The 70,084-nt window shown below is 42.1% G+C and overlaps 1 protein-coding gene across 2 annotated transcripts; it reads left to right on the top strand.

The window, feature by feature from the left end:
• Positions 1-9,337: 9,337 nt before the first annotated feature.
• MAP3K9 (mitogen-activated protein kinase kinase kinase 9) lies at positions 9,338-56,785 on the top strand. 2 transcript variants are annotated; one of them, XM_048486694.1, is made up of 11 exons: positions 9,338-9,940; positions 16,975-17,388; positions 23,588-23,768; positions 25,094-25,242; positions 28,383-28,558; positions 37,698-37,938; positions 44,907-45,029; positions 45,685-45,838; positions 48,568-48,680; positions 49,320-50,099; positions 53,276-56,785. In XM_048486694.1, the coding sequence occupies exons 1-11, from the start codon at positions 9,568-9,570 to the stop codon at positions 53,398-53,400; spliced, it is 2,829 nt and encodes a 942-aa protein (XP_048342651.1). In that variant the 5' UTR covers positions 9,338-9,567; the 3' UTR covers positions 53,401-56,785. The 2 variants fall into 2 exon arrangements, with proteins under 2 accessions (XP_048342651.1, XP_048342652.1); XM_048486695.1 differs by lacking the exon at positions 53,276-56,785 and having other exon boundaries at positions 49,412-49,551.
• The last annotated feature ends 13,299 nt before the right edge of the window (positions 56,786-70,084 follow it).

Genomic DNA, 70,084 nt, shown 5'->3' with positions numbered 1-70,084 from the left:
ATACATTAGCATTCTGATAGTGTAGGTGTAAGAATAGCTTAGATAAGGGTTGTGGACTCTTGAATGGAACATATCAGAACCATGTGTAGTTTAGAATGCTGGGAGGGTAAATCACAGATCTGCTCTTTACTCAGCTATTTACCAACTGTTTTCTTCCCCTCTCCCTGCCATCACATACAGAGATTAACTCCTCTAATAGGTAATTGAGATTGCAAAGCCAATTAATAAAAACTCCTGCTGGTTAAAAGATGTCCACTTCTACTGAAGACAATAACAAAAAACATATTGGGAAAGGTTACTGGAAATGTCATGTGCTTCCTTTCCAAGTGCAAACGAATCAATGACTGACTGGAGATAGGGCCATGGCTCAGTGACAGAATATCTTTGTTGCCTGCAGAAGATCTCAGGTTCAGTCTTTAGGATCTCCAGTCAAAATGATAAGTGATGTGAAAGACCTCGATCTGAGACTCCAGGGAGCTGCTGCCAGTTAGGATAGGCAGTACTTTGACTTTGGTGGATCCATGGTGTGACTCAGTATAAAACAGTCTCTCTCTCTCTCCCCCCCCCTTCTCTCTCTCTCTATATATATACATACATATGATGACAACTCCATAGGAAGATTTTCAAGGCAAAAGACGTACAGAAGTGGTTTGCTATTGCCCACTCTCTGTAACAATCCTGGACTTCCTTGGTGGTCTCCCATGCAAGAACTGACAGTAGGCAACCCTGCTTAGCTTCCAGGATTTGGTGAGACTGGGCTAGCTTGGGCCATCCATGTAAGATCAAGGCACACGCGAGCACACACACCTACACCACCTAGGGTGGTGAGAACCACAAAGGATTGCGAAGAGCTCCAAGCGGACCTTGATAAATTAGGTGAGTGGGCTAAGAAATGGCAAATGCAGTTCAATGTAGCGAAATGTAAAGTGATGCACATAGGGGCAAAAAATCCAAACTTCACATACACGCTACAGGGGTCAGTGCTATCAGTCACAGACCAGGAAAGGGATTTGGGCGTCTTAGTTGATAGTTCCATGGGAATGTCAACTCAATGCATGGCAGCGGTGAAAAAGGCAAACTCTATGCTGGGGATAATTAGGAAAGGAATTGAGAATAAAACTGCAAAGATTGTCATGCCCTTATATAAAGCCGTGGTGCGACCGCACTTGGAGTACTGTGTTCAGTTCTGGTCGCCACATCTCAAGAAGGATATCGAAGAGATAGAAAAAGTGCAGAGAAGGGCAACGAGGATGATTGAAGGATTGGAGCACCTTCCTTATGAGGAGAGGCTGCAGCGTTTGGGACTCTTTAGTTTGGAGAGGAGACGTCTGAGGGGGGATATGATTGAAGTCTATAAAATTATGCATGGGGTAGAAAATGTTGACAGAGAGAAATTTTTCTCTCTTTCTCACAATACTAGAACCAGGGGGCATTCATTGAAAATGCTGGGGGGAAGAATTAGGACTAATAAAAGGAAACACTTCTTCACACAACGTGTGATTGGTGTTTGGAATATGCTGCCACAGGAGGTGGTGATGGCCACTAACCTGGATAGCTTTAAAAAGGGCTTGGACAGATTTATGGAGGAGAAGTCAATCTATGGCTACCAATCTTGATCCTCCTTGATCTCAGATTGCTAATGCCTTAGCAGACCAGGTGCTCAGGAGCAGCAGCAGCAGAAGGCCATTGCTTTCACATCCTGCATGTGAGCTCCCAAAGGCACCTGGTGGGCCACTGCGAGTAGCAGAATGCTGGACTAGATGGACTCTGGTCTGATCCAGCAGGCTAGTTCTTATGTTCTTATGTTCTTACACGGACCAGGGAGAAAATAGGAGCTCAAGGATGCAAACTGTGTACTGTAATGTAGATCAAAGCCTGCATAAGTAGCATGCTTTAATCAAGCCTCCTTGGGTGATAAACACGAGGTTTTGCTTCAAGTTGTTTGCAATGCAAATATAAAGTTTACATCACTCAGAAAGCTGATTTGAATGACAAATGCCTCTGTTCTCCTTTCTATTCTATTCTGAATAAACACTGGCCATTTTCCCATAGAGAAAGCTGGATACAACCAGGTTTCAAAAGAAACAGCACCTTTTTATTGCAGTTTCTCCCTCCCCACTATAGCGTGTGTCTAGTGAAGATCTCAATGTCTATCACGGTTTCAAGCAACGCAGCACTCCCCATGAACGCATGATCTGCTCAGCGGCTCTGTTCTTCCTCGTCCTGATTGACTGTTGTGTTGTGGTGGGAATTTGTTAAAAACTTTTTTTTGCGCAGCTACATCACTACATAGATGCGTAGATGGAATTTCCCTGCCTATGTGGGGAGCAGCTTTCTTCTGATTGGCTACTGTGTTGGAGCAGGAACGATAGCTGTTTTTCGCATGCAGCTACGTTTATGCGCGGCTTCAACATTTTGTTTTGTTGGCACGAAAGTCTAATTTCCGTTTACAATTTAAAGTTGGCACACAAGTCAAAACACGTTTCCATGTAGCCACGTTTCAACATAGCCGCCACCGGCACGAAACAAAAAAAAGGGCTGTGCGCCCACTGCGCTTTGATTGGCTGGAAGGCTCCGCGTCATTCCCTATGGTGGGAAAATAAATCTAGATCCTGTCCCCTGAATCTCCCCATTGATCTGGCTTCGGCGGGTGTTTTTTTAAAAAGGTGCACTTCCATGCAGGTTTCTAAAAAACATGTGATAAGAGGGAGAGCTCACGCCAGAACCGGGATGAATCTGCATTCGGCATTTAAGCAGTGGGGAGTTCTTGCTGAAACCTTGATATTTCACATGAGTATCATGCAATTAATTGACTGTGGGGAATCGACCACTGACAAAATATTTGCATCAGTTACCACAGGAGAGATTCAAAAGACAAAGGTGATTAAGGTTTTACACTTTTATTGGGGGAGATGCTAAAAGCATAACTACTGGGTCATTCTTTTTTAATGACTTCAGGAGTATGCTGATTTTCCTGAGACCCACTAGAAGGCATTAAAGCAGGGGTCTTCAAACTATGGCCCTCCAGATGCTCATGGACTACAATTCCCATCAGCCTCTGTCAGTGTGGCCAAATGGTAGGGCTCATGGGAATTGTAGTCTATGAACATCTGGAGGGCCACAGTATGAAGACCCCTGCATTAAAGCAACCAAGAACATAAGAACATAAGAAAGAGCCTGCTGGATCAGACCAGAGTCCATCTAGTCCAGCACTCTGCTACTCGCAGTGGCCCACTAGGTGCCTTTGGGAGCTCACATGCAGGAGGTGAAAGCAATGGCCTTCTGCTGCTGCTGTTCCCGAGCACCTGGTCTGCTAAGGCATTTGCAACTTCAGATCAAGAAGGATCAAGATTGGTAGCCAGAGATTGACTTCTCTTCCATAAATCTGTCCAAGCCCTTTTTAAAGCTATCCAGGTTAGTGGCCATCACCACCTCCTGTGGCAGCATATTCCAAACACCAATCACACGTTGCGTGAAGAAGGTTCTCTTTAGGGACATTCTCCAAATGAATATGTGGTAATGGCAAAACTAATATCCTTTATGTATCACAGATCAATTTCAGAATTTTAAGAAAAACAAAACTTTTTAAATTATATAGCTGAAATTTAAAAACAAAGTTAAATAATGTTAAACCAGAACAGAAGAATATAGTATACGTTTTACAATAAATATGCTATTAGCTGTGAAGATATACTGAAAAGGCAGAATGTAATTTTTTAAATGTAAATTTAGACAGTAAGTTCCATATAAACTGTAAGAATATGAAAGTCTATGTTTTGTTTATAAGTTTATGTTTATTTTGTGTACTGAAATAAAATTTATAATTTTAAGAAAAAACAAATAGCACAGGTGAAATATGCAAATGAAAATAAATACAAAAGTACACGAAGACTGAAACTTCATTCAAAATACGTAGAAATGTTAATGTACAATGCTGCTTTTGTACGAAGCCTTATAAATGAGAAGAACTTTGCCAGCTGAGCCATTAATTGCTGCAGTGAGTAAACTAAAGATGGGAGTCAACCATAATGTCAGGAAAATTTAATTCTGGTCCTACATTTTGACTTTAATTTTGGAGATTAGATCTATATCTGCTCAGCACCTAGAATGAGCTCTTTGGTTCTGTTAAGCTATTCAGTAGGATAAGTGATTTAGACAGCAATTTCTAACTTCTATGATTTACATTACATTTACATTAGATGCAAAGGGCTGCCCAATCCAGGGTGAATCCGGGATTTGGCACAGGTTGCACCATGGCCCCAGCCCTGCACTTAAGCCACCCAAAATGGAGAGTTCCAGCAATGGAGAGGGTTTTTGAGTTTCTTCCATAGGATCCTTTCACTGTCTCAGTCAATATCCATACCTCACTTTTCTGGATTCCATGAGCCATATTTTCACTTGAGAATCCCGGAACTGTCCCTCCTATAGCCCAAGCTGATACCTTCCTCTTCTGTTTAAAGAAAGATCCTCTAAACCTCAGCTGTTACTTCTGCTGTTGTTTAGCAGCTCAGAGGCTGCTAAAGTGAGATTTTCAAAAGACAGATACTTAAAGATTGTTTCAAGTGCTTCCTCTGCAATTTGATAAGCAACAAGCACTTCCTGTATTACCTGCAGATTTTATGTAAACATGTCTTGTTTATCTATTAACAAATACAGTTACTGAAAGAATGCTTTCTAACCAGTCCCATTAAATAAATTGTAGCTCTATGGATGCTACAGCTGGAGGATTACAGCCTTCCACTTATTTCCTAGAAATCACAAATGAAACACTATCATAATCTTCTATTAAAAGCAAAAACAAAAAAAACACAACACAACCCTGGACTTTTGACTACTGCAGTGTTGGCCACAAGGAGGCAGAGTTGCTTATTGTAATTTAAAAGTTATTATGTTAATAGCTGAGGATGCAAACAATGGTCCGTTTCACACAGCACAAAAAAAGATCTTTGTGGGACATCTTAAAAAGAGGCAACTGCCTGTTTTCATTCCACACACCCAAAAAGAGGCAGCTTCTAGTGCACTTCCCAGATAGCAAAGGTGACAGAAGGGAAAAGAGGCTGTTTCCCATACAACCATTTGGCTCTCTGGTCAGTTTCACCCTCAGCTTGTGCTCGACATTTTGTGTGCAGCTGAAAGGATTCTCCGTGCCGCCATTTCTGAAGGTTGTCCCAGGACATTTGCTCTGCAGGGTCCGATCCTGGATGCCTTTAAGCCCCAAAAGTACATTTATTTATTTATTTCAATTTCTATGCCGCTCTCTCCACAAAGGGTCAGAGTACAAACATAGTTGTACTCAGCTGGTCCTGCCGATTCCAGCAATTTGTAGTTTTTCTATTATTATTGTTGTTGTTGTTGTTGTTGCTTTTCAGTGGAAGTCCTCTAGGTGGCTAAGAGTCTCTCATGCGTGTGTGCATATATTTAAAGAAAGATCCTCCAAAATTAAAAAAAATGAAAACTGTATATTGCTGGAATCAGCAGGATCTGCCGAGTACAACTATGTTCTTTTTGGGCTGAAAAGGCACCCAGGATCAGAGCCTGCAGAGCAAACATCCTAGGGCAACCTTCAGCAAATGGAGACAGGGAGAATCCCTTCAACTGCACACAAACTGTCCAGCCAAGCTGAGGATAAAACTAACAAGAGAGTACAACAACAGAGCAGGAAAAACAACGCGCCTTCTGTGGTCTGCATTCTGCACAGTCAGGTAAGAGATGTCTGCAGGTGGCTTAGGTAGGGAGGAAAGGTGAACTTTGAAGGGTTCTAAAAAAAAGACACCTTGCACTAAAATAAGGCACCCTGAGGACGTCTTGGGAAGAAAGCTGTGTGGAGTGCCTTCCCAGGATGTCTTCTTTTTTTTTGCATCCCTGGGATATCTTATTTAGGCTGTGCAGAATGGGTATTAGTTGTTGGGTACTTTTTAGGATGCCACATTGTCAAAGCGGTCCTAGTTGTAAAGTTTAAGATGATGATGCTCCAAATGGTTATCCCAAGCAGAGTTACACGCTTCTATGTTATTGAAGCGAATGTCCTTATAAGGATGTAACTCTGTTTAGAACTGCCCAGCTAATGGGCAACTTCTAGAGATTGTGTATTATAATCCAACTGATTGACAACCCTTTATTTTGTTTCTGTTATGCACAATTGGTGTATAAACAGATAAAATAAATGACAGAAAGACATATTTTGAAAGATATACCAGCATTCAGATTTTCGTAATCCTCAAATAACTTGTCATAATTACTTACTGTGTAATCTGCTTTGATCTGGAGAATGATGCAATAGATGAATAATGTATACACATGTTTTGGAGTGGAAATTTATGAGGCTGTCCTTTAAAATTTTATATTTCTTGTGGTATATGAAATAGCTCTAAGAGCATTTTCATGCAAGAAGGTTAAAATGGCTTCTGCTTCACAGTCAGTTTGTAATGTGAATGAGGCAAAATGTTCATCTACATTACAAATGCTTCTCTTTTACATGTACAAACACATATTTACACACACAATGCAGGAACAGCTCAAAGGTGAACTGAGAAAGATGTTACAAAAATGCTTTTAACTATATGGCATAGCCATGGCATATTAATTGAAGAGGCCTAGATGGCTATAGCAGTTCTGCATTAGGTAGCAATAATTTCATGTGGGGATTGAATTTAAAAGTACCTACTCAAAAGGTAAATTTTCCTATTAAGACTAAGTATGCAGAACAGCCAGATCCCTATCTCTGAAGTACCCCTAAGAAGAAGCTTAGGTATCAAGAATCCTAGGTATCAATTCAGTGTAGGCACCACACAATTTAAGCCTAGCCATAACTGAGGCCTGGTTCACACATGCACAGGAATGAGGTGGCACTGAGATGACTGAACCTTGAAGTATAGAACTGATTGTTTTGGACAACAGGGGGATTATCATAAAGGATCCAGTTCTGGAATGTTCTCTATAAAACAACCTCCCCAGGAAGGTACCTCTAGGCCTTCTCACTTTCAATCTTGAGGCAGTTGATTGAAGAGTTTTATTTAGGACTACATTTGATTAATTTAGTTTTAACTTATCGACAGTCCCAACTGAGACTTTCAATTGTGGTCATACATTGAAAGCCAACATGAGTTTTGCAAGATAGAAAGGAGACTAGTAATTGTTTTAAATAAACAGAAAATCAGCACAGCATGCAAAGGGAGGGGGGAATTATACCCTTCTCCCCCTGCTGCGTTAGTTTCCACGTGTAAACCCAGCAGAGCTCTAGCTACACAGTCCCTTTCCTAAATTACCTTTTCCTATTAGAGAGTTGGGGAGGGGGATTCAAATCAATAAGTGACAGCACCCTCGTGGCTTGGCAAACAAATGTTAAAACCTTCAAGCGTGCTGTCACCATAAACTCAGCAACTTTATAATTAGAAGTAAAATTAAATCATAATGGCCATGAGCACAGCAAAAGAGATAGGATCTTCAGTGCCTTTCAGGAAGAGCACTCAGAACAATGGCAAATAGCAAACTGTGCCCAGTTATACAAAGGTGGATTCCATACAGGGCAAATATAACAGGTGTAGAGCATGATACAACTCATTTTGGGTGGGGGGACTTCACACAGATCCCGTCCCCAAAACAAGTTTACCCCATTTTATTTCCCGCAGCCCGGGATTTTTGAAAATCGCTAAACCAGTGATTTTTTTTTTGCAAAATCCTTTGTTGCAGCTGCTCCTGTGTGAACTGCCAGGTAGGAGGTGCTTTATTTTCCTCCCTTCCACTGCACTGTCCATAGTCAGGGAGAATCCACCTGCCACGGCAATATGTTCATTATTGCCCTGTGGTTGCAGAGAGGTCCCCTTTTCTTTTCTTCTTTTGCGTGTTGCACATGCACAAGTGTAGCCAATTGTATTGTATGACAGTTGGCATGGCTGATTCATTTCTGTATGCCTGCAAAGCTTCACATGTGTTGCAGGAAATTTTTTTTTAAGAGATGTGTCTCGGTGTGAAGGCATGAAAGCAACCTGAATTGTTTCCATGGTCTACAATTGCTGCCTGCATGGCACGCATGTAAACAGGAAAAAGGAAAACAGGTTTCTTTATAACGATTGCAACCCATTATACAGGGCTCCTCCTTCTCCATGTGCTCTCCAGTGGTTCTTGCTGCTTCTCTAGATCTTTCTCAGTTTTGGGCCTGCAAAGAAATCAGTTAATCTTTGGTGCCTTCTCTCTCCTGCTGCAGGCCAGATTGACACAGGAGAAAGCATTTTAAACTATATCTTTAACTGCCTGCAACTAGCAGGTCAGCAAAGCCGTTCTTAATAACAGTCCCTAAAACACAGTCCCTAAAACAGTCCCTAAAACACAAGCTTTCTTATTGATGATCAATAGTTCAGAAACAAGACACAAACACATCCAAAGCTACCTTGGTGTTCCTCACACAGCAGACAGGTGGTGCACACAAACTCAAACCAACCTCTGTAGACATAACCTGAAGGGCTGACAAGCGCTAGAATAGGTATGTGTAATTTCAATAGTTGCTGGCAGTCATAAACACAGAAGGTGAGTTTAGTGAAACAGGAAAGCTGACCTGAGCCGTTTGGGGTTAGGGCGGGGTATAAATAAATAAATAAATAATCTAATCTCACTGGAAATTAATTAATCATTCATTTCCAGTGAGTTTTAAAATTATTTCTGTTGTTGTTGCTTTTTTGGTCATAACCTTATTATTTCTCGGATATCTTGATACCTGAAAAACCCTTTCTCCTCCCCTACCAGAAAAAAAATAATTTTGTTTCTCCAGCGAGTGCACAGAAGGGAGTCGGAAAAAGCATGCACCTGCCACGGGTAGTAGCGCCTGGGTAGACAACCACCAATTAAAAAAGGAAGCGTCCTTTCTTCTGGGCTCTGCGCCAATCGGAATAAAGACAGCGCGCCCTTCCTCTCCGTTGAAACACGCCCATTCACTTACGGTCCAATGACAGTTCTTCTCCGAGCGGCGATGCTGAGCGAAAGGGCAACCTTTTTTAAGAGCGGAGCGACGCGAAAGGGACCAGCAGATAGTACCCTCTCTTGAATTGACGGCAAATCCCAGCCAATATAAACCCACCGTCTGTCAGAATCGGCCAATGGGAAAGGCGGCTCGGACAACGTGTGAGACAACAGAGAGAGAGAATTGGGCGGAGATGGACCGAGGAGCGGGTTGTGCCCGAGGATCTTCAATCAGGTAAGGGAGGAGCTTGAAAGACTGTTGAAGCAGCGAATGAGAGTAAAGATTTTCGCAAAGAGGCGGGGCTAGTAAACGCCTTCTCCCCTCCCCTCCTCGAAGCTTGCCGGTCAGTCAGGTGGCTCAGGATGCGCCGTTGGGGCTCCGTCCTGTGGTGGAGGCGGCGGCAGCGGCGGTTAAGTGGGCGGGCGCTTTGCCCGGGCTGCTGCCGAGGAACGCCGCTCCATGCCGCCCCGTGGCGGCCCTCCGCTCGCGGCCTCGTCGTCGTCCGGCTGGGGTCGTACCTGCGGCCGGTAAGCGCGGCCGTATGAGCCTTAGGCGGCTCCCCTTGCGGGCAGCGCCTCCCCCCTTATGGAGGAGCCGCTCCCTCCGCCTCCTGCATGGAGCCTTTCGCAGAGCGCAGCCCGCACCGCCCCCGCCAGCCGGGCGAGGATGAAGAAGCGGAGGGGGCGGCGGCGCGGACGGCCAGCCCCGGCTGGGAGAAGGCGGGCGGCGGCGGCGGCAGCCTCTGGACGGCCGTGTTCGAATACGAGGCGTGCGGCGAGGACGAGCTCAGCCTGCGCCCTGGCGACGTGGTGCAGGTGCTCTCGCAGGACTCGCGGGTGTCTGGCGACGAAGGCTGGTGGACCGGCCAGATCGACCGGCGCCTCGGCATCTTCCCCAGCAACTACGTGAGCAGGAGCGGCGGCCGCCTCCGCCGGGGGGCCGCTGCGGAGGTCCAGCCCCACTCCTTGCAGCCTCCGGCCATACAGTGTAAGAGAGCAGGGAAGGAGGTCCGAGGACGGGGTTGGCGCCATTGGGAGGAAGCCGCAGCATCGGGAGTGCCTTTTCCCAAAGGGAGCAGGCCTGCTAGTGTGGACACGGGTCCAGTCGCGCGGGAAACACATGTTGTCAGTCTCAGGTCCTGCTGGACTCCAGAATAGTCTAGAACTCTTGTTTTCGGGGCGGGGGTGTCCATACCGATGACAATCTTGTCATCCATGTGTGGAGGCTTGGCAGTTTTCTTTCCTGGGAATGGCCAGACTTTCATCTATGGTGGCGCTAATGTATTATTTATTTATTTATATCCCACTAACCTTCCAAAGGGACTCAAGGCAGCTTACATACATGCACATAATAAAACAATACAATGTACTAAAAACTGTTTTAAAATATAAACGTTAAAACATTCAGGGGTTCTTGGTTCATAAATGCAACACTTAACAAGCCCAAACATTCCTGTCTAAATTAGTTTAAGGTATATGGTTCTAAGACTGGCTATATATTAGAAGTCAAGTTTTGTCTTGAATACTGAGCAGTATCTTGAAGCTGGACAGTCACATCAGTAGCTCTCTGCAAATTTTCATAAGAACATAAGAAAGAGCCTGCTGGATCAGACCAGAGTCCATCTAGTCTAGCACTCTTCTACTCGCAGTGGCCCACCAGGTGCCTTTGGGAGCTCACATGCAGGAGGTGAAAGCAATGGCCTTCTGCTTTCTTGTTCTCTTTAACGCTAGTCCTTTGCAAAGTTAGAGAGATACTGTAATTTGCATGTTTGTTAATTGCTACAGGATTGTATGAACTTCTTTGTATCTCAAGTGTTATAGTATTTCATTGCAAATATGTTTTGCTTGTAACATGATATTGTCAGCACTTAATGATGGTTTACTGTGAAGTCCTACACAGACTTATTTCAGTCTCAATGTGTTGAAATGAATTGACTCAGGCTGGAGTAGGTCTGCATAGGATTTCACTTTTAATCTTGCAAAGGTTCAGTTGCAGTTCAGGAGCTCATGTAATGGAATTCAGATATGAAGACTCAGATTTTGGGTTTTTTTAAATACAGAAGTTGGATTCTTGGAGATTGGTCATGTGACCAGCTCCTTCTGGGAGTTTTCTTGTCCCTCTGCCTATTGAACAAAAACGTAGGGGAAAAAAGGCAGAGAGGAATTGAAGAGGCAGCTGCAGTGATTGTAACCCTTTTTTTCCGTTTTGGAGATGTACCTTACTCCAGAGGAAGCAGCAATCAAGAAATGATTGTGTTTGATTTTTGTCCCCTCCCCATTCTGGATGCCAGGCATGTGGAGGAATTTCCCTACCAATGTTCCACCTTTGGACCAAGAAGCCCAGGAAATTAGTAACTGCAATTACTATACTGCCGCTAAGCTGCACACAAAGCTGCCTTTGTTCTGTCTTAAAGGGCTAGTAACAATTACAGGAGAAAACTACAGAAGTGCACGTGCAGCCTTTCATGGTGGTGTGAACTCCCATTTCTTCAATTTTGAATGCTGCTGAATGCTCACCTGTGTTTAATCTGTAACTGATTGAGGGAAAATCTCCAACTGGTTGAGGAAAATTGGGGAATCCCACCATAAGCAATTGTAATCAAACTAATACAACCAACAGTTTAATGTAAAATCCATGATAGCCCCCAGATTCTGTGACGTACACTTAGAAAGTTGCTAATTAAAAACTTTGAATGGGAAACTGGATATGTTATGACATTAAAGTCTTCATCAGTAGTCAGCTGAATATTAATACTTTCAAAATTAAAATTCAATTAAATGTTAACCTATGTCATATATAATAACTTGCACATAGCAATCTATAAATTAGCATACGATGATTATAGATCACTCATTAAGAATATCTCCAACCTGTGTTTCATCAGTGGCTGGTTTGCAGTGACCACATATTCTGATGCCACAATTGTTAAAACATTTAACGGATTGATGTCAATCAAGGTATTAAAGTATATTTATTATTAAAAGTTAACAAATGTGCCAATCATATTCTGTACAGCACAATCTCAGATCAAGGGAAAGAGCTATACACTTAGATATCCCAAAATTAAACTTTATTGGCATTAATGAAATGGGCTAAATATTTCCAAAAGAGTACTGCCCATTCAAGATCCATGTAAATAGTCAGAGAATAAAACAGAAATTCAAGGCTTTTATACTGAACCAAGAAGGCCAAACTAGTTATCCAACACTGAATGCATTTGCTGCAAGTCCAAGCAGGCTTTTATAACCTATAAATATCTAAAATAATGTTTTATTACCATAATGCATGTGAATAATCAAATCAGCCACAAATCACTAAAATAGAATGAAAATGTGAACTAATGGCAAGTACTAGCAATAGTCCATCCAGACCAAAAGAGAGTTCTTCTGGAAATCTGATTTGATTTGTAGATGAACTGTAAAGGGCATTGACTGTAGTAGGACTAGTAAAGCACTCTGTTTTGGAAGGTTTTTTTTTCACCCAGTAGAAGTCAGGCTGTGCTGCATGCTTGTGAGTCTGAAGTACATTGCCAAAATAGTTTCTGAAAACTTCTTCTCTTCCACAGTTTAAATCTGGGTGACGTCCACCCAGAACATTTTTTTTCATAAAACTGCCACTTGGGCCAATCATATAGATTCCAAAGGAGAAGCTTCCCTCACCAAGTCTGCCTCCTGTATCTGATGAATCCCTATGACATGTGTTTGAAGACAAACAAGTATTTAATAAGTGGAGACTGCTCTTCCCTGTTTTTACAAAGCTCTTGTGCATATAAACCCTTGACAGCCCAACTGGTCATCCTTGAACATACTAATTTGCAATGACATTGTACCGCATAAATAACTCCAGTAAGAGCATGAAGGGGCCATGGGATGTCTGCATAAAGAAGTGTGAATTGGTGAGAATCCCCTCTCACTTCTATCAACAGAAAGCCTCTGCTGGATCCAGGCCTATGTAGAGGTTGCAATGATATGAACAAATCAGATATTTTTGGAAGAGTTTCTTTAATTGCTTTGAAAATTTGTTATATCATTAGATATAACAGTTCCTATTTCTTTTAGTGGGAAGGGAAATGCATGCAAGTTATTCAGTTTAGGTAACTTGTACCTGAGAATTCAGAAAGGAGGAGGAGAAAGCAGTTAATGTGCAACTTCAGTCGGTTTAAAAAGGTTACCTTGCTACTTCCTGATGTGCTTGTCAGCAGGCTTAGAGAGAAAAAATGTCTCTTTAAGTACAAACTTAATAGGATTTTACCTCCATGTAATGAAAAGTTTCACCTGCCCATTTCCACATTCCCTGCCTCTGTTAAAGGGAAAGGTAATTTTGCCCAAGTCTATTGGCAGACCTACTTGAAAAAGTAGTTGATGTGGCAACTGGAAATGTAGGTGGAGCTTCACTTAGAGATGTGAGTTTCTAGAACAGTGGTGGCGAACCTTTGGCACTCCAGATGTTATGGACTACAATTCCCATCAGCCCCTGCCAGAATGGCCAATTGTAGTCCATAACATCTGGCGTGCCAAAGGTTCGCCACCATGGCTCTAGAAGATTTGAAGCTATGGAAACAAAAACATTTTCCAGGGTTGTTTTTTTACAAAAATGTCAATAAATGCAATACTTAGTTTCCTGGCTAACCAAACTACTTTTATTTGCTTTAACAACATAAAATGCACCATTTTTAACTTAGCACCAAAAATTGGCTTATTTGAGGAATTTCAATGTCTTTGTTTTCTATAAGAAAAATTGCAAGTGTGCCCAATACTTAAGAAAGAGTGGCAAAATATGCTACCATAGCACACATATCATTTTTGTCTTCTGAGAAGTAGGGAAAATATAATGGTAGAAAATGAACTATGTAGAAGCAAAAATATCGCATATTATTTAGACAAAAGGGTCAGACTCATTTGTTATGAGGGAAGGATAAATGTGACTTGGCTGGTGGGGGTGGGGGTGTTGTCAGACCAAATTGAAAGGGGGGTTGCCTCAGCTGTCGTGTGACCTATTAAGCCCTCTCAAGGGGCCAGGTCCAACCCTGGTCCACATATTTGACACCCCTGCTTTATAACATTGAAAAACTGAACTTTTAATATGTTGATGTTAAATATTATAGCATATTGCTTCCAAAGTATTTCAGTTTTTTTATTTAGTATTTTTAACACTGATCATTAGGAATGAGTGAAATGTAAGGCCTGTTCCATCATATACATTTGAGTGTGAAAAACCTTGTATTAAAACACTTTTTTCACATTTTGAAAGAGAAAATGTTTATTAGGAAGCTTTGTTTTCCTTCAGTACCCCCAATGTAACAGCATTTCTACTATAAAAGAAGGGGAAGAACAGAAAAATAATATATGCATTTACCGTATATACTTGCGTACAAGTCAACTTTTTCAGCACATTTTTTGTGCCCCAAAAGCCCCTTTCTCGACTTAGCTGTAATGCTGGAGTTCACACCACATGCGGTCAGGTGTCACCGCCGTCCACTCGGGTCTCCACTCACTCACTCACTCACTCACTCACTCACTCACTCACTCACTCACTCACTCACTCACTCACTCACTCACTCACTCACTCACTCACTCACTCACTCACCTTTTCTTTTCCCTGCAGGCTCTGAGACTTGGCTTCAGGGAAGCTGTCGCTCGGGCAGAGTGTCTCTATGATTTTCTTAAAAGGGCAGTGCTCCAAAGATTGCTTAAGCGAATGCTCTGTCTGGCTTTTCCTTGCTTGCAAGTAAGGAAAAGCCAGAGCAGCCAAGGGCTGGGGCTGCTGTGGGGATCTGGGAGGCGGCGGCGGGGGGGGGGGAGAGCGATCCGGTGGGGAGCAGGCACCCTGGCTCTTCCCTGCGCCCGCCTACTTTGGAGTTTCCTTGCTTGCGAGCAAGAAAACGCCAGACGGAGCAGTCGTCTGCTTTTTGGGTTTCCTTGCTTGCGAGCAAGGAAACTCCCAAAGCAGGCGAATGCTCTGTCTGGCGTTTCCTTGCTTGCAAGCAAGGAAATGCCAGAGCAGCCCAGGGTTGGGGCTGCTGTGGGGATCCAGGAGGCGGTGGGGAGGGGGAATGATCCGGTGTGGAGTGGGCGCCCCGGCTTTTCCCTGTTCCCGCCTGCTTTGGAGTTCCCGCCTGCTTTGGAATTACCACCCTAGACTTATACACGTCAATATGTTTTCCCAGTTTTTGGTGGTAAAATTAGGTGCCTCAACTTATACATGGGTCGACTTATATATGAGCATATACAATATATGTGTGTGTGTAATCTCAAACTTTTATATTCTTCCCTTTTTTCTTAGTCACCAGGAGTAATGACTGTGTGCAATTAGTTGATATTTCCTACATTTGTAGTTTATTATTTATTTATTTGGTTAAATTTATATCCCACCCTTTCCCCGCAGGGGAATGTTAAAATGCATATTTTGACTTGAGCTGATAGTTGGTCTGCTTTGTATATTTTTGGAGAACTCTGCTTTAGATTTCATGTCTTTGGGGCTGATATGTTTCAACACACTGGCTTAGTTTCCACAAGGATGCTGGGTATGTCTTCCAACTACACTGAAGAGCTTCCAAAGGAGAAAAGTCCCAAGAAAGTTATTGGATCAAAAACTCTTCTATTTAAGGAAGATGTTAAGGTTCTTACAGTTTGTTCATGCAATAAAAAACACAGCTGCTAACATTATTTTTGTCTTAACTTGTATGCTGTGTTAGCAATGAACATCTGCAGCCTTGAATATTGTTACTTGCAGTGGAGACTGTTAGTAAAGTGTATATTCCATGCATCCTTTCTTTATGTCTTTCAGTCCTATTCGTATTTGCTTGTATGTTAATAGCAATACTGAAGGTAAGGACTCCAACTGGTAGTGGCCACCTCGTAGTATACGAACCTTTTCCTTCATGTATCTGATGAAGCTACGCTATAAAAGCTTATGCTGCATTCAATGCGTTAGTCTTGGTGCCACCGTGTGACATTTGGTTTTTGGTTTTTTTGCTGCAACAGGCCAATATAGCCATTTTACTGAAATTAGTTTTCTACTAATATGGAAATAGAAATTTTAATAGGTATCATATGGTCTGCACTATCAAAACAATAATTATTAAACTTTTCACTTTTTGAATGAATTTGTCAAACAAATAATTAAAGTTATTGAAACTGTAAATGTGAGCAAATTTATGTTCTCATTCTGTGAGAATTTCAGATCTATAGTACTTCTAGTTTTTAGATTTTTACATTTTAAACTTCCATGTCCCCATGACATATGCTTTTTAGAAAATTATTCTGCCCTTGTCCTTAAGTTGTCAAGAGTATTTTCCCGATATCAGCAGTTTCCTGTTTTTCTTTTATCTGAAGTTTCTGTGTGTTCCTTTCATTTAACTTCAGTAGAATTGTGTACATGCTTTCAGAAAGGTTAGGAGTGGTCTTTATTGGATGGACGAATTGAGCTTTATGTAGGATCATTAATCACCCATCTGAAAGCCACACATTATCAGGTGGGCTGCAGCTTACGTATTGGTTGTACTTTCTAGCCTAAGCTGTTAGTGTGACTTCTTAAAGAACCATTTGAATTGCTTGTTTATTTATATCAGTAGTCTGTTTGTTTGTTTATACCAGTAGTCTGATAGAGAGTTTTTAAAATCTTACTGAATCTTTCTTTATGGGCATACTTATGTTCATTTAGCCCGGTTATTAATCCTGATTGAAATAACCTCATGTTTATGACAAGCAAAGAATGTAAAAGATCAGTTTAAATTAGATACGTAAGATTCATATGTGAAGCATATTTGGGGCCTTTATCTATGTTTCTGAATACGTTGTATAGCTATTCTGTAATCACTATGGTTGTCATTGTTGGCAAGAAAATTGTACGAAATTTAGAGTACATTTGTGATAATGTTTTAGCACATTTTTATTTTGGAGTTTTGAAAGCAAACAGTGTCAGAATTAGCAACCCCATGTAATTGTGCTGTGTAAGCTAAATTTAGAAGAGGAAGTATTTTGTTTCTACTATAAGAAAGTTATCTTTGTTTCTCTTCCTAGTGCTGGAGATTGACTTCTCAGAGCTTGTTCTGGAAGAAGTTATCGGCATAGGAGGCTTTGGGAAGGTCTATCGTGCAGTTTGGTTTGGAGAGGAAGTTGCAGTTAAGGCAGCTCGCTATGATCCAGATGAAGACGTCAATGAAACTATTGAGAATGTTCGTCAAGAAGCTAAACTCTTTGCAATGCTCAAACATCCCAACATCATTGCCCTTAAAGGTGTATGTTTAAAGGAACCTAACCTTTGCTTAATCATGGAATTTGCCCGTGGAGGATCACTAAATAGGGTATTGTCTGGAAAAAGAATCCCCCCAGACATACTGGTGAACTGGGCTGTCCAGATTGCTGGAGGCATGAATTATTTGCATGATGAAGCAGTTGTTCCTGTTATCCACCGGGATCTCAAATCCAGCAACAGTAAGTGAGAATATCAAGAGTGTTTTGGATTGGTTGGAATGTTCAGAGAGGCTAGGCTTAAAGCTTGGAATGTTTTACAAGAGTTAATGTCTTTTTAAAACTGCTGTTGTATATAACAAAATTGAAATTATTTGCGTATAGAAACCTGTATCCCACAAAAAAACCCCAGTCTTTTTAAAGAATAGAGTCTCCTACCAGAAAACCTTTCCTTCTCTTGGAGATGGCATCAACAGAAGTTCTTGGTAAGCTTCTCAAGTTTCCTTTCTTCCTCTCAAGAAACACATTTGGTATATGAAGTGCAACTGACTGCAGAGGTGGAGAGGTGATTACAGTTACTTGCCCTCATGCCGTAAGATGTTTGAGTAACAACAACATAGTGATATGAAATTCCCCTTTTTGTTCCTGTGTCTCTCTCCCATTGCTCATTTTCTACCTTACTTCATTCATATGTATGTATATCTTCAAAAGTTCAGAAGATCTGACACCAAATTTCAGGATGTCTGTTTCCATAATTTAACAATGGTTGCTACCATTTTATAACTTATGGCTAGTTGGTTGCCTGAAATAGCAATAGTTTCACAGTGCCATGGGATTAGTCATATGTGTACTCCTTTAAGCACTGTCTTTCTGAACACAGGGATTTGCTAGGAAGACAACAAGGAGTGCTTTGTTTTTGCTGCCAGTATACCTCAGGTATACTCTGAAGAACCAGTGGGTAATATTTGTAGCAGCAGTATGAGCAAAGGACAAGTAGAGCAGAAGTGACTAACAGAGCCAGATTTTTGAGCAGGTATTCTCTCTCAATTGGAAAATAAGTTTGCAAAAATACAACTCATTTACTATTTGAAATAAGTTGGTAATTGCTTTTGGTAGAAAGAAAAGATGAGAATTCTTTTTGTGTGCTAACAAACATTAGTAGTGTATGGATCATGATGTTTGAGGAGCTGTGATGAATCTGATAAGTTCTGTAATGCTGTAGAATTTTGTAGCTTTGATTCCTGGATATTTTCAGTATAGAAGTTAAAATGAGAACAGATAAATTGGGGTTTATAGTTTCATTTGATAGCTATGAGTACAATGGGGGAGGGGGAAGTATGAGGAGCTGGCTTGACTCCACTGCTGGCATAGCGGCCAGTCCAGATGACATAAGTGGCAGCTGCGCAACCTAGAGGGGCACTGATGTTGGCAATGGGGTGCTGCATGGCTCTGTGATGTCTGAATATGGAAGCTGCTGCTGCACCAGCCTGCCTCCACCCCAGGAGCTCGTACCAGCACCGGTGGAGGTTCCTAGGTCACAACCAACTTTAGTTGGCCTCTAGAGGACCTTTGGCCTGGAAACATCTCCCAAGCCTACTGGCAACTTATGCCATGAAAATAGCATGCGGACACCACTGGAACAGAATGGTGATTTGGGGTCTTCTGTTTCAGATTTTTATCTTCTCTATGCCTCCCCAATCCTCTTTGGAGGTGGTGCGAATGCACCATGGTGGTTCATCCCTAGCCACTACGAAATTGCCCCTCCCCCTGGATTGCACTGCCCATGTCTACTCCAGCAATGAAAATATGGAATTTCTTATAAAATATCTGAAAGGAGAAGGGTGATGAAGAAACAGACATTTTGAATGATTTTGCAAGAAGTGGACCCATCTAGGGCTTATTTGAAGAAAAAGGCTATAGCATCCAAAAAGCATTTGCTAGAAGGAGCCTGGCTGCTGCATGTTGTAAAAGCTTCAATTTCTGGGTCACAGACAAAGGCAGGCCAGCGTAGAGTGAGTTACAATAGTCCAATCTGGAGGTGACCGTTGCATGGATTACTGTGGCCAGGTCAGAATGGGAGAGATACGGAACCAACTGCTGTACCTGTCACAGGTGGTAAAAAGTCACCTGGGCAGTCCTGATGACATGGGACTCGAACAAAAGGGCTGAGTCCAAGGAGACCCCCAGACTTTTGACGAATGAGGCAAGGTGTAGAGCCTCTCCTTCTAGCATAGGCAGACCGAAGGCTACCAGTCACTCCCCCCGACCCACCCACAGGACCTCCATCTTCACTAGATTCTGCCAGACACTTTTATAGTGCTATACTAGGTAGATGAATGGTCTGAGTTGGTATAGGGCATCTTCATTTAATTGAGTTGTTCAACCTACCCTTATTTAAATTTGTTTAAACAAAACTTTTGCACAGGAAAGCATGAGACTTTCTTAATAAGTTCCTGGAGACATTGCAAAAGTACAAAAAGGATTTTGCTGAAACTCCTGCAACTTGCATGACTAACTAGTCACTCTAAAGCCGTGGTGGCGAACCTTTGGCACTCCAGATGTTATGGACTACAATTCCCATCAGCCCCTTCCAGCATGTGGAGAATGCTTTCTATATATCTTTATTGTCGTTTCAAAGAGAAACAAAGAAGGACACAAAGAACAACAAAAACACAAGGTGCATACATAAAACATAATGTTATCCTAAATAATTCACTAACATGCAAATTAACCCAACAACGAACCCTCAACCAATGGGTGCATGGGAGACTGTCCAGCACACCCATTGATTGAAGGTTCATCCTCGTGTTCAGAAGAATTAGAGGCCGCCCATCCATGCTGGAAAGCCCTACTGGGCCTGCCAGTGACCCTCCTCTCAATTCCTGCATGCCCTCTCCCTTGCCCTTGTGCTTCCCTCACACCCTCTTCCCACCACCAGACCAAGCCTCACCAGCAATGCAAAGGCAGCAAACCCCCTCCCTGCTGGCCACACAAAAACCTTCCCGTTTCCCTCCTCCACCCTCTCCCAAAACCCAACCCAGGAGCATACCACCCACAGTGGTGCAAAGGCAGCAGGCCCAGGAAAGCCCTCTTGATTTCCCCCTCTCCCTACCCCAGACCAAGCCTGTCCCTCTTGGCCAAAGGGGCCAAATCCCATCCTGACCAGCTGCACAAAAGCCCTCCCGCTGCCCCCCTCCCAAACCCCAACTGCTCTCCCTGCCCCCCTCCCCATTCCCCCGTCCACTTCCTCCCAACTCTCAAAAAAACGATTACCCATCTGGCAACTAGGAAGACCTCGAGGCTGTGGTAAGTTCAGCTGGGCCTGGGGCAAACCCTGGTGTTGGTTCTTATACCTGGGGTGGGAGATCCCTGGCTAACCATCCCTTCTCCCTTTTCTGGATCCTATTTTATTTTCAATTAAAATGGGCTTTAGTGCTAGTAAATCATTAAAATGATTTCTAACTATTCACATGGCAGGTTAACTGCTTTCCAATATTAGTCTAACATACTAAGTTTCATTTTAGGGTTATTTTTATATTTAAAAAGAACAATACAATTAATACAACTTTGGAGTGTCCAGCTGCTGATAAGTGCCCCCTTTATTCTCCTGTGCTCGGGGTCCCTTTACCATCTATGGGGCTCATTTTTCCTTTTTTCTCCCCCCCCCCCTCTTTGGGAGGGTTTAATGAGGGTTTTATTGCTGACGCTGTTCTATTATATCGACTGCTGTGTTTTAATTTAATGGGTTTTTAGCTGTATATGTTGTAAATTTATGTTGTCCACCGCCCAGAGCCCTCCGGGGGTAGGGCGGTATACAAAACCCAGTAATTAATTAATAGACTTCTAATAATAAAATACAATAATAAAATGCAAGAGTAACCAAATGGTTAGTGCTGCATGACAGAATGGACTGCATACTGCTACTTCCTCGTCCCTTTTTGTGCTGTAACTGTATGCCAATAAATGTGCAAGCAGCACTAACTATGGTTTGAGTTTGGGGGAACTTGCTGGTGGAGCAAAGGACAATATTATAGGTCATTTTAGGTACCCATTGAGAAGACAAGTGATAAGTAGCCAAATAAAAATATTTACCCAAAATTCAGAATTGCAACACTATTTGTTTGAAGTTGCATGTATTTTCTGTATAGTCTTCCTTTCTCGTAGGACTCAGAGTTGATAGCATTTTATATGAATAGAGATCCAATAAGCACAGTGTAGTTTGATACAATCAGTGTTAGGAGACATTGATTGAGCAACATACTGCCATTAGCAGAATAGGTGCTTTATAAATGTTAAGCCTGGATTTTATCAGCTATACTTGTATCAAAAATTAAGCATGCCCTTCAGATACGTGTTTAATGCCCTTGTCATTCATGCCTTTTGTAAAGGTTTGAGGCTGGGTGATTGTAATGTGTATAAGGTTGCCCATGATGATTCTCTTCAAGTTGCATCTGGTGCACAGCTTGGCTTTCTGCCTTCTGACAGGCAGTGTGTGTTGCCAGGAACACATTACATCATTACTGCAGTGGATTCATATAGCTTTTTGAGTACAACTCAAGACACTGTGTTTCAGTACAGCCCTAACTGGCTTGGACCAAGTGTACCATAGCATTGCAGTTTCCAGAATTGATTGGCTGGAGAAAATTTCCTCAAGTAGATAGACAGTGAAAAAAGAAAAGTACCTGTTAATTCCATTCTATTCCATAGTCTTTATTGACATCACATACCTGTTAATCCAAAAACAAAGGAGAACAATGGACACAGTTTTCTCCCAATTATTATTATGGTAGATTTCACAGCTGCCAGCTCTTTAGCTGGTAGTTGGCCTTTCATTACAATTCGGACCTCACCCAGAGGCCTAGGAAATTGTAATGTATCGGCGTAGTATTCGTTCAGATGTCAGCAGGGCTGCCTTCTGAATTTGACAGATGTTAATTTTGCCAATTCGGAAATGTTTCAAGTGCTTCCCTAGTGTTTTCGAAATGGCGCCCAGTGTGTCGATTACCACTGGGATTTGGGTGGTATCATCAGGAGAGTCTCCCGAAAAATCTCTGAAATTTTGATTCTTCTAGCCTAAAAACTGCGCCCCCTGCAGGCCAAAAACTGAAAAAACACTAAAAAAAATACAAACAAACTGCAATTTTAGCGCCCCCACAAGGGGGCACCCAGTGCAGCGCACTCCCCCTGGTAGCTTTGCCTCTGACTGGGAAGACCTCAGCTGGTTTGATTTTCAAATCGTGGCATCTAGTGACCTTCTCATGTTCTTTTTCAATTACCCTACTGTTCCCGGGGACTGCTATGGCGATGATGGTCACTTTCTTGTCCTCGATCATGGTGATGTCTGGTATATTGTGTTTCAACACTTTGTCCATTTGGATTGGAAAGTCCCACAGGATCTTGACCTTCTCATTTTCCATTACTTTCTCTGGACAATGTTCCCACCAGTTCTTAGCTGATCTTATGTTGTAATTCTTGCATAAATTCCAGTGGATCATCTTGGCCACTGAGTTGTGCCTCTGTTTGTACTTAGCCTGGACAATCTTTTTGCAGCAGCTGAGGACATGATCCACAGTTTTGTCAGCTTCTTTGCACCATCTGGATTTTGCATCATCCGAGGATTTTTCAATTCTGGCCTTGATCAAATTTGTTCTAATGGCTTGCTTTTGAGCAGCCAAAATCAGGAATTCAGTTTCCTTTTTCAGACTTCCAGTTGTTAACTACAGCCAGGTCTTTTAATTGTCTACCTTGTCCTCGACCTTCTCCAGAAATTGGCCATGCAGAGCTTTGTTGTGCCAGCTTTCGGTCCTCATTTTAGTCACATTTTTTCTGTATTCTTGTTTGGTTTTCTGGGTTTTCAGAAAATGTCTGTTCTTTGACTTTTATTCACATAATTGGCCAACACAAGTTTCTCCTCTTCCACTGTTTGCCTTACTTGCAGTAAACCTCCGCCACCAGATCTCTGGGGAAGATATAATCTGTTGTTGTTGTTGTTACATTTATACCCCCATTTATTTTTGTTCAGTGCAGAACTTCTTGAATTTTGATAACAAATCTTGGTTTTCATGTCAACAAGTTTTTAATTTTTTTAAAAAAATTAACTGTAGAGTTATTCAAATTGCCAGTAAACTTACGGTTTTGGAATACAGTTCTAGTCTTAATTTTTCTGGATGCAAGCATCTGTTTTTGTGGCCATAAGATTTTTAGGAATAATATTGACTGTTTTGCTACTTGTTTTGTTTCTCAGTCTGGTGTGTGATTTATTAGGGATGCTAATAGGGTCCTGCTAGTTCAAGTAGTAACCCAGAGAACATCTTTATACTTGTATAAGGCTGCATTTGATTCTTCTCCCCTTTTCTGGTAATAGATTTTAAAAGATGAGCAAATATGTTTCCTTATTTTTTGCTACATGTGCATTGAATTTTTCCTCTTCTCTCTGTTCTAGTATTGATACTTGAGAAGGTGGAAAATGGGGAGCTGACCAACAAGAACTTGAAGATCACAGATTTCGGCTTGGCCAGGGAATGGCATAAGACAACCAAAATGAGTGCAGCTGGGACATATGCCTGGATGGCTCCTGAGGTCATCCGCTCATCCATGTTCTCTAAAGGCAGTGATGTGTGGAGGTATTTTGTTAGTATTAAATGCTTTGAACTACCGAACCAGAGGTATAGAGGGACTGTAGAGATGCATGCAGTTGTATGTAGTTTGATTAGAGGTGCTTCAGTTAAATATACTCATCCCTTTTTATGTGTGTAGGAATCAAATGCTGGAACAGCATTTCAAGATTATGGTAGCTGGTAAAATGTCGTTTCTAATGATCACAAAGCTGCACCCATCACCTCCACCCCTTGGCCCAGATAAGCATTTCAACATCTATTGAAACAAACAATCAAACTGAATTGGCATGGTTCAGACACAACAAACATGGATTTTTATGTGAGTTAGCCTAGGCCAGGGGTCTGCAACCTGCGGCTCTCCAGATGTTCATCCTGGCAGGGGCTGATGGGAATTGTAGTCCATGAACATCTGGAGAGCTGCTGGTTGCAGACCCCTGGTCTAGGAGATCCTCAGGCTCAAGTACTCCATCGTTCTCATCCATTCCTAGCATGTAGTGCAAGTGTCACAGAAAACTATATTGCTGTTAAGCCTGAAGCACAAACCCAAACCAAGATTCCAAACTAGTTTAATGCTGGTTTGAAGAGAAGAAAATACATTATTCCTAAATATTTGACTCAATTTAATGTCAGTTCACAACCAGTGTCCTTGCTTATTTCATCCTCTTCTTCCTTTGATAACAATTTTAATATGATTTCGTCTTCTTCCTATTAATCTTGTAATCCAAAAAGAATCCAGTTTTTTCAGTTTGTTCCATTGTATATATCATATTGACGGATATAAATTTGCAGTTGTCATTACATCAGCATAACATTTCGTTTTAAACTCTTCTCCATCTAATCTCAGTCCTTTGATTCTTGGATCTTGTCTGATTTTATTAGCCAGTACTCCCAGTACACGGTTAAGTAGCAGTTGTCATCTAGGGCAAAGCCGAGAATGTGTGACCATCAGTAATGTATGCATATTGAGTGTAGAAAGTAGAACCATTGGTGTTCTTGCTGGTAAGCATGACACTCTTAACTGTGTTGAGGAGATTATGCCATTACCTGCCTTTTCTGTAATATATTAAAGACTCTGCACCTAAGAAATAAGCAGTGTTTCACCAAAAGTATTTGTATGTGACCAAATCCAACCACTTTTCATGGTGGTATTTCAGATATTTGGGTTGAACAATGCAAAAATGTTGATTATTCTTGGGCATAAACAAACGATAACTTTGGCTTCTGAAAGTATTACTTTTAGTATACGCTTATTGGATTTAGGAAACAGTTGTTATTAATAGGTGGCTTACAGAATTTATGAAAGCTGAAGCCTGTTTTGCTTTTTTAAATAGCTATGGTGTGTTACTATGGGAATTGCTAACTGGAGAAGTACCATTTCGAGGAATTGATGGCCTAGCCGTTGCATATGGTGTTGCCATGAATAAACTTGCTCTTCCCATTCCTTCAACATGCCCAGAACCTTTTGCCAGACTGATGGAAGGTAAGAGTTAATCAAACTTAATAAACTTGCTTATGCTGTTCTTGCTTTAAGAATGCAGTTCTGGCAATGCTAATTCTACAAATAAGCCACTTCACTTCTCTAGCCCATAATTATACCAGGTGGTATGCTTGCTTCTTTGTCTACTTTTAGAGGCATGTGAACTGTGCTTTGACCTCAGACCACTGTGTTTGATATGCTTATCAGCCATTATATGGCAATCCTTGGAAAACATGGTGCCAAAAATCTTTATGAGATATATTCATGTTAGCACTTCCTAATCTCCAAAGGGTTACACAGAAATGCAGACAAAAATCATTGGATTTCAAGAGATCCGTCTTAAAATCACTACCGGTAACTGATTGGCAACAGAAGAGAATTTTTAAAAATCATATACTTTAGAACAAATCTCTGTCCTGTGCTTCTTTTTTGTATGAAAACGGTGCGGTTAAATTGTTGTCTTGCTTAATTAAGCAGGTGAGAAGCTGCAGGGACTGTGCGAAGAAGGATAAGCAAAGCAGAGATAATACAGGGGAGTATGAGGTCCCTCCCGCTGCAAGTTCTTGTTATAGTTTATACCAGAATAGCCAGACTAAGATCCCTGACAATATTTCAGAAATTAAGGCAACTGGAATAGCACCGTACCAACTTAGTGAAAGAAAACCAAACAGAAATGGGGATTTGACTGGTGGAGTGTACTAGTTTCTATGAGTTTTTAAGTTAACTGTGTTTTTACAGACCATTGGTAGTTCTGGCTTGAATTGCTTAAGCTGCAATGACTATTCTATTGTGGTTCCACTGTCAAAGAATCATGAACCAAAGAACCTAATATATGGCTTTATTATCTGTCTTTTGACATGTTTCAGCCATTGCATAACCTGTGCATATCGTAATGTAAATGTGCTTATTTGGCCACTTGTATATGCGTGTTCATTTGAACTTGACTCAGCTTGGGGTTTTTTTTAAACAAAGATGAACAAATAGTCGTATGGTAGCAGAGGTTCATAAGCCATACTTTCCTCTGAAATGCAAGGTTTTTATCACTTTTCTAGTGTTGCAAATCATGGGACAAACTATAAAAGCTCTCAGTGCAGAAATGGCTGTCAGTGGTGAGTGTGGAATGTGGAAAGGTATTGGAAAGTTGTTTGGTATTGGAAAGCTATGAAAGTCATAGAGGTGGGTGTGTATGTATGCCTCAGTACAAATCAACCTGGTCATAATAAAGTGTGTGTATGTTGGACTTAGTACTTGACTGACACAGAGCTTAGTAAGCAAATCATGGGTTGAAGTGCATTATACAATTTGAAATCCAGGTTGCAACTTTTAGATGAAGCAATTATTGTGGCTTGGTGAGAAAAGGTAGGGGAGGGGCAAGACAATCTGGGCAGTTGTGCCCAGCTTTGGCTCTACTGGGCAGCTAATCTGTTGCTTTCTGCAGCCTATTCCCTGTTTGGCCATCTGTTATGTGTGTATGGTAGGGTGGTAGTGGAGTTACCTGAACCAACAAACAGGATGCATTTGGTTCACACTGTGTTAGGGAGGCTGGAGGCAGGTTGGCATTTGAAACATGGGAAAGTTTTGTTAACCCTTCTCCTTCCATACTTGCAGACCTCAAGAAGCTATATGGTTCCATGCACATTTATATCTTGAACAAAAGATCCAAAGGGATGCGTTTGAGATTCTTCATGTATACCAGTGCTGAAGTCCTTCCCTTCCAGCCACAGACCCTAGTCTTGTAAACTTTTAAAATCTCTTTCAAAGGTCAAAGGAAGACCCCATGGCAACACAAGGAACTGCAGTTAGAAGTGATAATTTGGCTGTGTGTGTACAAAAATTATCTTGGATTCTTGTCCTGGTAATTAAATCTAAATGCTAAGCTTTGCTTTTTCTAGTAAGATTTGCAGTTAGCATTTAGCTTGATGTTATTAAAAATACTGATCGAGTAGTCCCTATAAATTGGATAACTTGGGACCTATTGTGTACAAGTTTAACTGTTAGGCACTCTTCCTCAACGGTTGCGCTCTCCTTGGTGCTCCCCGCTGCTTGCTGGAGTTCCAGTTCTGAATTAGAAAGGGATGGAGAGGCGCTTGTGACTCTAACCTCTCCTTCCCAGGCTGGAAGATTCCCCAGCATTCATGGGAGTCTTCCTCACCAGACTCCCTTCCTGACCATGCCTCTCCTAGCCTTCTTTAAAGGGGTTCTCCACCCCTAGCCTTTCCTTGCTCAACCAGGACCTCTGGACCAATCCTTAGCTCTTCCCTCTGGGCCCTGACTGGCTACCTGGCTCATCCATCAGGGCTCTGCTCCACTTCCTGATCTCTCCCCCTGAGTTCCTCCCTGGCATCTTTCTCAGACTCCAAGACCCGGCAGCCTGTTGACAAGTTCTGCCTGCCAAGAGCTCCCGTAGCCTTGGCCAGAACCTCTTGCCCCATGGCTGTGCTTTTCCCACTGTTTCATAGCCCATCCTCTGCCCCTGTGTCTTTTCTTGCTATACTGTCTGATCACAACAGTTGGCTGCCGTCATGAGCCACTTCTGCCCATCTGCCTGCCCTCCTTTGCCGTCCCTGGCTACCTGGTGGTGACCTGCCAGTTACTCTTTCCTACCACCGCCAAGGTGGGTCACCCTCCCATCTCTGGTGAGGGTGGTTTGTTGACTGCAAGGGGGGCGGGTGGCGGCTGTGGGAGATCATCTTGAGCTGGAGCTGGTGTGGGCCAATAACACTACAGGAAAATGTTAAATCTCTATCTTGTTCCTTCTAAACAAGAAGATAAGGTTGCCAAGTAATACCCTGTTTCCCCTAATATGAGACATCCCCGAAAAATAAGACATAGTAGAGGTTTTGCTGAAGTGTGAAATATAAGGCATCCCCCGAAAGTAAGACATAGCAAAGTTTTTGTTTGGAAGCATGCCCGACAAACAGAACACAGGAAAAATAAGACATCCCCTGAAAATAAGACATAGCACATCTTTGGGAGCAAAAATTAATATAAGACACTGTCTTATATTTGGGGAAACACGGTATGTATTCCATATGAATTAAGAAGGAGGTGGAAGATGTTATAAAAATGATGGTAATTTAAAGAGAGGAGGTGGTTTTGTGTTTTTTAATCTGAAATTGTTTGCCTTTCTTGATCCTATTCAGATTGTTGGAATACTGATCCTCACTCTAGACCATCTTTTGCCAGCATTTTGAACCAGCTTACTAACATAGAAGAGTCTGGTTTTTTTGAAATGCCAAAAGACTCCTTCCATTCCCTACAAGAAGACTGGAAACTTGAGATCCAGGAGATGTTTGACCAACTCCGGGCCAAAGAAAAGGTAAGGAGGGCTGGGTCTGTAGTACATGCTCTTGGAACAGTGGTTCATGGCTGCCACCCCTTTGACTCTCAGGCCACATCCCTAGTCCCCCCCTTCCCCCCCCCCCCCACATATGAACAAACACCTCTTTCTTGGTATTAGGTCTGCTGCAAATTCAAAACACTCTCCTAACACTCACACTGTACATATACAAATGTACTTCACAAATAAAACATGACCTAGTTAAAGTAAACCAATTTATTGAGCTGTTTTAGCAGTATGAAAGGGTATGTTTGCATCTCACATGTCTTCACAGTTTTAATGGAATGGATCTGCAGGGATATTTTCTCAACATCAGGCTGCAAGGCACTAATCAGAAGTCTCAGATCCCCACATTCAGTCTTATTCATCCTGTTTCTGTGCTTGGAAAGAAGCTGGGTGACTAAACTGAACCCCTGCCCTACTGAACATTATGATGGGAAGGCAATCAAGTATATCTGGACTCTGTCTGTCAGTGCAGAGTAGCAGTCAGGAAAGTCTTTTTGAGAGAACCATGTAAAGGGAGCAGAGAAATTGAATAATAAAGATGCCTTTGCTGGCTCTTCCTTTGATTTCCCCATATACAGCGAGGACAGCGCTGCAGCTTTTCCTTTAAACATTTTTTGCCTTGCAAAGCAGCACCAATGGGACATTTTGCCTTTGCTCCCCCCAAAGGACTACTCAGCAAGGAGAATGTTGTTGCAGAACAAATCTTGCCTTGCAAAGCAGCAGCGATGGGGCTCTTTGCCTTGGTGCTCCACCTCCCCCAGGCTACAGAGCGAGGAGAGTTCTGTTGCAAAAAAAAATCTTGCCTTGCAAAGTAGCAGTGGCAGAGCTCTTTGGCTTGGTTTCCCCTCCCTCCCTGGGCTAAGAGTTCTGGTGCTTTTCCTTGAAATTCACCACTCACCAGAATGGAAGGACAAGATCTTCTCACCAGCTGGCTCATGAATTCTTGCGCCACCATCCTAGCGCTCAAAAAATTATCTTCTGCCCCCCTTGATGATTCCACCACCAGTGGCCAGTACTGCCCACTTTTGGAATCCCTATCTTAGAATATAATCACCTCCTTTATCTTATTGTAGTAGAAACACTATAACAGTTTGCACAGGCATACATGATGAATGCATTTTACTGGTATTTTAATAAATAGCAATCTAGTGCAAGTGGAATGAAGAAGGAGACGTGATTTTAAAAACTTCATGTGTAGTCATAATAGCAGCTTAAAAACTGCTATTTTACCTCTCCCACCAATCTTGACTACTGATTTTTCTTTAAAAGGAGCTTGAAGCTTTTGAGATTTAGTAGTCTTTTATTTACTTTGTAAATTGAGTCTTGCTGATTTCAGGTCTATTTAGCCCATTGCTGACTGACCTTTATGGTAAGGCTTGTGCAGTAGATATCTCCTCTAATGCATTTGCACCTGAGTTCATTTTGTGATCTTTGTCACTCAGTGATTTTTTCCATGATATCAGTGTGGTATGTAAAAAAAGACATATGCCTCAAAATATGGTCTTGTCTGCTTCTGTATTTTGATCCCACTGAAACTGGGATTCAGCATCTGCTTCACACAGTGGTCTATCGGTTGCCCTGGAGTTCCAACCAATTAGCCATACAGACTGAGGCCTTTCCCTGATATTGCTTCCTGGCACTGCTATGCAGAGATTTACTAGCTGTGAATGTGGAGGTTCTCTTTACTTACTGTGGCTGGTAGGCATTGATGAATGGACCCTAAAAGGCATGAACAGAAGAAATGGTTATCAAGACAGATATTCTGAGTACAGAGAGGGTGATTCCAAAAGAAGATAGTGGAAGAACCATTCACTTCCACTGCAGAAATTAAAGTGCTGTGCAACAGCTCCCACTCCCTGAAGAGAGACAGAGGCCGGGGGGGGGGGGGGGCGTGTTGCAGAAGTGGATGTTTGATGGCTGTTAGTTGGCCTAGGCACTCCCCACTAATGCATGCACACACGCCCTTTCTGTCAAAAATCCTATCAGGAAACTATTATATAAACTGCCAGCAAAATTCTGAGGTAAAAATGGAACATAGAGAGGCTTTTGAAAGCTAAAAACAAAACTAGATTTTATTTTACAAGGTTTCTTCTCAGGTTGTTGATACAAAGAGGCACCTTTGTTGGATAGAAATGATGATGTTCCAGATCCCTCAGTCTTTCGCGGATCTGATTGAAAATATGCAGTTCACTATCAGTCCCAACACTGTCCAAATCAAATCCTATGGTTCTGATTTTGTTCTCAATGACTTTGAACCAGTAGAATTGAAAGTTGTCTTTAAAAAGGTTTGAGTTTATATCACCTGCAAGTGATCTAAAATGTATTTTGAGCCAATACTTTCTATGGTATGATCCAAGCTTCTGTTTCATCAAAGATGAGAGGCCAACTTCGAGACATAACAAGTTGGATAGGTGACACTATTCGGGACTCCCAAAATCCTTCTCAGAAAATATGCTTGGATTTGTTCAACATCACGTTGGAAATCGCTTATCCAAATTGGGATGCCGTAGAGGATTTTAGGCAACAACTTTGCTTGGAAAATTTTTAATATGGCTTTTACTGATTGGTTTCCTTTTCCGTAGTAAAATTGGATTATGCCAGACATGTAATGTCTGGTTGATGAGATTAAGCAGGATCTAAGAAGGTAATCTAATTTTAGATTGTATTGAAAAAGTGATCCCTAAAGGCTTTTAAAGGATTGTACCTGCTTGATCTCAATATTGTTGATTTTCCAGGAAAGAGGACGTCATTTTTTGGAAAAAACGATTATTTTTGACTTCTCACTGTTTAGTTTTAGTTTGTTGAGATCACAGTAGTCAAAAAAAGCTCTTAGATATCTTTTGAGTCCAATGGATGTTTGGGATAAAATAACAGCATCGTCTGTGTTAGAGAAGGAGTGGAATGGGACATTGTCCAATTTTAGGAGGATGGCCATTAACTTTGCACAAGGTGGTTTTGAAGATCGCTATGTAGATGTTAAAGAGATGAGGTGCCAATACGCATCCCCGTCTGACCCCTCTGGTGATTGGAATTTTTTCAGATAATGTACCAGCTTGATCTAATTTGACCTGACAAGTGGTGTTAAGCTATATAATTTCACGGTCAAGCATAAATGTAATTCCAGAAAAACTCCAAGCTCGGTATAAGTTACCTTTGACCACTGCATACTTCTGGAAATTGTATCAAATGCACTACTCAGATCTAAAAAGGCTGAATTTCACCTTGACCCTTGGACATTGCCGCTGGTTTGCCAGAGTGTAGAGGGTTAGGCAATGATCCATGGTAGATTTTCCAGATTTAAACCCAGCTTGTTCAGGGCTCCGTGATGTTGTTTTCAGGTCATCCATGTTTTAACTTCTACTTTCGAGGTATTTAGTATAAACCTTCCCAACAATGGACAGGAGGCTAATTGGTCGATAAAGTTTCCAGGATCAAGCAGGTAGGTCCTTTTTTGTGGATTGGTATTATTATTGATGATAACCACGTCTCTAGAATTGAACCGTGATAATCCAATGTAAGTGAACAATTTAACCAAAATTGGGGTCCACCATTCAGTGTGTTCAGATAGACTTCACTGGGAATCCCGCCCAGTCCAGGCGCTCTTTATTTTTCTTGGAGAGATTTTATAATGAGTCGATGCAGTACATTTGCTTCTGGTGGGGTCCAATATTTTGGAGGATCCGCGACTAGTGGTTCGCTTTGCACTTCCAGCGTGAAATTCGTTGGGTTCGGGTTAAGAAGGGTTGAGCAATGCTGTATCCAAGCTGTTCAGTGATATTGTTGTTGTGTGTGATTTTGATTACTAGTGCCATTTTACAATTGACCAGAATTTCTTTGCTGTTGTTGGAATTCAGGGAGTCATGAAGCATATGCCATTACTGTTTGGGTTTGATGAAGTTTTTTCTTTTCCCTTAATGATTTGTTGGTGGTGAAGTTGTTTTGATTCCTTATAAGAAGCCAGGGTAAGATGATGATTAGGGTTAAGAAAATTTTAAAGAGTCTTTTCGAAGAGCGCCTTTTGGATTTGAATACATTCATCGTCCGAACCATTAACCAGCTCCCCGCTCTTACAAGATGGTCGGGCCAAGGTGAATAGTTCGGTAGAAATTTTGGCAAAATAATCCATCACAAGGGAGTTGTCATTATTATTAATTTACGTTTCTTTCATATCTGAGTGCAGAAGGCCGCTGATTTTAGTAGTTATTGCCAGGGAGATTAGCAGCTGTATTGGTGGTCCTTCAGATAGATCCTCTTATAGAGTCGCTCCTATCTGAACGTTTTGTTGGTTGTTTCAGTGTTGGAAAAGTATTTGGTCTCAACTTCTGGAATTCTAAGTGACTAGTGGCAGGTGATCAGCTCTCTGTTCGGTTATCTATGTCAAAGTGTATGAATATGATCCCATGGTTTCAGGGGAGCAAAGGCCAAAATCAGATGGTGCTGCTGCATCCCCTGGTGGAGATCTGCACGATATAGTTACTCCTGAATTGGGAATTTATTTGACCCGTTGATAATTATTTTCAGTTTGAGATTGGCAAAAGTCAATTAGTAGCTTACTCTCCTTTATTAGTCTTGGTGTCTCTGAATGTTTCACTTGGTTTGTACAACATTAAGTTGTTACTTTCCTCTTCCTGGGCTGAATCGCGGGGAGCCAGCATCAAGGTCTATTCTAGCGGCTTCTAGAGTCGCCCATTAGGTATGAAAAAGATTGTTTTGGGAATTACTTTCAGCTCCATGAAGTGTTGATATAGTCTGTTGAGCTGATTCCCATTGCATCATTAAGGTCCAATGTCCGAATCTGTTGGAGGTAGATAGGTGTTTATTAGTAATGGTGATTTACTGGTCGTCAGGGAGGTCATCAGGGATGGCCTGTTACGCAATTGGGTTGCAGAGGCTCTGGAGAATGATATTGCAAAGAGGCATTTCAAATGTTTCCTTGATCCAGGAAACAAAAGGCCCGCCTGATATCTGCCTTTTCTCTTGTTTTGAAGCCCTGGTAAAGGTGATAGGAGAGATAGCCTTTTAGTTTTGGGGCTTCAGCTGCCCACATGTTTCTTGGAGTAGAGATGCAGTCGAGATTTAGCTAGATAGTCTATTAGGTCATTGTCTCCTTTTTTTGAATTCCATCCAGCAATATTCCATGCCAATATTTTGATAATTTCTTAGAATTCGAGGGATGTAGATCAGGAGCCTAGTCCAGGTCTAGCTGTTTCCAGTCTATTCAAGCTATCACCCCTATCCCTGGAATACACAGCCGCTGTTCTGTTCTTTTTCGCTGGAAATCCTGTGACTTTCAGATAAATGTAAAAGATGTTTACTTATTTGTTGTAGGAAAAGATTTCCAGATCATTTTGGAGCATTTGTGGGAGGATTAATTTCAATGCATACTCATAGTTTGCAGAGTTTGGAGTTGTTCCTGTTGGAATGTTTATTTGGTTAGGGATCTGATCTAATGTAAATACTGTATTGATTTGAGGAGAAGAGGGGTCCTGTTTTGTGGATTTTGCTGTCCTTTGGGCATTGCTCCCATACAGTTCATCACTTGAAGTACTGTTTTGGAGCTCAGCAAGTTCTTGAGCCCACGATTTCCCTGCTTTCATCATCAGCCTGGGCATTGTTTAAGACCTTCGAGCTTGTCCATCTAGCATTCAAGTTCCAGCTCAATAAGGGGAGGTGCTGGGCGTATGTTTCTGACTAATCCAAGTTTGGACGGACCCTGAAGGGTTTGTTGTTTTTTATCTGCAGGTATTAATTCATCTAGTAAAAGGCAGTGGTCTGATCCATTGACTGGGGTCCTTTTAATTGATGGTAATTCTTTGATGCAATCAGTCCTATTTCTTTGATGGAGCTCAAGCATGGCAGAGCACATCTATGTAAAGATGCCATTTTGCTTCTGCCCCGAGCTCCTGCACCCAAATCCTCATACTGGGAGTTTTGTGTGCAAATCACATTGGCTTGCCTTTCCTTCACTTCTCCTGAAGCTAAGAGGCTTCATAAAATATAGTTCTTATTATTGTAACTTGGGCCATATTTTTGTTTCCCCTCTCTATTGGTGTCATTTCTCAGATGCGGGTATTTGGGTGAGTGGACACTTGTAAGATTGAGTGGGTGTACGGTGATGTCTTGAAAAAACCGCGTGATAAGAGTCACCAAGCCTTTGGATGCCAGCCAAGAGCTCTTCCATAACGCCCAGCAACTGTGTAGGAATTCTGGATGAGTTAAAAGTTAACAAAGCTCTTAATTGGTGATTTTTAAAGTTCATCATTTTCAACTGAGCGCAAATTGACTTCGGTGGTAATCTTCCTTTAATAATAGTATACACCAGAGATGATGCTTGGCCAGGAGAAGGTTTTACTCCAGTCCAGGGACTGTGCCTCTGTATTTACCGATGGGATGAAAGCAGATTTTGTTAGATGAGAGTATTAAGCTGCATGGATTCTTAATTGTTCTGCTTTTTTTGTGGAAATTTGGTACTTGTGCCTTTAACAGGAGTGGTCTTTATGGCACTATGCTGTATCTCTCTTTGTGCAGTTAATTGTGCTTCAGTACATTCCTGCTTTTTAAGGTCCATTACTTTGTTCATTTTACCATTTAGCAACTTGAGGTCATTGTATATATATTCTACTGTCCCCACTAAAAGGGACAATAAGCTAAATAGCTCATGCTGCTCTTCTGTTTCAGTAGGGTTACTGTCTGCACTCTCAGTTATGTTAATCAGTTCGTTCGGCTTGTTTACTGTTTTGCTAGAAGACATTCCTGTTTCTATTCTTTCTGATAAGCTTCTAACGGGGACTTTTATCTCTACGGCACTGGTTCATTATCGGCTAAGATTGTGTACCGGTTTGTTACTGGAATTTGGAAGAAGTCCCGGATTTTTTGAAGTTTGTTTAGCCGTGGGGGGAGGAGAGTTTTCTTCCAGCTCTCTAGTCCGTTTTACTCCCCATGTTAAATTTAAAAGCCAGAGAGTTACTCCCATACAAAGTTATATTCTTCTTCTTAAAAGAAAGGAGAAGTTATTTAAAGCTATAAAGAAGTGAATTAGGAAAAATAAGCAGAAGCCTTATCTGGAGTAAGATTTTCGAACGGGCCACTCCTGAAGAACGGAACCCGGAATCCTCCCCAAAAGGTTTTTCCCTCTATCCAAGCTTGCGTTTCCAGACCTTGTTCTTAACTGCAATGACTTTGGTTAGAAGTGTTTCAGAATTAGGAGCTTTATTAGCCAGGAAAGGACTATGCGTTTTTCACAAGGTCAAGGTGGTGCTCTGACCAAATCCCACCATTCTTTCATTTAATTGTCTCTCTTTCACAGAAGTCAAGAGATTCACTTACCATCGTTCTGTCCATGGCCCAGCCATGCCAAAGAAAAGGCTTGGCACATGTTATATTTGCAGAGGGCCCTCAGGATATACATTTTGTTGCATCAGATCTTTCAGAAAATGGACTATTCATTTCCTTAATTGTACTGAATAAGGGACAGAAGATGTCCAGGTCAGAAATTAGGAATGACATCAGACAGTGTATTTTCCAGGTCTACAAAGCCAACAGTGCTCCAATTCCTCCAGGCATCACAACATACTCAGCACAAAGTGCAGCTACCAATGCAGCATGTGCCCATTACGCTTTGAGGGAAGAAATAAGAAAGGTATCCAGATGGTCCTCCAAATCGACTTTTGTCAGGCACTCCAAGCTCAACTCCTTCTCCTCAGCTGATGCTGCCTTTGGACGTGGGATGCTATAACAGGTGGTGAATGATGAATAATGTCCACCCACGATGAGGGTCACTGCTATTGGAAGTCTAGATTGAAGTTGCTCTCCTCGTCAGAATGAGAATGGAACCTTGGATATTCATCCTGAGGGTTCCTTCTGCTCTGAGGTAAAAAAAGGTATCTTGCCCTCCTACCCACCTCCACCTCCCCCCAAAAAAAGAAAGAGAGAGAGAAAGAAAGAGAGAAAGAAAGAAAGAAAGAAAGAAAGAAAGAAAGAAAGAAAGAAAGAAAGAAAGAAAGAAAGAAAGAAAGAAAGAAAGAAAGAGAATAAATACAACATCAAACAGTTTGTGGGATAGGGAAAATGGTAATCTTATCAACTAACAATTGTCTCAGGCTGCCAAAGCTGACTTGCCTAACCTTACTCAAAATGAGTTTTTTCTTCCTTGTCATCCACAACTTTTCTACATTATAACAGTCTTCCCACCTGTTCTCTTTATTGTTCTTGTTGATGTTCTATGTTTGTTATATTTTTCCTGTCATTGATCTATCTTGGGAAGTACTCAAACTGAGCTCTAGAGTTTCCAGGGCAGGAGACAGGAAATGACTAGTTAGTTCTTCCTTTCTGAGTAGCTTGGGGGAATAAGCCAGATTCAAAATGCCCTCCATTCCTCAGAGCAGAAGGAAATTTCATGGTGAGTATCCAAGGTTCTTTTCTATGACCTTCTAATATTCCAGTGATATGATGATACATTATAGCTAGGGGCTCTAGTACTTGCCAACCCATTTTAAAGAATAAAAATGAAAGTACATAGAACAGAAAAAAATGCCAGTCTATCAATATGTAAGGGTGTCAGATGATGTTCCTAAACTAGTAACGTGATAGGGTATTCTCTCTACGCAGTGTGAATTAACCCATCAAATTTCTTATATGCATTTTGTGACAATATTGTCACTGAGTTTGTAAAACTAAGGGATAAATGCAACAGCAGATTCCTGCTCAGTGATCCTAAAGCTGTATGTGCACCATAAGGAAATAATTGCTTCAGATTTTCCATCTGGCTGTGTTTCCTTTGAAGATTAGGATATTGCCTGCTACAAGAAGTAGAATAAATGTCAACCCATTATAGCATATTTTAGAAGAAACACATCTATTCTAATTTAATGTTTCTAATTTTATGTTGAGATAAAATTGATACCCATAACTGACCTTCCTGATGACCCAAATCTTTTGTGTAGATAAATATATCAGCATGGGAAGTTCAAGTGCAAGGATTTGTTCATCTCCACAGTGTACTTTGATGGAAGACAGTGCCCATTTTTCTGCTTTTTTATTCCAGAGTCTTAAAATGAAAGAGGAGAAGAACTGTAACAATTCAGGTATTGGATGTTGTCTGGCTTTCTTGCAGGAGCTGCGAACATGGGAGGAGGAGCTAACAAGAGCAGCACTTCAGCAAAAGAACCATGAACAGATGCTGCGGCAGCGGGAGCAGGAACTAGCAGAGCGGGAGATTAACATCTTGGAGAGAGAGCTCAACATAATCATCCACCAACTGTGCCAGGATAAACCCCTTGTGAAAAAACGTATGGGCAAGTTTAGGAAGAACCGTCTCAAGCTGAAGGATGGCAATCACATCAGTCTCCCTTCCGGTGGGTGCTCTATTGTGGCAGCCTGAAACATGCTGTATGAAATCTAATTTCCTTTGACATTAAGAGATTAAGATCATTGTATGTTTACCATCTTAACCCAGGCCATTTTTATAGGAAGGTATAAAGGTAAAGGTAGTTCCCAGTGCAAGTACCAGGTCATTACTGACCCATGGGGTGACATCACATCGCAACATTTACTAGGTGGACTATGTTTACGAGGTGGTTTGCCAGTGTCTTTCCCATTCATCTATACTTTACCCCCAGCAAGCTCTGGAGGATGGAAGGCTGTCAACTTTGAGGCAGCTGTCTGACACTGACTTCCATCAGGATTGAACTGTGCTGGTTAGCAGAGCTTTGACTGCAGTACTGCAATTTACAACTCTACACCATGAGGCTTTTATAGGAAGAGAGGCTGTGAAATATGCTTCACAGAAAACCATCAGTCTCAGAGTGAAGCTAGGCAGCTGAAATATTTAGAGCAGGGGCCCAACTTGGTGCCCATGGGTATCTGCCAAAATATTTCCTGGTGCCTACCAAAGGTTTTTAAAAAGTTCGTCAGACGGTATGTGAAAGACTCTTGCCCAGTAGGACTTCTGGTTGGTCACTGGAGATCTGATTGGCTGGGCAGATTCAAACAATTCTGTTTCAACTGCGGCTGCCACCATAGTGTTGGTTTCATTCTACTGTAGGAGTGGGGCATCTTGTGTGGGTGTGATCTCGACCAATTGGCAGAGAGGCAGGAAATGATGAAATTCTTCCATGTACTTCCTGCGGGAGTCTTGGGGTCAAATACCTTCAGTACCCCCAGCATTTTCCTGCCCTTTTAGGAGAGCAGACACGCTTTTGGCTCTGGCAAAAACCCCTATTCGTAGTCTGTTTCGTGTCAGTCTGTGCCGTCTTGTTCCTTAGAGGGGTGAGTAAGCGCGATCCCGCTTCTGGGGAAGAGTAGTTCAGCCGCCAAAAGCAACCGCTTTCCTTCCCACCCACCCCTCCCCCACCCCTTGGCAAATAGAACGCTGGCAAATAGACAGTTAATCATGGACGCTGAGGTCCTTTTTTTTCACTCGAATGTAAACCTTTGTTATTCGCGGCATGAGCGCACACGCTCCGCAAAGTCAGGCGGCCATAAAGAAGGGGGGAGAAGCTCCACTCAAACGGTTTAACGAAGCGCCAAGGAAAATCTGGCGCCTTCAAGCATATGCAGTCATCCTAACCCGCCAAGAAAAAGAAAAAGATTCGAACGGCCGGGAGTCTAGCGCCTTCCCAGGGTGCCCCTTAATCGGAGACTCTATAGCCGCACTCCTCCGGCCTTCCTGTACGCCTCGGAGCAGTCGTGCTACACCTCAAGCTGGCCCCCGGATCAACTTGTCGCTCTTCCCTGTGCCCCTAACAGGCAAGACCTATTGCGGGATCCTGAATCGAGATTCTAACACTGGGCAGTTAACTCCAGCCTCCTTCTGGATGAACGCGCCCCCTGCAGCTTTCGCTGAGTTCCTTTAGAAGGGAGATAGACAAAGCTCTTGATTCAAGAGATCAAAGAACAGCTAATGCCCGCTTCCTCTACTCGGGTCCCATAGATCCCGCAGTATTCCCACCTCAGAGGACTCCTCGCTCCTGGCAGGCACCCTTTAGTTCCTACCTAATGAGGGAGGAAGAAGAATTATCCAGTTTAGACGGCTCTGATGGGGGAGAAAAATTCTTTGACACAGAGCGTGAAACCCCTGAGCCAGCTGTAGAACAATCCATACAGTTCTTTAAACCGGGAAGAAATCTAATCCTTAATTTCTAAAACTGGTCTCCGCTTCTGGATTTACGGCCACCCTGAGGACGCTGAAGAACAAATTCCCCAGCCTTCCACACGCTTCCAACAAGCTTCTCAATCAAGGGATATCCAAAAGGCACATCATCCCACTTCCCCGCTGATAGGGAGGGCGACAGGCATTTCCCTGTTCCTGAATGCTTCGTTAAAAAAGGATTCATAGGGAATGGCTCAATCCTTACCGCCCACAAGGGCTTGCCCCCTAATTTGCCAGAAAAAATATCTGATGCCTCAGCAGTTTCACGCCCTCCTCCAGACCCTTCCAGTTGATTCTGTGTCCATCCTGGCATTCCGGGGCACTGGTAGCCAAAGAGGGGGAGGGCAACATCAGCGACCCACTTGATAGGAGGTCTGAAGCAGCGCTTCGTAGATCCCATGAGTGGTTGGCGGCAGCCATCAAAAAACTCTTACGCCTTCCTCCATTATGGGCCACAGAGCCTCCATGGTGTGGCTCAAACATCTCCTGGAGATGATTCCCCCAGTCGAAGCAAAAGGCATCAGAGAAGGCATCGTAGGGTCCTTTCTGCCAATTCCTTCATAGCAGATGCCACCTTCGATTACATGTCACTGGTAGCTAGATCCTTAGCCTCTAACATGATAGCAAGACGCAACGCCTCTGATTCGCCCATGGCAAGCGGACATACAATCTAAACACGTAGTGGCTGGTTATTCATACTATGGAGGGGCCCTATTTGGCAAAGAACTGGACGAAGTCCTTGTCCAAACCAAGGACAACAAAAAAGACGATGCTGTAATCTGTCCGGGCACCCGACAGGTCCTCTTACCAACAGCAAGCTTCATCTTCCGGTCCCACAAAATCCTTACCCTCGCATCGCTAAATCCAGACGGGCAAAGACCACACTGGCAGAATCAACATTCCTTTCGGAACTAAGCAACAGTCCTTTCCAAAACAATACAACATGCTTCGGCAAGTCCTTCAACTCCAATAAGAAATTCAAGCAATGACGATCAAAGCATCCCGGTGGGAGGCCGTCTCCAACACTTTCAGCAATCGCTGGCAGGGAAACCACGCGGGACAGGTGGACAAAGGAAGTCATCTCCTACAGGTTATGTGATAGAATTCAACGCTATTCCACATCACCACCTAAGCTCATTCTCGGGCCAAGCTCTCAAAGGATCCGGCCAAAGCCAGCAGAATCCCGGAGGCGGCTTCCTCACCCAACTGTTGATCCAAGCCATCTAACCTGGGTAACCGACAGCTGAACGCTTCGTGGACATATTCACATTTCTTTACAGTCCCTAAAAAAGAAATAAATTGAGAGCAATCTTCAACCTGAAGCGCATCAACAAATTCATTCGGGTCCCTACCCAGGATGGAAACCTCCTTCGGGTCTATCACGGCAACTCTTCGCCATCAAGATCTGCTGACTTCGCTAGATCTGACCGAAGCTCATTTGGTAATATCCCTATTCACAATTTCGCTGCAGCAAGTACCTTCCGAGATTCGCCATACAGGATCAACATTATCAATTCAAGACGCTGTTGCCATTCAGACTAGCCATGGCCCCAAGAACCTTTCTCCAAGGTACTATTGGCTCCAGTCATCATGTTGCGGAACAGGGGATACACGCCTACTCCCCTACCTCAACAATGATCTGTTGATTCGCTCTTCACGCCTCCGGCCCAAGGCCATTAGTTTATCGAGGTAGTCTTTAAGAAACCCTAGGCACAGCATGGCTTTATCGTAAACAAAGAAAAAAGCTCTTTCATTCCCTTCCACACGGGCATAGAACACCTAGGCGCAGTGCTGGACACGGTACAAGACTCCCTTTTCATACCAGAAGAGAAGGTAGAAAAGAATCAGGAAAACGACATTGGCCTAGCTCTATGTCCAACAGAAGATCATCCTTGCTAAAACTGGCAAGTCTGCTGGGAACCTTCATCTCAGTAATCGACCTGACCTTATGGGCACGCCACGCCGGTGACCGCCTCCAACGCATTCCTCCTCCTCTGTGCATACCAGCTGGACATTATTGCCAAGAAAGACAGAAAATTGACCATACCCCCAAGAGTCCGCCTCAGCCTTCTCTGGTGGACTTTAACCGCTCCAACCTCAGACGGGAAAAACGCTATCTACATGCTCATCGAGCTCGAAGCCTGCTCACAGACGCCAGCCTTCAGGGCTAGGGGGCCACACTCAGTCAAATGTATGTCCAGGGAACTTGGTCTCCGGAAGAATCTCGGCTCCACATCAATGTGTGTTGAAACTCGAGCGATCTTCCTTGCCCCTTCAACATTTCCGGCCTGAAATTCGCCACCAACATGTCATCATAAGAACAGACAATGCTGTCGCGAAGAGGTACATCAACAACCAGGGCGGCTCCAGATCAGCAAGGCTCCACTCGGAAGCAACAAAAAAAATCCGATGGGCCGAGGAGAACTTAGTATCGCTTTTAGAAGCCTCTACACATCAGAGGAGTCCATGAATCTAGAGGCGGATTGGCTCAGCAGACAGAATCCCAGCGAAACCTAATGGCTTACTGGATCCAATGGTCTTCTTCAAGATATGCAACACCTTCGGCACTCCTGAGGTAGACCTGTTCGCTTCTCGTGAAGAACTATCAACTTCCAAAGTTCATGACCGGCTAATTACCATCCACAGGCAGTAGCAACGGACGCTTCTGAATGTGATATGGCCTCCAAATCTTCGGCGCATTCCCTCCGCTTCCCCTGATCCTCGTGGGCTCCTGCGCGCAGGGATCATATCCGAAGGCGTTTTGCATCCTTGTAGCCCCCAGATGGCCCAGGAGACCCTGGTTCCGCCCTCAATTATCCCGGAACTGGCCATCGCAGAACCACTGACTCTGCTAATCACTTCCGACTTTCCTGACGCAGGGCCCCATCATACATCCCTTTATCCCGCTTTGGTTCAAGTTGACCGCATGGCTCTTGAACGGGCAAACCTCTTTGCTACAGGATAAAATTCTCGGAAGAAGCCTGATCTACAATCTTACCAGCCAGACGCAGGTCGACGGTCAATATCTACAACTGTTCATGGAAGGTCTACGCCAGGTGGTGGTGCCATCAAGAACTTACTCGACCCCACGGAACCATCTCCATCACCGCTATCTTGGAGTTCCTGCAATAGGGCTACTCAATGGGACTCCAAGTGTTCCACTCTTACGCAGACAATTGGCAGCTCTTGCTACCGCTATCCCTTGTGTGGGCTTACACTCTCATCACCAGACATCCGGACGCTTCTGAACTTCCTAAGAGGGGTAAAATTGTCCCAACTCCGCGGTAGTCCACAGGTTCCCCTCTTAAGCCGGAACGCTGTCCTTCGTCGGCACTCACTAGGTCTCCCCGCTTCGAACCCATTCAAACTGTACACATCAAATGGGTAAGAATGAAATCGCTATTCTTAATTGCAATAACATCGGCCAGAAGAGTATTGAACTTCGCGCTCTTTCAATAAATCCCGTAAATTCTATGTTCCATAAGGATAGAGCATAGTCTTCGTACAGATCCAACTTTCATCTCCGAAGGTTAACTCCCCTTTCCACGCGGCGCCAGGAGATCGCTGTTCCAATCTTCATGCCAAACCTCCTCTCTATCCCAAAGAGAAATCGTGGCACACATTGGACGCGCCGGGGACGGGCCTTTTTCCTAAAGCATACATAATAAAGAACGGAGGAGTTACGCAAAACAGAGAGGCGTTCTATCAACATTAGCCCGCTTCCAACTTCTAGAAGCGCAGTCGCCCAAGGTAGCAATCATGAAGTAGTACCCTGAAATTTTCCTGTATATATGAAGCATACAAAGCTTCTGACTTACCGGTCCCTCAGGTAGTCATAGAAGTTCACTTAGTTCGCAGAATAATGCTGCTACCAACGCAGCTCTCCGGAATCATGCATCGGTGGAAGACATCTGCAAAGCTGCCACCTGGTCTTCCATTTCCCACCTTCATAATGTGCCATTATAAAATTCGGTCCCTGGCCTCGGCAGAATCAGCCTTTGGCAAAAGGGTACTGGAAAGTATCATCGGGGACTAATGAAACCCACCCCAATCTTATGACGCTGCTCCGGGAGGTCTCACACATGATGTTCCAACTTTCTACAGTAGAAGGATCCATTGGATACCTTTCACCGTGAAGGGTCTTTCTACTCAGGTACCGCAAGTAATCTTGGCCCTCCCTAGTTCCATTTGTTTCCCGATGTTACTCTCTCAGTTATCAACTAAATTCATGTTTTCAGACTGTTCAACTTTTAGGGTTGTCGTTGTTGTTGTTACTGTTCTAGTGATCCTAGCATTGCCGTAGAAATGTTGTTTTTCCTTCCATGTTTTTGTATTATATGTTCCTGTTACTTAAGTGCTATACTACTATGCCAGGCGGGGGTACTGAAGAAGGTGACCCCAAGACCTCACAGGAAGTACATGGAAGAATTTCATCATTTCCTGCCTCTCTGCAATTGGTCGAGATCACACCCACACAAGATGCCCCACGTACCTACAGTAGAAAGACCCTTCACGGTGAGTATCCAATGGATCCTTCTCTCACTCCTCTTTCCCAGTATGTTTTTATGTGCCAATTACCCTTCTTCTCACCAACACTCGGGCTTCCTCGTATATGTGGCTCTGCCTCTTGCGGCAATCATTTTCTGGTTGGCACTGCCTCCTATGATAGTCATTTGTGTTCTGCACTCTGTGTCAGATTTCCAAAGGTGTCCACAGCCTCAAAATAGTTGGGGACCACTGAGTTAGAGTACTGCTTAGCTATTGTAAAATGGTATTCTGTTAGATTAGCAGATGGGCCCTTATATCTTTGTCTTATTTCACTAATAAGGCAATAGGGGAGCAGCAGTGGTGTAATGGTTAAGAGGAGGTGTACGCTTATCTGGAGGAACCGGGCTTGATTTCCCGCACTGCCGCCTGAGCTGTGGAAGCTTATCTGGGACATTCAGATTAGCCTGTTCACTCCATCACACAGCAGCTGGGTGACCTTGGGCTAGTCACAGCTTCTCGGAGCTCACTCAGCCCCACTCACCTCACAGGGTGTTTGTTGTGAGGGGGGAAGGGCAAGGAGATTGTAAACTCCTTTGAGTCTCCTGCAGGAGAGAAAGGGGGGATATAAATCCAACTCTTCTTCTTCTTCTAATATGTGTACTAATCAAGATTTTTTTTTTACAGATTTCCAGCACAAATTTACTGTGCAGGCATCCCCGACCATGGATAAAAGGAAGAGCTTGATCAGTAGTTGTTCCAGTCCTCCTGCCAGTCCTACCATCGTTCCCAGGCTTAGAGCCATCCAGTGTAAGCAGTTTAAAATTTCAGTAAAGATGTATCAAACAGAACCCATTGCTTATAAATGTGTTGGCTTATTTATTAAAGGTTTGTTTTGGTCAAGATTTCACAATGCATATTAATAAATTGTGATTATTTTGGTGGCTATACCACTTGCTTTTCTGGGAGATTTGCATGTTCTGTCCACTATTAGTGTGTGTCTTTTAACTAGGGCATGCATTCAGATATGCGCAACTGGAAAAAAAGTGCCATTTGACTGGACCTGGAAAAAACTGGATCCATTTTTCCTCATTTTTCCCCTCCATTCCCCCACTTTTCCTGCATTCTGTGTTCTGTGAAAGTTTGGTCCCATTATCTGTATAACTAGCTGCCACAGATCCTCATATACATTCCTCATTGAAAATAATGGTTGCAAACTCCAGAACTGCACTGATTCTACCTCCAAATTGGTAATATCGTATCCCCAAAATAAGCAATCCCTCGAAGCCCAGATCCAAAATTGTAACAAAAATTTTCTTGATGGCACACCCTTAATCATCATATCTTATGGCATAAATTAGGTGTATGGTGCAAGTAAAATATTGTATTTCATCCAACAAAAATGTTTGCTGCAAAACTGCTGGATAAAAGGATATTTTCAAATTTCTGATCCTCCCCGCCCCAGTGACACCCAGTGAGAGCAACAAAACATGGTGTCGCAACTCAGTATTCCAGAAGGAGGAGGAAGGAGAAGATGAAAGGAGAGGCTCGAAGAAGAAAGGTCGCACATGGGGACCAAGTTCACTTTGTTCGAAGGAGTTAGCAACAGGCGAGGATGGGTATGAGGATAAATATTTTATTAGTAGTACTTATGTTTGTTTTAAAACTCCTTAGTGAGCTTGGCAGTTATCTTGCTCCTGTTGGCTTTCCCCCAGTGTCAGAAGAAGTGAAAGTCCAGGGGAAGATAATAAATGATTACAGAAAATAGCAAAGACTTCTTAGAATAAATGAAGTGGCAGCAGTAGAATTGCAGAGAAGAGTATTATTGCTTGTCTCCTTACCAGGAATCGAGTTGCATTGTCTTCAGGTGGCCAGTAAACTGTGCATCTTTCTTTTATAAGTTTACCCTATCATAAGACCCAAACAAATCAATTTATATTTACCTATCTGGGAACAGGGCTTACTCCCAAGTAACTATAGGATCAAGGTTCGAATGGGCTCATTTTAATAAGTGCTGAAGCCTTTGTAATTCAAGAACTGGAAAAGCAGTTGAATATCACCCTCTTGTGGTCTTTTTGACTTCCTTCACTCTTAATGTACGGAAGAAAGCATTGGTTCAGGTTGGGAAAAGTTCTAGGGCCTTTCCCCACTTCTCCTGCTGCCGCCGCCATTAAGCTGCCAAGGCTGCTACTCCTGGGCGTGCTGCATCCCTGGTCGCAGCGTCCGGGTGTACCATCGCGACCCAGCCGGCTTCTGCTGGGTCATCCAGTAAGACGTTTTCGCCAGTGCCAGGGATGCCGCACGCTGAGCGGGCGCAAGAGTGGCAGCGTCGGGGCGGCTGCGCTGTTGCCGCCCCTGACGTGGGGAGTGCAATGGGGACCCCGCGCTACTTGCGGAGAGTAGCGCGGGGCTTAAGGTAAGTGGGGAAAGGGCCCTAGAATATTTTGCTGTCACCCAGCCCTCTTAAACTGAGATGTGCTTGCCTGGCCCATTAATTTTCTCTCTCTCATTTTATGAAGGAATCTGCTTGAAAAGGAAGAATTAGAAAGCAGAGGTTGTGTGTTGCCACAACCCAGAGCATCTTGCATTCTTCAGAGCTAATAGAACAAAGAGGAGTGCTATAAGTTGGCAGTATATTTGATCTCTTTCTGTTTGCAAATCTTATTACTAAAGTTGCAGTCAGTTGTCTTGGTAATTTATGGTTCTCCCTGCAGCCCAAGGATGCATGGATATTGACTGTCAGCCCTATGAAATGTAGTAATAGATTACCACCCTTTTGGATGACCCAGGCAATCTTTGAAAACATGATACACAGTGAAATGGTGAAAACATAGAAGGCAATCGTGGTAAAGAACAGGCTGGCTGTGTTGCTCCATCAAATGGCTAGTACAAGAACCTTCATCTTATCTGTCAGTTGACCATGAGTTAGTCTAGAAGGTAATTTGAGGGCTCAACCCACTTTCTAGAGAATGTGCTCCAGCCTGGCATCGAGGAGGAGATCAGTTCTACGTTCTGATATCAGTTCTGAGTTCCACATTTCTGGTTTCCTATAATGCATGATGGGAGTCAGATTCCACAAATATCTCTGTGATTTCTTCAGAAAATTAGGAAGACTTTTACCACTTTAGAGAAGGATCCAGGTTGTGTCTGGTTTTCTACCCCATGCATAATTTTATAGACTTCAATCATATCCCCCCTCTCCTCTCCAAACTAAAGAGTCCCAAACGCTGCAGCCTCTCCTCATAGGGAAGGTGCTCCAGTCCCTCAATCATCCTTGTTGCCCTTCTCTGCACTTTTTCTATCTCCTCAATATCCTTTTTGAGGTGCGGCGACCAGAACTGGACACAGTACTCCAAGTGCAGTCACACCACTGCTTTATATAAGGGCATGACAATCTTTGCAGTTTTATTATCAATTCCTTTCCTAATGATCCCCAGCATAGAGTTTGCCTTTTTCACAGCTGCCATGCTTTGAGTTGACATTCCCATGGAACTATCAACTAAGATGCCCATTTAGTGCATCCAACCAATAGCATGCAAGTTCCTGATAGAGTGATATTTTACCAGAAGAATGATTTTGCAAGAACATTCAGAATAGCATCCAGGGATTCTGTTTGGCATCAGGAAAGGAGACAAGCAGCAGACAAATTATTTTTCTGAATGCTCTGGTTTGTTTTGATTGCTGTGCTAATGGCAGTTCTTGATGATTTCTGTAGCCTGACAAATGGACTGTCCTTAATTGGAAAGAATGCAGCCTATTACCAATTTCAATTCCTTACCAGTGGTTTTCACCCTCTGCTTGAAGCGAGCATGTGAGCCCCAATTGTCTCTCTCTCTCTCTCTGTGTAGATATAGGTATAAAATCTCTTGTTCCTATCTCTTCCTCTGCGGCATATTATCTGGTTAAACTGGCTGGATAGAGAGACAATCTGGAGACCGTATGTAAGCTGCTTGTTGGTAGAATTATGGTATAAGCAAACTAAATGTAATGCTACCTGACCACTTTTGCTATAATCCTGTTAAGTAACAGAATGAGTTCTGCTTATATTTAACAATATGCTAGCTTATCCTAATCAAAGTGTTTTGTATCTAGTATGCGCATATAATGTTGATCCTTGATAGTTAGTACGAAAGGACTTTTCTCAGGATTGTAGTGAGGTTACAATAAACTAGGGAGACAGTATAACCTGCTAGGCTTCTGTTCATGTGTTCAGTTCCCTTGGGATGTGATGGGAGAAAAACTGGGGTGGAAGGGTAAAAATAAACTCCTTGGACGTTTTAACTGAAACATAAAAACCAGACAGAAGAAAGTTTCTGCATTTGAGAATATTTCTTTTTCTTTATGCTAGTCTAAAGGTTCTGGTGGATGGATACAGACAGTGGTCATCAAGTGTTCCAAACCTAGGAAAGGTCCAGAGAATAGCAGCCACTTTGCCTGGATTTACAAGTCTAACAGAGATGGGTAAAGTAGCCTCATCCACTTATACTCAGTAATTAAAAAATATTCAAGTCTGTGTTTGACCTCTAAAGTCAATCCTTTTGCAAGTCTTTAATGATAAATCCTTTTAAATTGTTTTGTTTGAACACACATAAATGTAATGTTTGCATACACACACACACACACACACACACACACACACACACACACACACATTGTGCAGGTTCCCTTGCTCCACTGGCCTCTAATGTGTAAAGCATCCAGTATTCATTCATCTTGTGTTCTATCCATTTCCTCTTTGTCTTATAATTCCAACAAGACAGCAAAGAATCTGTGATCTGATTGAATTGGCAATTCTAATGGGGTGGTTTAATCTCCAACTCAGTTACATTTTATTGATACAGCTGCTCTCTTCTAGGGACTGCTGTTTGCAAGCAATACAACATGCGTGTGTTAGATTGAGCTGCATGGATCTGCTGTAATATCTGGGTTAGCTTTCCATAGAAAAGACTGGGTGGTTAGTGCCTTCAGATACATAACTTTTAATTTTTAAACTATTGCCATAGAAAGCTGTATTTGTGGTGAATTTTTATCTGAGAACATATGGTAAAACTGAGGCATTATATAGTGAAAATGTAAAAGGTTCGCTGTTTATTTTTGCAGAGAATGAAGATAATGATTCTTTGAAAAATGCAGAGGGCAAGTTGCAGCAATCACCTGGACCTAACCAATCATACCTCTGTATCCCATTTCAGAAGAATGAGGACTGGGATGGCCAATCCAGTGATGCCACTCCTGTGAACTCTGCTACAAGTACCCCTCAACTCACCCCTACCAACAGCCTCAGGCGTGGTGGTTCCCACCACAAACGATGTGAGCTTGCCTTTCTTGGTTGTTCAGCAGTTCTAGCTGCTGCTGGCCTAGGCTTTGACCTGTTGGAAGCAGGGAAGTGCCAACTGCTAACTCAGGATGAACTGGAAGCCCCCAGGGAAGAGAAGAAGAAACGTGAAAGTATCTTTCAGCGAGCTGGGCGCTCCCGTCGGAGTACCAGCCCTCCTTCAAGGAAGCTCTTCAAGAAAGAGGAGCTGGGCGAGCCTCCCAATTCCTTGACCCTTCTTTCCTTGTCTTCCATTTCTGAATGTAACTCAACTCGATCCCTGCTACGCTCGGACAGTGATGAGATTGTAGTATATGAGATGCCTGTCAGCCCTGTGACAGTGAAGGCTCCCTTGCCAATAGTTAGTAATCCACTGGTTAATACACGTGTTGAGAAATTCAAGCAGGATCCCAACCAGTCATTGACTCCCACACATGTGACTCTCTGTTCAGAAGCTCACCAAGGGGGCCACAGACGCACCCCCTCTGAAGGTGCCATAAAAGTTGCTGGTGTCCTTACCAATGGATACCCTTCTAGTAATTCCCCTACAGGAGCACTGGGAGCAGGTAGGTCACCCTTTTTCTTCATATCCTGTAGAGTAAAAGTTTCAGTTTTCTTCCCACTGGACTCTGCATGTATACTCCTGCCTTATGCCCCTTTCATTAAGAGGATTTCTTTGTGATTGCAAGGGAAACATTATTTTTCTCTCCCACACTTAGAAAAATGAGGAGTCCACTTGAAAACCTTTATTTGTGTAAATCAGAATGTGGCACACAGGAGGCTTATTGAATTATAATTATATACAAAACTTTTTCTTTTGGGAAAACATAAAATTAGGAAATCAGGGAGATTTCAGAAATAAACTTGACAGATAAAATAATAAGAATGGGAAAACTTAGGATTTTTATGAACAATAGATATTTTGTATTCAGCCTATAACTGTTGAGTTTCACAGGCAAGTGGTGTTACTTTTGAAGTAAAAAAGATAGATAACACTTGGCAGACATTCCTTAGTTGAAATTACTTAAGCTTGACAGTTGTGGGTTCTCCAGGCTGTGTGGCTATGGTCTGGTGGTTTTAGCTTTAGCTTTTAGCTTTAACTGTAAGATATGTTTCTCTCTGTGGCACAGTGACATTTATTTATTTAATTACATTTGTACCCTGACTAATTCTTGAACAAAGTCAGGCTCAGGGTGGCTTGCAAGTAGAGGTTAAAATCAAATACAACATTAATAGAATTACTATTAAAACAATTCAATATAACTATAATTTTAAAACATTCCTCCGAAGATGACACTGCCATGGTTTTCCAGGACCCACTCACATACTCACATACAGAGTTTCCATAGTCAAAGTTCTGTTCCAGCAGTCAAGCACCAAAAGTCCCAACATTCCCAGTGACTAGTCCAAGGACAAGTCGAAAACACAAGTCCAAAGACTCAGGCCAAGGTTAACACAGAGCAGATAGTTCAAAGCAGAAATCACAAAGTCGGCAGCACTTTCTAGCAGCTAGCTGCTTATCCTACTCAGAAGGCTTGTAATGTTGTGCACCTGCTGGCTGCCTTAGACATGCTCCTACAAATACTCCTCCTCACTATCCATGCAGTATCTGTGCTGGGCCACTAGGCATGCACTTTATCTTCTGTCCTGTAGGGGCCTCCTCTGTTCCTGAGTCTCTGTGATGAGAGAGGTGAGCAGGCTGGCATCTGTCTTTCCACAGCTAGGTCAGAACTGGAGGGCTGCAGGGCCACTGCACTGGTGTTTGACTGTGGGTTCATTCGGGCTTTAGGGCTGCTTCTCCCCAAACTGCTTCTACTACTGGCTGTGGACAGGAACCTGTTACAACCCCAGTCTTGCTTGAACAACAGGAACCAGAACTTTGGTAACAGATTCCTTGTTTTATTGATAGCAACCATAGGATAGTAACTCTAAAAATTGTCTGAATTGGTCAACTTTTCACACAACACCAATTATATGCTCCCAGCAGGTTCCCCTCCCTCCCCCAAGCAAACCAGCTCCTAGCAATCGAAAGAGCTGTGGGAAGAGAAGGAGACATACACATTCCAAAAGACAGATAACATTTGGGACTTGATAACTTTTTTTCACAGGCCAAAAGCATAAGAAGAAACTCTTACAAACAGTATGGCAGGGCCCAAGCTACATGACATGACATTAATTTGTGGTCAGTGGGCATAGTGTTCTATTTTGTATTTTGGCTATACACATTGCCCACATACTTTGTATCCTGTACTTATTAACCTGATGGGAGCATATAATTGGTCTTATGTGAAAAGCTGACCAGTTCAGACAATTTTTAAAGTTCCTATCCTATGCTTGCTATCAATAAAACAAGGATTTTGTTACCAAAGTTCTGGTTCCTGCTGTTCAAGCAAGACTGGGGTTGCGACAGAACCAGAGCTTCCTGCTGACTCTTGATCAGAGGAGTCCTCAGTGCTTTCTGGACCTGACTGGTCCATGACAGACACCCACAGATGCATGCACAATGTTAGGAACTAAAACCACCAAACCAGGGCCACACAACTTAGAAACTCACAACAGCCAGTCGATTCTGGCCATGAAAGCCTTCAACAGTACATTGAATATAAATTTCAACAGTACATTGAATATAAATTTCTTTGAAACAATATTTCTAATGTTGTTGGTAGCAAGAACAAATAACAAAGGTTCTCAGTTTTCTTCCTTAAAACTGGTTAGGGATTACCCCTTTAACTTTGTCTTATTTCCTTTAGGGAAGGACACTCAGTTCATTTTCCTTACATGGTATCCTTCTGGACCTTACACCACTGTGTTCCTTTCACTATAGCTGACAGATTCCAACTGTCAGCCTCTAATTGTCATTTCCCAACTGTCTCTCTCAGCTGCTAACTATATAATTTTATTTGAATCCCCTGTCATTCAAGGGTGTCAATTCCAAGACAGGGACAACACTGCAATATTCAGGTGTCTGTTACAGCATACAAAGACACCAGCATAAAATCAGTGCATTAAAATGGATCTGCAGACTTTTCTCCAGTTGTCATCAATGTTATATGCAAATTAAATTATTTTCCTGTTGGAAACTTCAAGCCACAACTGGCTTATATTTCTAGCCAGAGACTGCAGTAGTTCTTTCCAGAGATGGGAAATGGAGGGGAAGAGAAGGGTGATTAGGCAAGGATGGGAGTTCGCCCAACTCAGCCCTTCTATTTAAATGTCCTGCCAAAATCTCTGTCAAGAGGCATCTTGCTGAACAGTGGAAATTCTGAGGGACTTTTTCTGACAGGCCTAGTGATTGAAAGCAAATTCTTGGGCTAAACACTGGTCAGTCTTGGCATAGTAACACCCCCCAGGGACACTGCACAACTAATACAAATCTATTTTAATTCAGCAACTATTTAAGGTACAATAAATTTGCTGATTTTTGAGATACCACAGAACTAAAAAACAGAAGTGGACTTTTCTGTGCTTTTGTGAAATAGGCTTATACCTCCTCCTATTAAGGATATCCCCGCTGTTCTGGCTTTGATACCCCATCATACTGTCATTCAGACTTGTAGAAGTTTGGATGAAGGTGGGTATAGATGCAATGTAGTATGCATGCTCTTAATCAAAAAACCCTATGCCTGGCATCACTTAGTGTTTACTGAACGAACTGTGTGTCTCACTTCATCAGTGTTTTCTAACTGTTTGATTTCTCTCTTCTCCTCTCCCTTTCATTTCTTGTCCCTGGTGGGGGAAATAGGTGTGTTAAAAATGCTCAGCCCAAGTCAGGGCACAAATGAAGTCCCCCGACTGCCAGACCCCAACCTCATCTTTCCTCCAACCCCCCCCAGAGCTATAATCCTCTCGGGACAAAGGCTAGCTTAGTCTTGGAAGAGGCCCCGAAGACTCTGGGAATTTCCTTGCATCTGGGCCTCGGCTTGCTTCCACCAACAGGCAACGGCTTGACCCCTGGTGGTTTGTTTCACCCAGTAATGCAAGGGGTGAATCCTCTGCTAATAGCTCCAGTGCTGAAACCCCCAGTAACCTGGACTTTTGCTTTGCCAGCAGCAGTAGCACTGTTGAAGAGAGGCCTGCACTACTTCCATTTCATGTCAGCGTGCCAGAAGAACGGACGCTATTGGACGTGGATGCTGAAGGTCAGAGTCAGGACAATACTGTTCCACTATTCAGAACTGAACTCAAAACACACAAACCTACATCATACGACCTCAAACAAGAGTTCTGGTCCTAGCATGAAATCCACTAGGGATTGGTAAACCCCATTCTCTTCAGTTCTACTTCTTGCACTAAGAATGCACTTTGAACACGGGTGAAGTAGAGAGATGCTGCTGAGGTCATGTCACTTATGCTGTGCCTGCCACAGACATGGTTATTAGGTTTCTTGAGTGTGATTATTATGGAGGTTTTTTATGATTGTTATTTTCGTAGCTGCACGTACTTCAGCTACACGGAGCTGCTAATTTCTGTTCTGGGATTTTTTGCAATCTTCATTTGTTTCAGAACTGCAGTAGGCAATGTGGCTATATCTAAACCTCTGTCCATAGAAACCATATATCACTGAGATTTTACAATTACCTCCATTCCAATATTTAGAATGCTATGTTGGGTACCAGTGTTTGTTTTCAAAAGTTATTAAACTTCAGGAATAATGCATCAAGGTGAGAATGTACCTGCACTGGTACTCTTGTTGCATTTCACTTTTCTTCCCGATATGATTTCAACCTTTGGTCATTTTGGGTACTCAAATGATTTATCTTCCTTGAATTGGATACTGAGGTGGGAGGCATTATTCCTAAATACTGAATTTGTCACCTATTGCCGTTCTCTTCCCCCCCGAATATTAAAATGTTTTGAAAACAACAGGAAGGCAGTGAATAATTAAGGAGCCTATATGTTAACTCCTGGTTCTGGATGCAGTTAGAACGTATCTAGAAAAACTGATGCAAAAGCACCAGGAAGGGAAGCTGGGATAGTAAGGGGAGGAGGAATGAGACACTTTGAGACATGGGCCCAGATCAATACTACTTGCTTCCCCACCTCCAGTCACAAACACTATGACCATTTATGTATTTACTACTTACCCCACCACTGTTTGCTTCGCAATGGGTTTTTTCCACAGGTTTTTGTTTACACAGATCCCCCCCCCCCCCCCGCAAAGTATCCCTAGCCAACCCCATCCACCATTTTGCCTGCCCACTGCTTCCTTGTTGTTTTTGTACAGGAGGCTGCCTGCTGCCTTTTTAAAAAAAGTTGCTGTCTTTGGCTTAGTGTTGCTTCACTAGACAATGTGAATTTCATTTTATCAGTGAGTTTAAAAAAAACCCTCTTCTGATTGTTCAGAAATGGTGCTGTGAAACTGCTGTGGTATGGGCAGGGAGGAGTGAGAAAACCTGAAGAAAGGCTAACGCATATGGATCTCCTTTGCTATCCCTATGAAGGGAGTGAAAGAATTGCACTTTGACAGTTTTTGGAAACTTCAGAGATTCTGTGATCTGAGAGCGCAGTGAGTTCCAAAGAGGGGAAAACATGTGCATAGCCAAGAATCTAACCCGAAGAGAATGTCCACTCAATGTGAAGGAGATCACAAGTGCGTAAATGGCCTATGTGTGTGTAGAAGGCTGAAGTATATGGTTGCTGAAATTAATGTTGAGTGGCAGTGGCATATTGATCAAATGACCTTACCCCTATGCCAGAGTGAGCATATCTTTCCATCTGGCAGGAGTTCCCACCCTTCTCAAACCCTGAGCCTTTGGGATGCTCAAAAAGTAGTGAACCACCTTGATGTTTTCCAGCTTTTCTCTGAAACTCCTGCAATCATACTGAGCTTGTAACACCTTTGACACTTGTAAATGGAAAAAAAACCTTCATTTGTCCGACTCAGTAAGAAAGGTGCCCATAACCACTTCAGAGTATCTCCAGAGTATAGTGTGATGTCAGAAGTTTCCACCATTCACCTGTTGGAAAGGATGGGATCTTTTGTTCATGTAAATTCTGCATGGCTGTTAAAAGTCCAACAAAAATTTTGAACCCCTGCATTTATGACATGGTTTTGGGGTTAGATATTCTTCTGTCTTCTGGTTTCCAGTTCTTTTCATATTAAAATGGTAAGTGCCAGCATTATATTAAATTTTGAAAGAATGTTTGGAAGCTCTGTGTTCTCTTTTTAGGTTCATAGGTATAATCCTGGTTACTTTTTATTCCTAACATCATTTTGCCTCTAATATTTTAGTACCATCTGATTTCTTTCCATCTCTTTTTGTTAAAAGAAGACCACGATCTGAAGTGTAGTTGATCACTCGTAAGGGATTGCATTTAAACCTGTAGCAGTGTAACTAAGGGGAAATGGAAACTGTAGCTACTGAGGTTTTGCCTTGGTTCTGCCACCATCTTGCTGTACAAACTTAGACAAATCATCTTGTCATATGTTCCTCAGTTTTTTCCATCTATATTAATAGCTACCTCATGGGGCAAAAGTGTAGACTTATGTTTGTTGTACATGCTGGAAAGAGGCCCTGTGGCCTTTATAGAAGTGGAATTGTACTTCCTTGACATGTTGAAATCCCTACTTGATGTTAAGAAAAGAACATCAATTTAAAATGATTTTCTAAGGTCTTGTATAAGCCAAGGAAGCAGTGCATCTTTGGCAGTTTTCCAAGGTTAGTTTATCACTATGCCAGACAGATGAGCAAATCTGAGCAGTCTCTGGAATATATATTTGTTCTTTGATTTTTAAGGTTGAAACCTGCTGTTTGCCATTTTTAGCATTTAACTTAAAATTCTAAAGGGTTGCTGCTGCAAGTGTAGATTAAGTAGTTACCAACCTGGGTAGATGGGGAAAAAATTTCAGCTGAGATCAGTTGTAGTCATGCTCCAGATAAGACAGGCTCCTCAGAAGACTCTGAGCTTTTAGGTACAAAACCAAATTATTTTACATAGAGGAATAAACTTAGCCGAATAACCCAATTATTTATTTAATGTATATGCATCCCACTCTCCTTCATGGAACTCAGGGTCGCTTATGTAAGGCTTTTGGGAGATCTCCTAAAGAACATTTTTCAACTTCCAATCTGTGAAAGGGAGCTCAGTGACTATTGATGGCTCCAAGATAGAGTATTTAATGTATCATGATTAGCAATCACTTACCGTATATACTCGTGTATAAGTCGACCCGCATATAAGTCGAGGCACCTAATTTTGCCACAAAAAACTGGGAAAACTTATTGACTCGGGTATAAGTTGAGGGTGGGAAATGCAGCAGCTACTGATAAATTTCAAAAATAAAAATAGATAACAATAAAATTACATTAATTGAGGCATCAGTAGGTTAAATGTTTTTGAATATTTATTTCAAAGAAAAACAGTAAACTAGCTCTGTAAGTGGAAAAGGGAGTCAACAAAAACAATATGGTCTCAACAATAACTTTAAAAGTACAAAAACCTTAGCTCAACCAGCAACCAAGCTAAAACACAAGAGTTAAAATCCTTCAAAACTGGATTTTTGGTCAGGAGAGGAATGTTTATGTTAGCAGTACCAACATTTCAGACCCTCCTGATAATACCCCCCCCCCCAGGTTTGGTGAAGTTTGGTTCAAGGGGTCCAAAGTTATGGACCCCCAAAATGTAGCCCCATCTACTATTAGCTCCCATTGGAAACAATGGGGGATGGGGGCACCCACTTTGGTGATCCATAACTTTGGACCCCCTTAACCAAACATCACCAAACCTGGCTGGTATCAGCAAGAGATTATCCTGATGATACCACCCAGGTTTGGTGAAATTTGGTTCAAGGGGTCCAAAGTTATGGACCCTCAAAATGTAGCCCCATCTACTATTAGCTCTCATTGGAAACAATGGGGGATGGGGGCACCCTCTTTGGGGGTCCATAACTTTGGACCCCTTGAACCAAACTTTACCAAACTTCGGTGGTATCATTAGGAGTGTCACTTGATGATATCCTGACATTTTGGTGCCGCTAGCCTAAAAACGGCACCCCTTGGCGGCCGACAAAATAAAAACCCTAAAATATTTTTTAAAATACAACTGACTCGTGTATAAGTTGAGGGGGGCTTTTTCAACACAAAAAATGTGCTGGAAAACTCGATTTATACATCAGTATATATGGTAAATATAGAATTTTAATTTTTGTGTGCATTAAATAGCATTTTTAAAACAATTGTAGTGTCCTAATAGTCACATTACTTAAATTTTGTACAATATGTGTAATTTCCATGTAGTAGAACATGCATTTCTAAATGGACTCTTTGTCCTTGACCAAGTAAGCCAAGGACCTTAATATCTTCACAGCAAACTGGTATTATCGGTCTTGCCCCCCACCCCCCAAAGTATTGTTTGTTCTTATTCCAACGAAAGTCTGTCAAAGTACGTCAGTTTTACCCAGAGTATTATAATCAGAGAAGGAAAACCTAAGTGTATTTGTGTATCAATGAAACACCCCTTTTGGTCAGATTATTCCATCTTCTCCATCTCTTCCTGACATAGTGAGTAGGATCCCCCAGAGCATTTTTACTAGGATTGCCAATTCTGGCTTGGGAAAATACTTTGAGATTTTGAAATTGGAGCCTGAGAAGGGCAGGGCTAGGGGTGAGAGGAGACCTCAGCAGTAATGATGGCATAGAGCCCACTCTCCTCAACAGCCATTTTTTCCCCCAAGGGAAACAGATCTCTGTATTCTTGAGAGCAGATGTGATTCTGGGAGATGTCCAGGTTGCTCCTGAAAGTTTCCACAGATGGAAGGATTTATGCCAATGGAGAGTAAGTTTCTCACTGTCACCGAGAAGTGTTTCAGAGGGCATTTGGGGCAGCAGTAGGAGGGCCAGAAAGTTGCATTCCATGAGTGAATCTTCATATGTGCAGAAATGCACAGTGGATTTAAAGCCATTGGAGAATAAAGAGAATTTCTTTGCATGGATTATGAACTCCATTTCATTTCAGAATTTGATTTAACTACCTCCATTATTGTTTTTGAAATTTAGGTGTTTTGCACCATTTTCTAGTTGGAATTAAATTGACTGTTGACTTCTGGGCTGACAGAGTTATTATCCCAATTTGGGCTTCCTGTGATGAGCATTAGCAGAGAGTTTAGTTAACAGTGATTGCCAAGAAATGCTGCTTGTAGTTTACCTGGCTTTAGGGGAAAGAGTCTAGTGGTTCACTCTACTTAAGCTGCTTATTGTCAAAAGTTTGAAATACGTTAGAATCCAGTTCTGATTATTCAGGTGCACTCCTGAAAGTGTAAGATTAGTTTTATGAACGAGAGATTGGATGCATTTGTGGCATAGTCAGGCAAAGGAACAATGCTAGCACTTAATGGAAAATTCCTCTTCCCGCTTCCACCATGTTTCTACCTGTGCCCTGGAAAAAGTGACTGTTTATTTGCAGATGTTTAAATGCATACAAAATGTAGATACATCCATTGGTTCACATTCAGGCTGGATTTGGAATCCATTTATATGGTTGGATATACAGTAGCAGATGAAAATAAATTGTGTTGGCTTTCTACTCATTGTACCATGAGGAGGTGCTGCCAAGGCCAGTAGTGAACTTCTTGCATACCACTGTGAATTTTCTGATGTGTTTAGAAGCATGCTGAGAGCTTACCTGTGGGAAGGAGAACACAGAAGTCCTTCATACTCTGAGCACCTACAGGGGACCAAACCATTCTCATCCCAGAATGACTTGGTTGTTTGTATAATCTTTCCAGGGGATTAGGATAACTTATTATGCATCAGGGACATGATATGACAGAAAGTTGTAAGGACCATCTGTGAACATCTGATTTGGGCATTTATTGTAGGTTGTAGCTTTTTATGACCTTGTCATCTTGGCACCACTGTATTTTTGATTTGTGGCTTTGTGAAGATTTCCTTTGCCAATGGAAAGCTTATGTATTACATGTAGCTTAACAGGCCTAAAATATTTTCATAATTGGTATACTTCAAAGCAAGGAACATTGGTAGAACTCTCAGCTCGCAGTGAGGAGATAACCAAGCTGAGACACTTACAGATTCAGAGAGGATTTAAGAATATAGGATTTTTGAAGTATGCTTTTCTCAAGATGCACTTAACTCATAACTTATGCATGTGTAGGATCAAGAGTACAGAAATATAGTCCAGAATAGTCTGTATTTAATTCTGACAATATAACCACTTATTTGTTTTATACATTATTTTTCTTCAACAGTAGATGCTTGATCTCATTGCCATCTGTAACTTGCTTCCTTAGCAACTTTGTCTGGAGCTGTCTTTTGCAGCAGGGCTACTTTTCTAAGTTATTTGTTTAACACTAAGAGTTTGTTTACACGATTTTAATAACCTTGGAAGGTTACTCTCTGAACTCAGTTCAATTTGTTGATTCATTCTGGAAGTAGATTGACATCTGAAATGCTTTTGAAAGAAATGAAGAAGAGTTCTAATAATAGTATTAACTTTTAAAAATTGACAATGCAGAGTTTTGTATACACAGCAACCTTCTTGGGCTGTGGAGCCAGTGTGCACTTTCTTTTCTTATTGTTGGTTTGTACAGTCCAACATTTCAGTTCAGCACTTTCATAATGAAACCTGTGGAGCTTTCTAGAAATTTGTATGGGGAGCAATTAATTTTGCCCACTTCTGGAGGAGAAGTTTTCCTTTCTGCACATATCCTGGGGAAGGGGCTTCTACTACTCAGATCTGTTCTGAATGCTGTGACATTGGTTGGTAGGGCAAAGACTTTAGAAAATATCATCCTTGTAGCTTTATAACTAGGGCTGCTTCTCTTATTCTCCAGTTGGCCTTTTTTACCATTAGCCAACTTGTAACAGTGGGTAAAAGAACCAGTTCTTGTTGGAGTGAGGGGATGCTTTTGAAAGCATGTCAACTTTCTCCACCTTCTCCTTGGGGATATTTCAGTTCCTCCCCTATGAATAGCAGTAACATGATCTGTTAATTCCTCCTTGTGTAAAGCACTGTGTATCTATTAGATTCTGCTTTCAAGGCAAATTTAGAGTCTTTCTGTTTTGGAGTATACCAGCACCCTTGGCCATTTATGTCAGCTTGTCAGTCACCCCTTTGTGTGGATGCCCAGCAACTGTAAATGCGAAAAACAGGTTATTTATTGTACCTGGGATTTGACTGGTCATCTGTGCAGTCATAGGAATATAACATAAGACTCAAATTGAATCAGACCTGTGGTCCATCTAATCCAACAGCCTGCATCACGTAGTGATCAGTTACCATGGAGATTAATAAATAGGGCATGGAGGCTAAGATCCTCCTGCAACGCTGCCTCCGAATACTGGTATTCGGAGTTTTACTTCCTCTGAATATGGATGTTCCCTTTAGTCACCATGGCTACTAGCCATTCAATCTGTCTCATCCCCCTTTAAAGCTTTCTGTGACCATCACTGAGTCCAATGGCAGTGAATTCACAATTAAATTACTCAATTTAATTAAGTAGTATTTTATTTTATCTTTGCCGAATCTATCATCCACCAACGTCTCAATCATCTTGGTTGTCCTCTCTTGTATTTTTCCAGCTTTGAAATGTTCTCTTTGAGATCCAATGGCCAGAAATGCACACTGTAGCCAAATAAGCCTTGCCATAGATCAATACAGGGCATTATAATTTTTTAAAAAATTCCTCTCCTAATCGCAGCATGGAATTTTCCTTTGCTGCTTTTGCTGCAAACTTAGTAATATTTTCAGATTATCCACTACAATCCCAATATCTCTTCCCCTCTCATTCGCAGCTATACATTCTTCTATTGTGGGAGTGTCTGGCAAGGATGGTGCTTGCCCTTCTTCTTGGAAGGGCTGTCCCTGTTAGAAGGTTCTGGAGGTTGCTGTGCTAAGGCTTCCTCTCAATGGCTGAGCTAGTTTCAGAATTAAGGCTTGCAAACTATTGACCAAGTATGGGTAGAAAGCATAAGCTGTAGGATGTACAACTGAGTCTGGGAGATTGTAGTTCTGGTATTTGTGTATACAAATGTCATAAATGTTATACAGATTAAACAAAATGAGTTTTTAAACATGGGAGATAGTTCTGAAACCATACATACCGTTATGTATGCAATATTTCAAATTTTTAAATCTGTATTCAGAAAGATATTCACCAGTGTATTCCATATTTACAATTTCTAATATAGGTTAGAAGTTCTGCTTCACCTGTGTATTTTGTGAAATAGTGGCAAATTCTGCCTGCCATCCCAGTTGTTCTAACTCTGACACGATGGCAGCTGAATAAAGTTACACTTAAATAGTCTTGGGTGTGCCTCAGGATGGGTGTGTGTTTGGCAAAAAGGAAACTGGACTTTTCCTCATCATCATTTTCAACTATGCTTATCTCACCCCACAAACTCTTCAATCTAGCTCTGGTCTACCTCCCCAGTATTGTCACCTGAGGTCTGTAGTAGCCAGGCTGTTTCCACCTGTCCTGTGGTTCTTGCTCAGGGAAACAAGCAGCCTGATAAAAGCATGACAAGAAGAAAAAGCTTCTGATTGACCTTGTAAGACATGCAGTAATAATGAGCAGAGGACCTCAGAAGAGCACACAGTGCCTTTCCTTCAGGGCAGGCTGTAAAAAAGGCCAAAAAAATCCACTAAATGATAGTAACTCCATGTGGACACATTTGAAAGCTGGAATAATTCTCTGAGTAGTCTTGTATATAGGTTTTGCATCACAATTTGGGTGAAGTTGTGTTCAGTATTGTTGAGGTGAAAGGGGCTTGTGTTTCTTAGAATAGTTAAGGTTTCTTTTCCCTGAGCTGGTTTTCTTGCTAATGATGAAGTTCAGTGAAGTCCAGTCTGTCTATTTTAGTCCTTTGTAGCATTTTGCTGAGGAAATGGAACATCTTGGGTGCATTGAAATGTGGTGCTAAGTTTCTAAAGGATGTAGTGCTGGAACTTGCTGTTGTCTTTGTGTGTGCGTGTGTGTTTCATGTGTAATGTTGAAAAATTGTTGGTGTGCAGACGTCAAGATCATTCCCATTCTTCCAGATGTTTTGGATAGGGTTGTAGTTATTCTGTAGTGAAGGAAATACAGTTTGTATATATTAGCAGGCCTTCTCTTTAGTACCGCAGGAGTGAGCCCTCTAATACTGAACAGGCTAGGCCCAGACACAAAAAAAACCCTCAGCTGTTGATCTGCTGGCCCCTTTCACCTGAATTCCTTACCTGGCCCACTTTTAGTTTTTGACCCCCCCCCCCCAACACTTTTCCCTAAATGCTTAAACTCAAGTCTCTTGGAAGTCACACCTATTAACACTTAACCCACCCTACTACTTCTATTTGGTCTTATCTCACAGATGAAGGAAATGCATACTGCACACCCTGAAAGGTGCTCTACTTTTAATTGATGTTTTATATGTGTCAGACTCAGGCCAGTGCTTTGGAGGGTGGGGTATAAATGTAAATAAATAAATAAATAATACTGGGCTGAAATTTCCAGGGATTGGTCATGGTACATGCAGCGTAGCAACTTTGAACCCAAAGTTTAATAATGCTTTATTAAACTGCACTCCCCGGGCACATCCAGGACTTTTGCCTCTGTCTCTCAAATGTATGTGGGAGGATGGATTTGTGTGTATATCTGCAACTGCACAGATGAACTGCTAAAAGAACCTCAATTACTGATATTGTATGCTCCAGGTTGTTTTGGGGCAATGGTGGGGACCCTGGGGGGGGAGGGGGTGTAAGCTTTTATCAATTTAAGGATCCAGTTCTATCAGCACAGAGATCCTGCTGTCATAACTTTGTATCTGTTTAATTGCAAAATTTATCCTTCTGGAATTTTTCCTTCTTCCTTGCTGGGTCTGGTTTTATTTTATTGTAAGAATGTATATACATGGAGTAATTCTGCAAAGTGGATGACTCAAAAAGTCTTGCCCTGTGGTATAAGTCTAGGTCTTGCATGTCCAGGTGTAGAATGCTGTCACTTCTGGTTGATGTTAGTAGAGATACAGACTGAAAAAAATAAGGCAACTTTCAGAGCCAGTGTTGATTCATTTTTTTTCTAATATAAGATCCATCTGGTTCAATTATGTTCTCAAACACAGTACCATAACATAGCACCATTAAAAGTACTTTTTTGTCCTAAATGAATATTGCACTTATTTCAAAACTGTTAGATCAATAAGCATTTTAATTTAACGTGCTCTGTTTTTCCCATTTATGACACTGAGGTTATTTGATGTTGGAGCCTGTCATTTGCTTCTGCTTAACATTAAATATGGAGGAGGCAGAAAACCAGATTGAACTTTTCTTCTCAGAAAGGCTTTATTTGTGAGATAGCCATTGCCTCTGATCCCATTCGAGCTTAAACAATATTATTTGAAACAATAGCAATGACTGGTTTGTTTTCTGCAGCTAACACACCAATGTGTTACACTTTTGCGTAATCTACTGTATCTCTATTCTTATTTGTGTTATGTGTGTATATATATTTGGCTCTTTTAAAAAATATATGTCAGAAACCACTGTTTAAAACAGAGCTCCTTGAAGCTGGTAAGAATATCTCTTTGATTTTTTTTGGTGTACTGTAAAAAGGTAAACCAAGGATGCCAAGCAGGCTTGGTTCAATGGCTAAAATTATATTGTATTACAATGTAATGCTATTCTAGGCCTTGTCTCAACATTAGAGCACATATACTTGAATAAAACTGTTATAGTCATTGTATAGTGATTGATTCCTTCTCCCTCATTAATTGCAAAATGTTCCTAGAAACATTGAAAATGGCAAACTGTTGTGTGTTACAACCACATGATGCATTTTCTATGGTGTACTATATAGTGTTTGTACTACAGGTAATTTCTGATACAGAGCCTCCCTTCAGTGTTTTGTAAATTCACACCATCCTCTGCATTTGCTTTCTGTCTTAATTCTGAGGTTGTGAATCAAGTTTCTTGGTAAATACCGATGACAGTAGTATTAGAGTAGCAGGAACTTCATTGCTTTATACTTCTGGCCCAGGGAACTAAGTAACCAAATAACTTACAATATAGGTACTTCAGCAACATTGAGGCCTTCTCAGCATTGGTCATATGAGGAAATTCTCAGCAGAGATAGCTGAGATGTTGCCCAATTGCGGAATATGAAATATCTGCTGTTGCTAAATTTAAAAAGTTGTAGCCAGCTGCATTGTTTGTGTAGTTATGGTTGGTGCTAATAAATAGGCATTACATGGTTTTTGTTATTGCTAAAAGGACCTAGATCAGGGGTAGGGAACCTGCGGCTCTCCAGATGTTCAGGAACTGCAATTCCCATCAGCCTCTGTCAGCATGGCCAATTGGCCATGCTGGTAGGGGCTGATGGGAATTGTAGTTCCTGAACATCTGGAGAGCCGCAGGTTCCCTACCCCTGACCTAGATTGTGGATCTCTTACATCTTCCTCTAAGATTGCTTGGAGTTCTGCCACCTATGGGACTGAGCTCGTGATTTGGAGTAGGGCCTTTTCTAAGAAACCACCAATATGGCATGTACTTCCTAGAAAGATCAGCCAAGCTGCTAGGCAACAACTTCTTACTGATCTAGATGGCAGATCACAAAACACTTCTTTTCTACCAGCTTTTTAAATTTTCGAGTGTGGCAGTCTATGTTATCATAATTATTTTTAGATACTTTGTCAATGTAACATTAACAACATATAGCACTTTCTGAAGCAGTATGGAAGTGTTTAAGACTTAAATAAAACTATGACCTGCATTGAAATGTTTCACTTCAAGTAACATGGCCACAAGAGCATGCCCTCGATCTACTGGTATTTGGTCATGGCATTTTTCATGCACTTTTTCTTTCACTTGGCTCAGATTCTTTTCCATGCCCAGTGGCTGTAATCCAGGAAGTAGAGGTAGAACTCATGAACATGAAAATCTGCTGTTTTCTGTTTCCACTTCTAAAGCTCTTTGTCCCCTTATCTCAGATTTGTGACGGTGTTGCTTTCCCCAGTAACTTCCATAAATAGCAGTTTCCTTTATTCACTCATATTTATGAGGCCCCTGTTTGTTACTATAGTGTGCCACCTCTTGGATCCATTCAGAAGGCCAAGTTCTAAGGTGAACAAGCTGTTTCTGACTTTCTTGGCTGCCTTTTACTGTTCAAAGTGCAGTAGCCAGCAGATAGCGATCACTTGAGTATAGACCCTTCTGATTCTCTTCTAAAACTGTTTGAGGCAGTTCATTTACTTGTGAAGCTCCTAGCAGCCTTACACATCCAATTAAATTAAACTGGGGCTAGGGAACTCATACTTCTCCATCTCCTCCTAGTGTAAGAACATTGATTTCCACACAGTCTTTAATGAAATTTTGACAGATTTAAGCCTATTTAGCAATTGGGGAAAGGGACTGTCTCAAGGCAGTCATGATACAAAGTAGAAATCTAATTGAGTATAACAAGGTACAGCTTTCAAGGAAGTGGTTACTTGTACTTGATATTTCAGTTGATCTGAGTCTTTAAAGGGGTTATTCTTTAAGAATGGCTACTTATTGTCTTTTTTTTTGCTGCAAAGTCACAGCTGACTTAGGGCAACCCTGTGGGGTTTTCAAGGCAAAAGGCATTCAGAGATGGTTTGCCATTGCCTGCCTTTGCATAGCAACCCTGGGTTTCTTTGGTGATCTCCCATTCAGATACTCTGTATAAATTGCTTATGAATAAAACAATTTTGATAGGAAAAGTATTCTATGATTTTAGATGTATGTATATATTAAATCCGAAGAAGAAGAAGAAGAAGAAGAAGAAGAAGTAGAAGAAGTAGTAGAAGTAGTAGTAGTAGTAGTAGTAGTAGTAGTAGTAGTAGTAGTATTTCTGGGGACTGCAACCACAAACTCCTACCCATTGTCCTGGTGCAGCCAAGCAGCCCCAAGAGGAGCCCACGGCGGGATGACTCACTGGAAGAATGCAGGCTCGTTGGATGGTAGATAGTGGCAGCAAGCCGCAAAGAGCACAGAGAATCCTGGCACAATGGCCCTGCGGGCTGAAACAAGGATGGAAGCTGTGGCAACAGCTGACCTGCATCAGGAGGGCCGTGGGAACCATCTGAACCCAGCAGAAGGCTGGCAGGTGATGGCAGGGAACACTAGGAGCCAGGGGAGGCAGCCGACCAGGTGGGAGAGTCTGGGACGGGGGAAGGAAGTCAAATTGTACCCAGGCCAAGGCTGGCACTGGGCCTGGGTTGCACAGACCATCAGGAAAAGCCCATACTGAGCCCAGCTGCCCGGCACTGGCTCACAGACCTGCTGAGCTTTCAGAGGCCAGCTCTCTACTCCGAAGGGAAGGAAAGGGAGGCAGGAAGTGAAAAGAGGCTCTGATGGGAGAACCAGAAAATCGGGCCGGGGAAGGAGCTTGGATTGGTGGAATGGTATATAGAAGGTGAGGGCCAGGGAAGATTGTCCCACATAGCCTGGGCATGCTGTAGGATCCAGCAGCCATGGGAGAGGCTCCAAGAAGCATGCTACCCTTGAGCCGTCTTGTCTGAGGACAGAGGAAAGGCTCCTGAGCCCCTGGAGAGGCGTTGCAAATGGTACCAGCGACCAAGAGCTGGACAATGTTCTCAATGGTGTTAGAGACATTTTCTCCTAGCTGAAAGAAGAGGGAATGCCTCTTTCAACATGGAGCCTACCACATAAGGTTTTTATAAGTGTATTTTAAATTTGGTGCCTGATCATGGGTATATATATATACTTCATGCAGTATATATATTTTTTAAAATTAAGTGAATAGTTTAATTAAACATTAAAGGTCCTCATAAAAACTAAATTTGTTTTTGAACCCAAAAGATTGATGGGGAAGCAGGAAACAAGTAGAATAAACTCTAGAACCGCCCTTCAGTTCTTTCGGCGCATTTTTGTTGCTTGCACCTTTAAGGAATTACATTCCTTTTTTTTCCATATTACTTTTTATTTTAAAAATTTAAGATATAATTGACCGCTAACAGATAATACACATTATAAAATCGTAACAATATAACGCAATACTACTTATACAACAAACTTATTGAGCAAATATAAAACGAGCATTCCAGTTAAACATAGCCTCCTCACAACTCTATACCTCTATCCATCTAATACTCTATTATAACTTAAAAGATATTGTTTTCTTAATATACTACAGATACATTCTTTTATCTTCTCCTCCAAGATAATATACCTTGTCCAACACTCCCAATTCTGTTTGTACATTTCATAAGGCAGATTACAAATTTGATGTGCCAATCTATCCATCGTATAATAGTGATGTTCTTTAAGTTTCCACTCATCCAACTCAGGTATTTTGTCTGACTTCCACATTTGCGCCATCATCATGTGGACTAACACATGCATATATGGCCTCAGTGCCTGATCCGCAAACGATGCTTGACCCAATAAATAAGTGACAGGATGCATAGGGAAGTTACATCCTACCACTTTCACTACCTTCCAAAACTCCAACGCCCTGTCACAGGACCACCACACATAATGAAATGTGCCTATTTCTTTCTTACATTTCCAGCATCGCACGACATTAGATTGATTAATTTTAACTAATATAAGTGGAGTGGTATACCATCTGTAAAACATGTTTAAACTGTATTCCCAGATGTTAGTATTCGGGGTATATCTATAAATACTACCCCAATACATGCTCCATTGATCTAACGTTATCGGTTTGGTATAAATTTTGGCCCATACTTTTGATTACTTCTTTTTCTGTCACTTGTTCCAGCAACATGTTATATAATTTACTTATTGTTTTTGTGGTGCTCATCACCATCATTCTGTCAAAATCGCCACCTTGATGATATCCCCCACAATTCCATATCTGTCTTCATGTTGTTCAAAAACTGTAAGTATGTGTACCATTGACATACACATCCAGTGAATAATAGCTGCTCTCTTGGTTTCAGACACAATTGTCCATTTAATCGCACATAATAATTACATTCCTTATGCATCAGACTTAGTCTGTTCTTCCCCACAACTAATTATAACTCCATGACCTGATACCAGGCTGGATCTTTTACACATAGGAAAAGAAACACCTTTCAAATAAATAAGGATCTGCAACAGAGTGTGTAAATGTGGCATTTTAAACAGTTTATATGCATGGTGCATTGCAATGAAAGCCAGGGACAGACAAGAAATTAAAATGGGAGAAGGGAGAGAGTATTCTTTCTACTACATGGCCTATTTACACTCTTGCAGATTGGCTGTTCAACATCCTTTGCCATTCCCTGAACTGAAGTGGCCTAATAAACCCCTGTCCAGTGGAGGGGAGGAAGAGCTGCCATTACTGTTCAGCAACTCATGAAGGTTCAGCAGAACAAGTTCATAAATGTTAGAAGAACAGAGTCTGTTTCTGGCTCCAGCCCACTTCTGCTCTGCTTCTGTCTTCCCCAATGAGGACTTTTAAAAACTTTTTTTCAAACAATCCTCTTTTAAAAAACAAGCCTTTCTCCCATGGCAGCAGCAAGAGAGAGTTTGGGAAAGAGAGAGAAAGTGAATATGTGGAGAGGAAGTGGGGAGGAAGGAAATATCAGCTCTGTAGTATTGGAAGCACTGAGTGTTATGAGATCTGTGCCTTTAAGAGGGGTGGCATTAAAATAATCAGGAATCAGAGGAAAATAGCAGCACGGGAGGGCTGGGCTGCCTCCTTGCATGTAAACAGAGAAACCTGAGAAGACTACACTTCAGCCCCACCATGCAGCTAAAAGGCCTAAGGTAAGTGTTCCATGAGTAATGGGCCCTTGTGTGTGCTGTGCATCTGTCATAACTACACACAGAAAGAAATTAAATATTACATCATCTTGAAGTTCAAGATTAGTTTCCGTTTTATGAAATTGCTATGACTGACTGCAAAAAAGATGTGCATCTCTTCTGCCAAAGAAGCTGTACCTCCTGCAGTTCTTTTAATTCTTTCTAGGATCTAATTGTAGCAATTTGCAAAGTAAATGATGGGAAACTTCTGGAGGTCTGATTAAAGATGCAGTTTCCTCTAAAATGAAAGGGGAATCGATACCATTACGAAATCCATTAAGCACGCTTTAGTATTTGGGCTGTGTGCCATATAAAATATTTATAACTAGCAGTAAAACCCATGTTAAGTACAAAGAAAATGGGGTCTAGACAACAGCGGGTTAACGCTGCCCACCAGGGGGATCAACCCGCCTGCCTTTCCTCTGCCCTTGGTGACTTTACACTGTCCAAAATCTGGAACTCTGCATGTTCTGGGATGCACTTGTTGCTTATTTCTGGTACAAATAAGTCCTGAGCCCAGTTTGCTTTCCTTACAGAGCTGTCATAAGGAGTTATAATTCCTGCCCTCCAAGCAATTTTTTCATAACATCCCACCACCACCACCACACACACACTTATTCTGGGTTTAACTGAATGACTTGAAGTTGTCACTGATATAGTCGGGTGGTTTTGGCAAAAGCTGACAATCCTGCACATTTTGGAACCCTATTAGGGCACCTATCTAAAAGTGCCTTCTTCATATGCCTTAGGGAAGGGGAAGCATGGTGGAATTCCCACATTTTCTCTAAATCTCTTCAGTTTGCCTTGTTCTGTTTTGGCCCAGGCA

This window comes from Sphaerodactylus townsendi, linkage group LG02, assembly GCF_021028975.2.
Source record: "Sphaerodactylus townsendi isolate TG3544 linkage group LG02, MPM_Stown_v2.3, whole genome shotgun sequence".
NCBI lineage: Eukaryota > Metazoa > Chordata > Lepidosauria > Squamata > Sphaerodactylidae > Sphaerodactylus > Sphaerodactylus townsendi.
Note: the sequence above shows the minus strand (reverse complement) of the source record. Positions and strands in the feature narration are given on the sequence as shown.

What these genes read in the sequence shown, in the direction of transcription:
- MAP3K9 (XM_048486694.1), top strand. Translation starts at nt 9,568, where the DNA reads ATGGAGCCTTTCGCAGAGCGCAGCCCGCACCGCCCCCGCCAGCCGGGC. An exon ending in GGATCTCAAATCCAGCAACA is followed by an intron (nt 17,389 to 23,587) that starts GTAAGTGAGAAT and finishes TCTCTGTTCTAG; the next exon opens with TATTGATACTTGAGAAGGTG. An exon ending in TTAGCAACAGGCGAGGATGG is followed by an intron (nt 45,839 to 48,567) that starts GTATGAGGATAA and finishes TCTTTATGCTAG; the next exon opens with TCTAAAGGTTCTGGTGGATG.